The following is a 71,690-nucleotide window of genomic DNA, read 5'->3' as shown; positions in this document are numbered from 1 at the left end:
TGCTGTTGGAAGGCAAAACAGAATTTCCTTACAGCTGGTGCCAGTTAATAGCCAATTTCTGCACAATTATGCTACCCTCCCATGAATTCACTGAATTGTAAAGTACATGACATTATCCCAGTGATAGTTTGGATAGCCTGTCACATATCACTTGGTCATCTTGATAGATTGTTATTCCTTGAACATGATATGATAAGGCACAGTCCTATACGAAAGCGTATCTGCATTGCAGCAGAAAGTCAATTTCCAAGGGACAGAAAGTCTGAAGGGATGTTTGGTCTTCACTCGGGGTCACAGATCCTATAAAGGTGTATCTCTTTGAATGCGTCCGGGCCACCGTCCTTCCCCAGATAGACGTGGTAATCCAGAGGTACTTTATCTACTCACTGGCTAAGGTTGATCCCTCCCTGAAGGACGAGCACAGGACAGCATTATAAGTGTGCATTATGCTTGACATCATAGAAACATTACATTCTCAAAGTGTGGAAAACAGACAGCATACTGACTGAAGGTTTTTTATTAACCTTTATTTAACTAGGCAAGTCAGTAAAGAACAAATTCTTATTTTCAATCCCAGCCTAGGAACGAACAGTGGGTTAACTGACTTGTTCAGGGGCAGAACAACATATTTTTACCTTGTCAGCTCAGGGATTTGATCTTGCAACCTTTCAGTTACTAGTCCAACACTCTAACCACTAGGATACCTGCCGCCCCAACTAAGTAATGAAGTAACGAAAGTGCTTCCTGGAGGCTTGAAACTATAATCAATAGAGCACAAGTGGAGTACTTTCATGGTGGTCTGGGTCGTCACATTTTTTTTTTATGAACTGAAAGAATGAGAGACTACTTAGACTTGTCCAATAAGAAACACTAATTTCTGTTATCAGTTGCAAACAGTGTGCCCAAATGAATACACCCCGGATAATGGTGTCCAATGTTTACCTACTTCATTTGATCATTGGGCTGTAGAAAGTACTCAAACACATTGTTCATGATGAGAACATCTGAATTCTGTAACAGGGAATCCTGAGTCATGTTATTTGCATGGATGACCTGGGGAAATGTGAGACAAAGAGAGACAGCTGTGGCACTTATATTCTTCAAAAATATAAGACAAAGAGATAAGCTAAGCTAAGATAAGCTCAAGAGACAAACTCAAATCAAATTGTATTTGTCAAATGCACAGAATACAACAGGTGTAGACCTCACAGTGAAATGCTTACTGAAAAGCCCTTAACCAACAATGTAGTTTTAAGAAAAAACGTGTTAAGTATTTACTAAAGTAAAAAATAAAATTAAAATGTTTAAAAACGTTGTTGTTGAAAAATAACAAATAATTAAGGAGCAACAATAAAGTAACAGTTGCGAGGCAATATACAGGGGGTACTAATGATCACTTTATCTGTATTCGGTCACTGAAGCCATTCTTCTCCACAGCCATATTTTGAAGCCTGATAAACTCTGCACTGATCTCTATCCCAACAAGCCGAGCTGCAGAGCTGTACAGGTACCCCTGAATCACAAACAGATGACTGGAAGAGTAAATACTTTTGTGCCAAATCATTCATGAAACTGATTTTCCTGCAATATTGTCCACCTCTAGTCTCCCAGTCACTGGTAGGACATGCTGGAACAGGAACTGGAGCTCCAGTATGGAAGAGTGAGAGATGAACTCAGAATAGAAACATAAAAAATAGACATTCATTTTGACACAATGCTGCTATATGAGGTTTATAACCTGACCCTCATCTTACACATCTACTAATTATTGATAGTCCAGTGTAACTCAAGTAAGTACAATAGTTGGCCATGCGAGGCAAAAAACCTGCCCATGGGAGCTGTTCTGTGAGAGCCACATTTCAGGCAGTGGTTATGGCTCATCTTGCCCTCCTCACAGAGTGTATCTACTGTCTCCTCGACATACAGGAAAACATCCTCATGCAGTGTGGGTTGGGGGTTCTGCTGGGTCTGAGTAATCAATTAATGATAAACAGAATTAGGCCTATGTTTTGTTGAAGCCTTTAAGCAGGAAGTCATCCCGCTGTAGTTTGTTTTATTTGATTCCTCAATGAAAATAAAAAGGTATACACACCTTGCACCAAATACAAGAACCCCAGCTAGTAAATCTGGTGTAAAAGTGTTTGTTGTATCATGAAAGCAATTACTGTTACACACCTTCTGAATAGCCAAGGACTCCAAAAGAAGACTTATCCTGAGATCCTATGAAGTACTTTGAAGTATAACCTTTTGATTGTCAACCAACCCATCATCCACTTTATCTGCAAAAAAAACCAAAACAGAGTAGCTAAATTTATACAGCTGAGTCAATATTATCATACATGAACATGGTATGGTTGATTTCAGTTGCGGCCCGTCAATCAGTGCAGGTGTTTTGAGTCTCACCTGTTATGCTTAAAATAAAAATTAAATAGAAATCAGACTGTTTTTTAAATTCTGGCATTAATTCGTGTCACAAATCAGTTTGTAAACAATGTAAAAAATATCTATATATCCTTGAGTAAATAAAGCTGCATACAAACATGGTCTCTTTCTTGAGTGAGTCAGCCTAGCTCAATGCTTTCTGTGTTGGAAGGGCAGCCAGCGAAAGCACAGAACATAGGCGTTGGTAATGTTCTCTAGTTGCACCGTGATTTACTCAGTGTTTTGTCACTCATGGGGACACTACATCACCACAGAATCTACAGGGAGAGCCAGGCCGTTCAAGCCCCTTTGGGTTCTGCCATATATTTACAGCAGAAGTGCCCATCAAAGAAGGCTCAAGGTCCTAGAGTATGCTAGGTTTTGTGTAGGCTTCCCATGGCATGACATTTTGATATCCATGTAAATCTCTTTCGGACACGGTGACCTTTACCAATATATTCACCTGTATTTATCCCCCCAAAAAATAAATAAATAAATAAAATGAAACGCTAATTAGCTGGTAATGTGGCTATCATAAAGAACTACAAATGCCATGTTGATCTGGACGAGACTGCTGAATCGAGGCAAAGGTAAGAATCTCTGGATTACCTACCTAATGTTAGCTAAATGTCGTAATTAATAAATTGGCAACATTTCTTTAAATTGACAATTCTGTGAACTGTCTTGTGCAAGTTTTAAATTGGCACAATACCTGTTAGCAAATGTGTCAGCAATAGATGATGTGCTGGAGCTTGCAGGGATTTGCAGTTTTGTATGATATCTATTTTGATGTTAATTAGCATTTTGGAATCCGAATCTGTCACGCCAGGGTAAGCTACACAAAACACAGCAGACTCTATGACCTTGAGAGCCTTCTTGGACGGGCACTTCTGCTGTAATTCTATTTCTAAAATCTGTTTATAAAATAATCAATGGGAAAAATAAATGGTGGGAAAACCAATAGAACAATTTCCCTGTTTGACCGCTAGATTTTATGGGTATTATTATGACAGTTGGGCTCTACTGGCCACAGATAAAATAATGTCAAATCAAGTTATGTCTACCATAGCTTTGATTGGACTGATCATGTCAACATCATATGTTCAAAATCTTAAAATCAAAAGCTAGCAAGACAAGAAGTCATCACTACGAATCACGTTGACGATCGACAGCAAAATCCTTTTCAATCCTTGCCATATGAAGAGAAATGATAGATAAATCATCTCGGGGGCTCATCTGCCATTGGACATAAACATTACACTACAAGTCGGAAATCGCTAATTCAACAATGAGTGGTATGGAAAGAATCAGTGGCAAAGCGATCACTATTTTCCTCCCCCTACCTGCTATTAGATGGAGAGGGTTCGTGGTAATGACTGAAGCAGAATAAGTGGAATCAGAGTCTGGGTTTAAGCATTTAAAATATCTGTCTGAAAGGGTCTATTTTCCAGGCTTCAAAACATTCACACGCAACACCTTGGGCTAGAAAATGTATAATAGATTGGCCATGCTGTCAATCCAGCATGACTCCATCCAGAGAATGCCAGGCTTTGATGACAGAGTTTGATTACAAAGTTGACCCACAAGAAGGACCGCTGGTCACTTGTTCAAGTGAGCACAACAACTGAGTCCAAAAATATTTATTTTATGCAACTGCATAAATGCTGTAATATGCCAGGGATAGTGTAGCTAAGAAAGTAATACTAAGTGTATGTTGTGTAGTAAGCTGTTAGTTGCCCATGTGTGTCACCCAGGGTTGCCAGATCTAGTTAAAATGTATAGCCCAGTGACCTCTCAAATCCTGCCACAAGGCCTGAAAAGTATGCAAAATGTTTTTTTCAGCCGCAAGAGAGGAGTTGACACATTTATCCATTAAACTCTTTTTTCATAACGTTATCGAGTGAATTGTGAAGGAATATTAACGTAATTTGAGTGATGACAGAGGATCTCGAAATCTGCAAGAAACACTTTGACGAAATTCAAAAAACGAATGTTAGGCTATTTTCTGGCAACTGTGCCGTTATTATGTGCCAGACTACAAACCGTTATAAATGGGCAATTTGAGAGATTGACTAATTATTTCAATAGCCTTAGGCTACTGACAATAATCTGGGTTTATAATCGCAATTCAACTTTGTCATGGTTTGCTGAGCTATAGCCTAAAGCCCCTGATAGGCCAACAACTCATTTCAGGGAAAAGTCCACAATGAAACTGAAATTCGCCTAAATGATACATTTGCGATAGAGCTGTGACCATGACCGCAATTGATAACGTCCAATTTAATCAACTAAACATGGATATTAATAATTGCCTAATAACAGAAGTCTACAACAACAAACTGAAGTTAGCTATTTATTAAATATATTTGCTATCTCCAGGAAGGCTACACAAGTGGCACAAATTGATTTGGGATTTGGAAAATGGGTTGGAAATAGGTGTCCCCACGACCAATCTGAATAGCCTCGATGTAAGCCGGTGCTGCTCTGTCTCCATGACTCAGCTGCCTGCTGCAGCGCTCTCTCAACCAGTGCTCAACACACATACACCCCCCCGGCTCTCCCCACAACTCACTCCCTGATAGTCAGCAGTAGCAGGTCACAGTGAAAAATATCCCGAACAAAAATATAAACGCAACATGCAACAATTTCAAAGATTTTACTGAGTTACAGTAAATGAATTAGGCCCTAATCTATGGATTTCACATGACTGGGAATACAGATATGCATCTGTTGGTCACAGATACCTTAAAAATAATTGGCCTCACAATGGTCCTCAGGATCCCATCACAGTATTTCTTTGCATTCAAATTTCCATCAATAAAAGAACTGTTTTCGTTGTCCGTGGGTTATGCCTGTCCATACCATAACCCCAGCACCACCATGGGGCACTCTGTTCACAACATTGACATCAGGAAACCGCTCGCCCACACAACGCCATACACTTGGTCTGCGGTTGTGAGGCCAGTTGGACGTACAACAAAATAACAAAGTGAAAGCCAGAAACGAAAAAGTTCTGTATGGTGAAGACAAAGAGACAGAAAGCAATCACCCACAACTCAAGTGGGAAAAACAGGCTGCCTAAAGATGGTTCTCAATCAGAGACAACGAACGACACCTGCCTCTGATTGAGAACCATACCAGGCCAAAAACATAAATACTACATAGAAAAAAGAACATAGACTACCCACCCCAACTCACGCCCTGACCAAACTAACACAAAGACATAATAAAGGAACTAAAGTCAGAACGTGACAACAATAGTAGAGAGAATGATTTATTTCAGCTTTTATTTCTTTCATCACACTCCCAGTGGGTCAGAAGTTTGCATACACTCAATTAGTATTTAGTAGCTTGCCTTTACATTGTTTAACTTGGGTCAAATGTTTCGGTTAGCCTCCACAAGCTTCCCACAATAAGTTGAGTGAATTTTGGCCCATTCCTCCTGACAGAGCTGGTGTAACTGAGTCAGGTTTGTAGGCCTCCTTGCTCACACATACTTTTTCAGTTCTTCCCACACATTTTCTATGGGATTGAGGTCAGGGCTTTGCGATGGCCACTCCAATACCTTGACTTTGTTGTCCTTAAGCCATTTTGCCACAACTTGGGAAGTATGCTTTGGGTCATTGTCCATTTGGAAGACCCATTTGCAACCAAGCTTTAACTGATGTCTTGAGATGTTGCTTCAATATAGCCACATAATTTTCCTCCCTCATGATGCCATCTATTTTGTGAAGTGCTCCAGTCCTTCCTGCAGCAAAGCACACCCACAACATGATGCTGCCACCCACATGCTTCACGGTTGGGATGGTATTCTTCGGCTTGCAAGCATCCCCCTTTTTCCTCCAAACATAACAATGCTCATTATTGCCAAACAGTTCTATTTTTGTTTCATTAGACCAGAGGACATTTATCCAAAAAGTACGATCTTTGTCCCCATGTGCAGTTGCAAACCATAGTCTGGCTTTTTTTATGGCGGTTTTGAAGCAGTAGATTCTTCCTTGCTGAGCGGCCATTCAGGTTATGTTGATATAGGACTCATTTTACTGTGGATATAGATACTTTTGTACCTGTTTCCTTCAGCATCCTCACAACGTCCTTTGCTGTTGTTCTGGGATTGATTTGCACTTTTTGCACAAAAGTACGAAAAATCTCTAGGAGACAAAACGCGTCTCCTTCCTGAGCGGAATGACGGTTGCGTGGGTCCATGGTGTTTATACTTGCGTACTATTGTCTGTACAGATGAACGTGGTACCTTCAGGCGTTTGGAAATTGCTCCCAAGGATAAACCAGACTAGTGTAGTTCTACAATTTTTTTCTGAGGTCTTGGCTGATTTCTTTTGATTTTCCTGTGATGTCAAGCAAAGAGGCACTGAGTTTGAAGGTAGGCCTTGAAATACATCCACAGGTTCACCTCCAACGGACTCAAATAACGTTAGTTAGCCTATCAGAAACTTCAAAAGCCATGACATAATTTTCTGGAATTATCCAAGATGTTTAAAGGCATAGTCAATTTAGTGTTTGTTAACTTCAGACCCACTTGAGTTGTGATATAGTGAATTATAAGTGAAATAATCTGTCTGTAAGCAATTGTTGGAACAATTACTTGTGTCATGCACAAAGTAGATATCCTAACCGACTTGCCAAAACTATAGTTTGTAAACAAGTCATTTGTGGAGTGGTTGAAAAATTAGTTTTAATGATTCCAACCTAAGTGTATGTAAACTTCTGACTTCAACTGTATATACAGAGTACCAGTCAAAAGTTTGGACAGACCTACTCATTCAAGGGTTTTTCTTTATTTTTACTAATTTCTACATCGTAGAATAATAGTGAAGACATCAAAACTATGAAATAACACATATGGAATCATGTAGTAACCAAAAAAGTTTTAAACACTTTTATATTTGAGATTCTTCAAAGTAGCCACCCTTTGCATTGATGACAGCTTTGCATTCTTGGCATTTTTCCGACCAACTTCACCAGGAATGGTGAAGTTCCCACATATGCTGAGCACTTGTTGGCTGCTTTTCCTTTGCTTTGCGGTCCAACACATCCCAAACCATCTCAATTGCGTTGAGGTCAGGTGATTGTGGAGGCCAGGTCATCTAATGCAGCACTTCATCACTCTCCTTTTTGGTCAAATACACAGCCTGAAAGTGTGTTGGATCATTGTCCTGTTGAAAACAAATGATAGTCCCTCTAATAGCAAACCTATCGCTGCAGAATGATGTGGTAGCCATGCTGATTAAGTGTGCCTTGAATTCTAAATAAATGACAATGTCACCAGCAAAGCACCCCGATACCATCCATGCTTCAAGGTGGGAACCACGTGTTTCTTGGCCCAAGCAAGTCTCTTATTTTTATTGGTGTCCTTTAGTAGTGGTTTCTTAGTAGCAATTCGACCATGAATGCCTGATTTACACAGTCTCTGAACAGTTGATGTTGAGATGTGTCTGTTACTTGAACTCTGTGAAGCATTTATTTGGGCTGCAATTTCTGAGGCTGGTAACTCTAATGAACTTATCCTCTACAGCAGTGGTAACTCTCGGTCTTCCTTTCCTGTGGCGGTCCTCACGAAAGCCAGATTCATCATAGCGCTTGATGGTTTTTGTGACTGCACTTGAAGAAACTTTCAAAGTTTTTGAAATATTCCAGATTGACTGACCTTCATGTCTAAAAGTAATGATGGACTGTCGTTTCTCTTTGCTTATTTGAGCTGTTTTTGCCATAATATGGACTTGGTCTTTTACCAAATAGAGCTATCTTCTCTATACCACCCCTACCTTGTCACAACACAACTGATTGGCTCTAACACATTAAGAAGGAAATAAAGGGAGTGTGGAAGGGAATGAAATTGTAGACCAGTTAGCCAAAATATCTTAAAAACGAGAGATAATTGATGTTCCACTGGGTGGAGGTGAGGCCAAATGTAAGATCAGAGCCATTTTGATAGATGTGTGGCAGAAGACATGAGACTCTGAACCCAAAGACCGGCATTTATATGCCCTCCAAAGAAAGGTCAGTGGACCAAGATTCAAAGAACAGATTAGGAAGGAAGAGGTGGCGTTTGGTCGATTGCGTTAAGGACATTGAACTCATTACATCTGTTTGGCAAGCATGTGAATGGTTTGTGTCTGCAGTGTACGGTTGAGGAAACGGTGGCGCATGTGTTGTATGTTGAAGGGAGGGAAGGACTGAAGCGTAGGGTCATTGAAATTAGGAAGGATTTGGGGGAGGGGGGTATATTACTAGTTAATAGGGCTCTTTTCCCCCCTCAGAAGTACGTAGGATTTACAAAACCGTGAGTGCCCACACTCCAGCACAGTTGGTAGCGGCATGCACCTTTAACGTTTGCGGACCACCATCATGTCAAAGATGAAGAAAAAACAGCAGACACTGCCTCCCGTGGAATGAGTGACAAATCTGTGGGCAGTTTGTCACCATTATAGCGCAATTTATGTATTGTGGCTTCGCTGGCATGCATGATGCGTCAGAAAAAGAAAAAAAATTGTTTGCCCCATTAAGATTTACATGCTAAAATTGCTTTTGGTTGATTTAGGCTCAATATAGCCCATTCATAGACGGTAACGCCAGTGCTTTAGTGTCAATTCACTTATACATCTGCTGTGTAAGGGGAATGCCCCGACATCACACAAACACACTGTCTAAATGTTAATACACCTCGATTAGGATACGGTTTTGTAAACATTTGGAGTTGAACTTTCAAATCTGAGAGAAAACATTGTTCAAATCATGTTCTGATGCTGATTGGCTTATTTTTAGGCAGTTAAGAAACAAGTGTTATTTTCTTCTCATGAAGGCCAAATCAGAATATTTTATGTCTGTCACCACTGATAACCTGAATGACCCTAGAAAGTTTTAGAAGACTATTAATTAAGTCTATGTCTGGTAACAGTCATGTTAATGAATTACCGTCGTGTTTTGAAGGACTCTGTTGCTGTATATGACAAAACTGAAATGCTGAATTGTTTCAATGAGCACTTTGTATCATCTGGTAGGCTGTTTGATTCAATGTCCTCTGTCTCTGTACAACCCTGTGTGGATGAACCAGTGAGAGCTGGTCAAACTTTTAGCTTTTTGCCATTCTCAGTGCAGGTGGTACATAAAGCCCTGAAATCCTTAGATCAGAGAAAGCCTGTAGGTCCTGATCTTTTGGATTTATCCTGCTAACTGTTCCAAATGTCTGAACTGAATTTGGTAAAAGGGCTTTTACGTACTCTGCGCCATCGTCTTGGAACACCTTACAAAATACTTTTAAACTGGAAGAACTTGTCCCGATTGGTGTTTTTAAATCACTGATGAAAGATGGAAGCTGATTCCCTGACCTGCCAATGTTTTTAATTTGATGTTTTTTTATTTTGTTATAGTCTTGTGAATGCAATGGTTCTTGGCCAGGGCGCTCTTGAAAAAGAGATTTTAATCTCAATGAGCCCTTCCTGGTTAAATAAAGGTTACATAAAATGTTTTTTTAAATGTGTAATACCTTGGCTGGAGGCTGCGTTACTGAGAACACAGGTTGCAACTTTGCTGATGTGTCCAGTTAGTGTATATTTTGTATTTGCAAAGGATAGCTGACTAACCTGGTAAAATAAAACTCTTTGGACAAGGATTATTAAACCTTTCTAAACCATAACATCAAGATTGTAGTTCACATTGAGGCAGCTGCGGTTCACTTTCAACCGACCAGCATGGTCTGAGCAAGATGCAAAAAGAAGAATGTAAAGCTAATGTCATGCTACTTTTACCACGAGGCTGAGAAAACATTGCTGTTGAAGCCAATTTCCAGCAACTGTACACAAACTGCATTCAGAAAGTATCCAAACCCCTCGACTTCTCCCACATTTTGTTAGCCTTATTCTAAAATGTATATTTTTTTTAAAGTGTCAATCTACACAATGACAATGCAAAAACAGGTTTAGAAATGTAAAATGTGTTTAAAAGAACTGAAATATCACATTTACATACAGTAAGTATTCAGACCCTTTACTCAGTACTTTGTTGAAGCACTTTTGGCAGCAATTACAGCAGAGTCTTCTTGGGTATGAAGCTACAAGCTTGGCACACCTGTATAAGAGGGGTTTCTCCCATTCTTCTCTGCAGAGGATCAAGCTCTGTCAGGTTGGATGGGGAGCTTCGCTGCACAGCTATTTTCATGTCTCTCCAGAGATGTGCGATTGGTTTCAGGTCCAGGTTCTGGCTGGGCCACTCAAGGACATTCTGAGACTGCTTTGCCGGGGCTGTGTGCTTAGGGTCGTTGTCCTGTTGGAAGGTGAACCGTTACCCCAATCTGAGGTCCTGAGCGCGCTGGAACAGGTTTTCATCAAGGATCACTGTACTTTGCTCACTTTCTTTCCCTCAATCCAGACTAGTTTCCTAGTCCCTGCTGCTGAAAAACATGCCCAAAGCATGCTGCTGCCAGGTTTCTTCCAGAAGGGACGCTTTGCATTCAGGCCAAATTCAAACTTGGTTGCATCAGACCAGAGAATTTTGTTTCTCATGGTCTGAGAGTAGGTTGTCTTGTGCCTTTTACTGAGGAGTGGCTTCCATCTGGCCACTCTACAATAAAGGCCTGATTGGTGGGGTGCTGCAGAGATGGTTGTCCTTCTGCAAGGTTCTCCCAGCTCCACGGAGGAACTCTAGAGCTCTGTCAGAGTGACAATACGGTTCTTGGTCACCTCACTGACCAAGGCCCTTCTCCCCTGATTTCTCAATTTGGCTGGGCAGCCAGTTCTAGTAACTCTTGGTGGTTCCAAACTGCCATTTAAGAAAAATTAAGGCCACTGTGTTCTTGGAGACGTTCACCGCTGCCGAAATGTTTTGGTACCTTTCCCCCAGAGCTCTGTCTCAGCGCTCTACAGACAATTCCTTCAACCTCGTGGCTTGGTTTTTGCTCTGACATGCACTGTCAACTGTGGGACCTTATATAGACAGGTGTGTGCTTTTCCAAATAATGTCCAATCAATTGAATTTATCACAGGTGGACTCCAATCAAGCTGTAGCAACATCTCAAGGATGATCAATGGAAACAGGATGCACCTGAGCTCAATTGCAGTCACATAAGCAAAGGGTCTGAAGACTTATGTAAATAAGCTAATTCTGTTTTTTATTTATTTGAAAGAAATGTGCTGTTGTATAGCTAATCTCATGCTATTCTACACATTTTACAATGAGGCTGAGATCATTTTGCATTTTTATAGCAAATTTCCTGCTATTCTTCACATTTGCCATGAGGCTGAGAGAACATTTAGCAGTTTTACAGCAAATTTTTTGTTGCCATGGCTTATGACCTGTTCATATGCTATCTGGGGAGAGGGACAACCTTGCGGGGCGTGTTGTGCACCAGTGATTGAGAACCCAAGGGATGACTAAATGCCCCCATGGGTTCTCGAGAGCTAGACTCAATAATTTGTCTAATGTTGGGGTTATAGGAGGACAGGCTCATTGTAACGGCTGGAATGGAATCAATGGAACGTTCCAAGCATATGGAATTCATGTTTGACTTCGTTCCATTTACCATGATTTTGCAAACCTGTCCTCAAGACCCCAAGGGATGTACTTTTTGGTTTTTGCCCTAGCACTACACAGCTGATTCAAATAATAAACTAATCATCAGGCTTAGATCATTTTTATCAGCTGTATATTGTTAGGGGAAAAACTAAACACGCACCGCTTGGGGTCCCAAGTATCGACTTTGATAAATGCTGAATGCAATTCCATTCGTCCTTCAATATCGCCTCCAACCAGCGTTAAATACCAATTTTTGCATCCAGTCAAACAACTTCGGCAGGTCCTTGGAATTAACTGTGGAGAGTAATTGTAGGATTTTATTTTTTTGCATCTAAAAAGTTATTCAACAAATATTTTGCTACATACAATTGCTCATGACTGAGGTAAATAGTTGCTCAAGCTTACATTTTCGTAACGCATGTGTCAAATTCCAGATACATATTTGAAGAGGTACGAGAATTTGCTTATTATTATTGGTGAAAATTGAGTGGGTTTCGTATATGTTATTTAGTTCATTTAACTTATTGTAGAAAATACTGTTTTTAAAAAATATATTTTTTACAAAGGAAATGAACGCGTGTTGAATAAAACGATAGTTTACGCCACGTGGGGAAAAAAATTACATTTGCACTACTTTCAAATCCAGGGGTCACAAAGAGGTAAACATGAACCCGGAAGTAGATAGGAACGGGGGTATTTTAGATTACGCTCATTTTTATTGGGGTTTTTTCGGGTTAGTTATCTCAAGCCAGTTAGTAAACCTGATATAACGATCTTTATGTTTATAAAAATTATAATGTACTAGTCAACCACTGTTTTTTAACTGTTTAAATGCTATATATCGATTGAAATTATAATGCTGTCGGGATCCACATGCTCGGCGAATCCCTGCCTCATCACCGCAGTTGTTGATGCGACCGTTCGCTTGTTAACTAGCAATTTAGTTAGCATTGACACCGCTTGTAAAGCTATCGCTCAATAAATGTCTACTTGCAAGTGTTGTATTTTGGTAGTTCATTGTGTGACTTAAGATCCTGCCATACTGTCTTAGCCATCTGTTTACTAATGTTAGCTAGGTAACGGAGTTGGCTTGTCACATTGTTTATGTTCTCTGCTCAGTTTAGGAAGTCAACCACGGACGTTTGATCACAAGAGGCAGCGAAAGAAAGGTGTGGCGACAAGGGGGTCCCCCCTCAGTATTGAGGCCGTATTTCTCAACTGAATTTGTAAGGTCCTTTCCCCGAAAACATTATTATCCAGTGGTTGTAGTAGTTGGCAGTATGACAGAACAAGCTTGTTATTCCAAATACATATTCCAGGTTCCACAAGAACTGACAATATGGTGTTAGCCGACTTGGGAAGAAAAATAACCTCAGCGTTGCGATCACTGAGCAATGCCACCATCATCAATGAGGAGGTAGGTATATCAGAAATCTTGTTTTTGGTTCAACTTTTGGCAACAAAAAAACCCTTACTTTTTTAAAGACAGGTTTCACCCACGCCAGACTGTATGTATTTCCCATAGATTGTGTTATTTTTCTCTAGGTATTAAATGCAATGCTGAAAGAAGTATGTGCTGCCCTCCTAGAAGCTGATGTCAACATCAAATTGGTGAAGCAGCTCAGAGAAAATGTCAAGTGAGTAACAATATTCAGGCACACACTGTTATGTAGTAGATAAAGCTGAATTCTGTTTTCTTTTTAAAACGTAGATTCAAAATGTTTCCAGCTAATGTACTTTTTCTGACCACAGGTCAGCCATTGACCTGGAGGAGATGGCCTCTGGGCTGAACAAGAGGCGAATGATTCAGCATTCTGTGTTCAAGGAGCTGGTCAAGGTCTGTCTCATTCTGACAATTATTAATTCAATGTTTGACATTTAGTGTTGTGTGAAACTTAGAATAACTCTGTACATTATTGGTTCAATGATGGTCCAGTGTGAAGTAACTGAATGAGTAAAGGTTTGATAGAAAACTTGGGTAGATGTCTGACTACCAGCTGTTGGTGGGACTTCATGGATATTTCCACAGTGGTGGTTTTCAAGTCATGTGGTCTATTGCTATTCTGAGGTGTTTTGAATGAGTCAACTATAACATAAGTAATCGGTTTTGTTTATTTACTGTACAGTCAAATCTGTCATTCCCCTCCTTAGCTTAATTCATCAAAGGACCCAAATAGCTGTATTTTAACATTTTGATCACTTAGCTATACATCCTTAGTTAGGGAAGGCGTACTCTTGGCTATAGATGCTATCAGTTTATGTTTCATATGGGTCACAGATCAGATGGCTTGTTTACACTTTTATTTTTAAGAAGCTTATGTGGTTGGGTGAGACGCACCCCTACATTCTCACTTCACATCTTTGACAAAGATGCAATGCTTATGTGTTAGTCACATTTGATTGGATGGGAGTGTTTGTTTATTTGTCTAAGATTTTGCTCTTGTTGTCTCAGCTGGTGGATCCAGGTGTCAAGGCTTGGACACCCACAAAGGGAAAGAACAATGTCCTCATGTTTGTGGGTCTTCAGGGCAGTGGGAAAACCACAACATGTTCCAAGGTGAGCCATTCCTGGATATCAGCCTAAAGATAAGGTAATTCAGTTGGCCATTTGTCCAAAATGTATTATACCTTTGATCATTTCATTAATGTATTGAATACTGTTTCCACAGCTGGCGTACTACTACCAAAGAAAAGGGTGGAAAACCTGTTTGATATGCGCTGACACTTTTAGAGCTGGTGAAGTTTTATTATCTTAATCTATCTGTTTGATAGTCCATCTGGAAAGAAATGAGCAATAGCAACTAAGTCTACAGTCTTTTTTGTGTGTGCGCAGGTGCTTTTGATCAGTTGAAGCAAAATGCAACAAAAGCCAGAATTCCATTCTATGGAAGGTATGACATGCTTTGCATTTGGTTGCTTCTCAGCTGGGTGATCCATCTCAAGTCATTTTTTGTTGTTGTGATATTAGATTTTCATGATAATGCTTGCATATACAGTACACTAACTTTGTTATATCCAGTTACACAGAGATGGACCCTGTCGTCATAGCTGCGGAAGGTGTGGAAAAGTTTAAGAATGAGAGCTTTGAAATAATTATTGTTGATACCAGTGGTCGACACAAGCAAGAAGATTCCCTTTTTGAGGAGATGTTACAGGTTTCCAATGCAGTGGTAGGTAACAATCTGATAACTATCTAGACCCCTTCAATATCATCAATACAGTAAACTAATGCTAAACTTAATCTCTAGGAACATTTAGATTTCTCTGCCACCCTAAGCGTTTGTATTGTCATTATAAAATGTAATGCTCCAAAGAAAATGTACTAATGCATGGTTTCACCCCAAGCATGCATCTCTCTCCTCCAGCAACCCGACAACATTGTGTACGTGATGGATGCCTCCATTGGTCAAGCTTGTGAAGCACAGGCTAAAGCCTTCAAAGACAAAGTAGAAGTTTCCTCAGTTATAGTGACAAAGCTAGATGGCCACGCCAAAGGTGGTGGTGCTCTCAGTGCGTACGTAAATGGTGATCTTTGCTCAAACAATTTATCCACGTTATGGTGAACTGAGTTTCCTTTACTACTGCAGAATGCATAAACTCAATGCTAAGCCGGACATTTCGTTCTCATGTTTCCTTTTAGAGTGGCTGCTACTAAGAGTCCCATCATTTTCATTGGTACTGGTGAACACATTGATGACTTGGAGCCATTTAAGACCCAACCCTTCATCAGCAAGCTACTGGGTAAGCTGTGAACCCTTTTGAATAAAGTGTAATCATAAGAGGTCACATGGCATGTCTTTTTTTTTTGCCTGTTTTGTACAACCTCTTGAGTTGTGTGTTTTTGTCCTCAGGCATGGGAGACATTGAAGGTTTGATCGACAAAGTCAACGAACTCAAGCTGGATGACAACGAGGAGTTGATTGACAAGTTGAAACATGGTGAGAATGAGATCATCACTGTAATACAGGCCCCATATAATAACCAACATAGGGTATGCTTATGCTCTGCAGTCCATAACAGTTACACATTGTCATGTGGTATAGTTGTTGGGTCACATTGTTGATAAGCATCTTCTAATCACAATTTGTGTCACAGGTCAGTTCACTCTTAGAGACATGTACGAGCAGTTTCAGAACATCATGAAGATGGGACCGTTTGGCCAGATCATGGTAAATAAACGGCAACCTGTATCCCTATTTAAATAATGATCCGCGCTAAACTGTAAAGCTTATTTCTTTTAGGACTTCATGCTATAGATAAAACCAGACTGTCAATGTTTCAGCGCGAAGGCCTTTCGAAACGGTCAACTGTATCCTTTGTTTTTCATTTGCCCTGATTATGGTAAATAATGGCTACTTAAATGTTTTGGTGCCTTCAGAAAGTATTGATACACTCTTGACTTATTCCACATTTTGCATTATAGCCTGATTTCAAAATGGATTCAACAGATTTTTTTTTTAACCATCTACAAACGATACCCCATAATGACAGTGAACTTTGTTTGTTTTTTTGCGCTGAAATGTATTGAAAAGTCTAAGACCTTTCCACACCTGGATTGTGTAACATTTTCTCTATTCTTCAAGCTCTGTCAAATTGGTTGTTCCTCATTTCTAGACAACCATTTTCAGGTCTTGCCATAGCTTTTGAAGTAGATTTAAGTCAAAACTGTAACTTGGCCACTGAGGAACATTCACGGTTTTCTTGGTAAGCACCTTCAGTGTAGATTTGGCCTTTGTTTTAGGTTATTGTCCTGCTTTATGGTGAATTAATCTCCCAGTGTCTGGTGGAAAGCAGACTAAACCAGGTTATTCTCTAGGATTTTGCATGTGCTTAGCTCATCCCGTTTTTTATTTTTTTATCCTGAAAATATTCCCAGTCGTAGCATAACCATTACATTATGCAGCCATCACTGCTTGAAAATATGGAGAGTGGTACTCAGCTGTATTGGATTTGCCTCAAACATAACACTTTACCTTTTTGTCAGGAATGCAATTGCTTAGTCACTTTTTTTTTGCAGTTTTACTTTTGTGCCTTGTTGCAAACAGGATGCATGTTTTGGAATATTTTTGTTCTGTACATGCTGCTTTTCATTCTGTCAATTAGGTTGGTGTTGAGTAACTACAATGTTGATCTGTCCTCAGTTTTCTCCTATCACAGCCAATAAACTCCGTAACTGTTTAAAAGTCACCATTGGCCTCATGGTGAAATCCCTGAGCGGTTTCCTTCCTCTCTGGCAATTGAGTTAGAAGGACGCCTGAATCTTTGTAGTGACTGGGTGTATTGATGCACCATCCAAAGTGTAATAACTTCACAATGCTCAAAGAGATATTCAATGTCTGTTTGTTTTTTTTACCCATCTACCAATAGGTGCCCTTTGCGAGCCATTGGAAAACCTCCCTGGTCTTTGCTTGAATCTGTTTGAAATGCACTGCTCGACTGAGGGACCTCACATATAATTGTATGTGTAGGGTACAGATATTCAGTAGTCATGTTAAACACTATTGCTCACACTGAACCCATGCAACTTATTATGTGACTTAAGCAAATCTTTACTCGTGAAATTATTTTGGCTTGCCATAACACAGGGGTTGAATACTTAATGACTCAATACATTTTATTTTTTTCTTGTATTAATTTGTATAAAAAATAATTCCACTTGACATTATGGGGTAGTGTGCGTAGGCCAGTGAATAATCTCAATTTAAAGATCAGGCTGTAACAACAATGTGGAAAAACTAAGTGTGCGAATACTTTCTGAAGGCACTGTATATTATTCTAATCACATAAGATGCTAATCTTACTTCTGTTATTGTCACAAGGGTATGATCCCAGGTTTCGGAACGGACTTCATGAGCAAAGGTAACGAGCAGGAGTCCATGGCCAGGTTGAAGAAACTCATGACAATTATGGACAGCATGAATGACCAAGGTAAATACACTGAGTGTACAAAACATTAGGAACCTGCTCTTTCCACAACAGGCTGACCTGGTGTATCCAGGTGAAAGTTATGATCCCTTATAGAAAATCCACTTCAATCAGTTTAGATGAAGGGGAGGCTTTTTTATTAAGAACAAATTGAGACAATTGTAACATGGATTGTGTATGTGTGCCATTCAGAGGGTGAATAGGCAGGACAAAATATTTAAAGTGGCACTGACATCGTTTTTAACTACTTTGCAGATATGAAACAATCCTCATATCTGTCAAATGTAAATTTACCAGTTTATACAGTTTATACAAAATTAACTTCAGAGGTTTTAAGAATAGGTTATATTTGACTACATTACTTACAATAAGGTATTGTTGACAATACAGATTAGGTCAAACAGATTCAAGTTTCCCTGCATTAGTTTCTGGCCACTAGGAGCGCCGCCTCTGGGTGAACAGGTTCCTGTTTATTTCCTTTGTGCCAGCATCTGTCTGTGGTGGTAAATAAACAGCCACAAAGTATAGCTGCGAACTCTCTAGGCAATAGTGTGGTCTACAGTTTAAGATATTCTAATTCACGTGAGCGAAATCTTGAGACTTCCTTAGATTTCATGCACTAGCCGTTGACAAATATGCACAGACACCCCCCCCCCCCCCTCACACACATACACACACACACACACATATCTTACCAGAGTGTGCTGCTCTATCTAGCCAGTGCAGTGTTTATCCCGCTAGCTGAATATCCATCTTATCACTCAGCCACGATTCCATGAAACATAAGATGTTAGTTTTTGATGTCCCTTTGGACGAGATACGATCACGTATATCCTACCAATGATTGTATGTTTGAGTATTGTTGATAGTAACAGCACCTTTCCCACTCGCTTTCTGCGGATGCTTATGAGGCACTCTGCTCTGTGTCCTCTGTTCCTGTGTCGCTTTCTCTTGCCAATAACGGGGATGTTGGCCTTGTCGGGTGTTTGCAGTATATCCTGTGCGTCCTGCTTGTTGAAGAAAATATCTTAGTCTAATCCGAGGTGAGTGATCGCTGTCCTGATATCCAGAAGCTCTTTTTTTTGCCGTAAGATATGGTGGCAGAAACGTTATGCACAAAATAAATTGCAAAACGCGAAAAACACACTTGTACCATTGGCTAGACGCCTGTAAAACTGCTGCCATTTCTTCCGGCGCCAAGATTCTCTGGTCTGATTTAAACCAAGCGTCACGTTTGGAGGGAACATGGTACCATCGGTACAGTGAGCGTGGTGGCAGCATCATGCTGTGGATTTTTTTTTTCAGCAGCAGGGACTGGGAGACTTGTCAGGATTGAGGGAAAGATTTAATGGGGTGAAGTACAGAGTGATCCTTGACAAAAACCAGCTCAGGACCTCAAACTGGGGCGGTGGTTCAACTTCTAACAGGACGTTGACGCTCAGCACACAGACAAAACACAGGAGTCCTTGAATGGCCCACCCGGACTTGAATCCAATCGAACATCTCTGGAGAGACCTGAAAATGGCTATGCAGGAAATGTCAGGAAATGCTACAAATTGTCATTCTTCTTGTATATGAACAGATTTGAATAAGATCTAATGTTGCTGAAATGGCGTTAGTTCCATTTGAATTTCCTTTTGAACGGGCAATGGCTGTAAGTGCCAGGCACACGGGTTTGTCAAGAACTGCAACGCTGCTGGGTTTTTCACGCTAAACAGTTTCTCATGTGTATCAAGAATGGTCCACCACCCAAAATACATCCTGCCAACTTGATGCAACTGTGGGAATGATTGGAATCAACATGGGCCAGCATCCCTGTGGAACGCTTTTGACACCTTGAGTCCATACCCCGATGAATTCAGGCTGTTCTGAGGACAAATGAGGGTGCAACTCAGTAGTGTATCTAACCCTCCCGTCAATAAACAGTAAATTACAAACAAAAGGGTTACACAAGATGTGTAATTGTTTTCCTAACCATGGATTATTTCTTTGCAGAACTTGACAACAAAGATGGTGCAAAGCTTTTCACCAAGCAGCCGAACCGAATTGCCCGAGTTGCGCGGGGTTCTGGGGTTGCCACCAGGGACGTCCAGGAGCTGCTCACCCAGTACACAAAGTTCGCCCAGATGGTGAAGAAGATGGGTGGCATCAAGGGCTTGTTCAAAGGTATGCACTTCTTGGATGCATATTAACATTAATAGCTGTCAAATCCTTGCTTCCTCCATTTTCCCCCTGCCCCTCTCAAATTACATTGGAAGAGGTCTGAGGGAAGGGCCTTGGCTCTTCTCAACTGCACTTTGTGATAAGAGGAAACGAGAACAGACGAAGCAAGGATTTCATGGCTAGTCATGTTTTCAGACACAGCCCTGAAACTGAAGCACTGGTCCACTAACACAATTTTGCTTTCTTCAAGTAGTAGGCGATGTCTCAATTTTTTTTAACATGTTTACAGGTGGTGACATGTCCAAGAATGTCAACCCCTCTCAGATGGCTAAGTTAAACCAACAGATGGCAAAGATGATGGACCCAAGGGTTCTCCACCATATGGGTAGGCATGACTTTCACTTCCATTTTTATGTCATGTCACTTTTCCCAAACTATTCCTTTGTTACTTTGTACTTAGATTAGTTAAATGATTTGAATATGGTCAGTCCAAATGTAATGACATGGATGTTATATAATGCGTATTTGGCATAGACTGCATGGTATCCCTGATCTACAAATCACCTTGCACCCCAAATAATAATTTGATTAAGATTAGCTATTCTCATCCTCGCCACCACCTTGCTGTCGAGTTCAACTGATTCTCTCCCCCCATTGAGACATGCTGATTTATTTTCTCTCATCTTCAGGTGGGATGGCTGGTCTCCAGTCCATGATGAGACAGTTCCAACAGGGTGCAGCTGGCAACATGAAAGGGATGATGGGATTCAACAACATGTGAACCACTGAGCCTTAACACAGCAAAATAAAAAGGTTGTCATTTGGATTCAGCAAGAAGGTGTGGCGACGCTTTAGCAAGAAGGAGAGCAGTGTTATTTTTGCCTCAGTAATATAATTCATGAACACGTTTGTGTATAAAATGATGCAGAAAGCATATTTACAGGTCAGGATAAATAAAACAAGTTCTCTGATTTTTACAGTAATTGTAAATGAGGCCCACAAGATACAGAAATTGTGGGGTCATATCCATTAGGAACCAAATGGAAGAAATTGGCATGAAACCGGGAGGCACTACCTGGACTTGTCCAATAAGATACGCATTTATTTTGTTGCAATATTATTTTTTTATGTTTTGTGCCATAAACACAACTCTTATTTGGAGAGCTGGTGAATGGGTATGCTGATGTTAGTTTGTGAAAATTATTTTTGAAAATGTTATAATAAAATTTGTCTTGCAATGTTTTTAAAAGCCAGTCTCCTTTTTTCTCATATTTGCTCAATGACTGTCAATTATTGCCCTATCAATTAAACTCTTTGCATGACTATTGAAAAATGTGTACTTGTTGGGTCACTGCATTTCAAGGATATTGAGCAGGAAGGCTACATTTTACATTTGACATTACTGATTGATATGTTTATCCCAGCCAGTGCTTTACTTGGGCAGGAGCTCACTGGAACTAAGTACCAGGCACCTTTTAAAGTAAAATACTTTAAAGTGCTACTTAAATAGTCTTTTTGGGGGGGGGGGGGTCTTTATATTTTTGACAACTTTTACTTCACTACATTCCTAAAGAAAAGTATACTTTTTACTCTACATTTTCCCTGACACCCAAAAGTACTTACATTTTGAATGCTTAGCAGGACCAAAATGGTCCAATTCTCACACTTATCAAGAGAACATCACTGGTCATTTTACTGGGTAAATTTTACTTGAGTTATTTCCTATCAAGGGGTCTTTCCTTTTACTCAAGTATGACAGGTGGGTACTTTTTCCACCACTGATATTAGCTCAAGGGTTTTGCAGAGTTGTTGCAGCTACATATTATCCCTAACCTCTTTTCAGTCCAAGTCGAGCACTTAACATATTGAATTTATTCAAAAAGAAACATTGAACCTCTTATCGGTCCAACAAGCAGGACAACTGTTTCATATAGAAAATTCTCTGGAAAGAAGCCAGACACGTCCAAAAAAAATCACTGTTGGGGAAACATGAACATGTCATCTGATAATTCATCTACTATTTGGGGTAAGGGCCTATGATTGGGCACGCTTCTTGACGGGTCTTGGCTAGAAGGGATACAGTTTGTCAAATTGGCGTGAACAATTATTTGTTTAGCTTTTTAGCTACCCCTAACCCTTTTCCTAACATTGATCTAATTCTCATAACCTGCTACGTTACTTATCCATACCTGCTGCGTAAGTTCTAACCTGCCACAAAAAGTACATTCTGACAAACTGTATCCCTTCTAGCCAAAACCCTCTTGACGTGGCATTGCTTCCCGCAGCCATGTTTTGTTAGCTACGTTGTCACATCCTACGTTGTATGCGGGGCGCTGTTCACTCACTGTCACCAGTAGCAGTGTGGAACTCGTCTGAGGATATCAGGTAGCTAAATATTCTGCTATTTGCTTTAACTGTTGACTTAGCAATATCTTTACTGTATGTGTTTTCACAATTTATTCGTATTTTGAATATAATTTTTCTTAGCTGACAAAGTGTAGTTTGGCTGTTAGTTGAAGCAGGGTGAAAACACGTTTGACACATTGCATTTGCGGGTGCCGGTGGTTTAGTTAGCGGCGTAACTAGTTAACGTACTGCTTGCTAACATGCCATGGTGAAAACACTTTTGACTTTGGCACATGTTTTTGTTGTTATAACTAGGATATCCACCCTGAAACATTAAACATTTGGTTTTGGCGTTCCCGTGTTATGTAGTTAGCTATCCAGCCAGCTACCTACCATGCTAGCTAACTTTAACAGTACTTAGCTAGCTACAGTAATTTTGTTGTTGGTGGAGTGACTTGCTGTGTATATTCAATCAAAACAGTTTTGCTTGTAATCCAGCATCAATTTGTAAAGCCTGTTGATTGATTCACCATTGATTTCATTTGATTCAGGTCAGCTTGCTAGTTAGATAAAAGCCCAATACAGTCAGTGTTAGAATTTTGAAATACCTTTTTGTTAGCCTAACTCTAAGGATTTGTGATCATTTACATCTCTGATAATCTCATTTGGTCAAATATTTTGTCTGGAGAAAGCAAATGTAAGTGATGGTTCAGTACCAACTAAACTGACGTTGTGTATACCTTTATATTTATTCAGATTCAGAGTGTGTTTTCAAAGTAAGTTATTTTAGACAGATTTGATCAGTGGGTGAAAACGTGGGTCACAGTCAGGATCATATTCTGGTCTTTTGTTATAGCCATGGTTTAGCCCCAGTTAGACGTAAGACATACTTTCCCACAGGTTCATATTTGGCTGCATTTTCTCTGCCCCCTTGATATGACACATTCAAATTGGTAGTAAATGTGCTGGAGTGTAACGTTATGCTCAAAGTCCTAAAGGATATCTCAGGACTCAGAACAGATAACTAGGCTAATAAAAACATCCAAGCCAGGCAATTATAATAATTTATTACATTTGTAAAGTGATTTTCATTCTACAGAAAAATCTCAAAGTACATAAATAAAAATAAATAACAAAAAGGAAGGGGGGGATTTATTTTTATTTTTAAATGGATCATATCATAAGACTCATTGTAGTGCCGTGGACTATTATATAATTCGTGCTATGTTGAAATATCCAATGCAATCATGACCGTAAAATGTATAGCCTATTGCAATAATGCGCTGACACACCTTTCCCTCCCTCTGTCTGCAGTTCTCGGAGGGTGCTATGGCGACCTTCCCGGAGTTTATTGCACAGAATGAGGAGCGTGATGGGGTGCGCTTCAGCTGGAATGTCTGGCCCTCTAGTCGTCTGGAGGCCACCCGCATGGTCGTCCCCGTTGCCTCTCTGTTCACCCCCCTGAAAGAGCGGCCAGATCTGCCCCCCATCCAGTATGAGCCTGTGCTGTGTAGCAGGGTGACCTGCCGCGCTGTCCTCAACCCCCTCTGGTAAGTGAGGCAACAATCCTCATTCACTTACTTATACATTGGGTTGCAAAATCTGGGTAACTTCCTGGAAAACCAGGGAATTGGGGGAAAGTTAAAGCAAATTATTTGCTGCTCTCTATTTTCCTCATTCCCTTATACTTGTGAATTTATAACTGTCATCGTGAGGTGATTTGTACTGAACATATCCTTGGTCAATCTTCAAAAGGTTCACATGTAACCCACTGATAAAATAATTGTAGCCTAAACTGTTTGGTCCTTTTCTCTTTGAACTCTATTAATTGGTCTCTCAACCTAGCCAAGTGGATTACAGAGCCAAACTGTGGGCTTGTAACTTCTGCTATCAGCGAAATCAGTTTCCTCCTACCTATGCTGGGATATCAGATGTCAACCAGCCAGCTGAGCTGCTGCCACAGTTCTCCACCATTGAATATGTGGTCCAGGTAGGATTTCCGTTTGATCACAGCTATCTAGATAACCAGCCATCACTCAAAATAAGGACATTTTATTAGATATATATTTTTACAAATACAGTATTTTGATTGAATCTAAATTAGATATAGGCCTTAATTTTGATATGTTTTAGTGAGGATAAAACAGCATACCAGATAATTGCATACCTACCTTCGTTATCTCTCCTACAGAGATTCATTAGTTCTCATTTAGAACATAAAATCAAGCATGCAATGCCATGGCTCTGAGTTTGCCTTCCCTGGCCCCCACAGAGAGGTCCCCTGATGCCGCTTGTCTTCCTGTATGTGGTGGACACCTGCATGGAGGACGAGGACCTGCAGGCTCTGAAAGAGTCCTTACAGATGTCCCTATCCCTGCTTCCTCCTACGGCCCTGGTGGGCCTCATCACCTTTGGACGCATGATCCAAGTCCACGAGCTGGGCTGCGAGGGCATCTCCAAGAGCTATGTCTTCAGGGGAACCAAAGACCTCAATGCCAAACAATTGCAGGAGATGCTGGGGTTGACCAAGCCCACTGCTGCACAGGCAGGACGGGGACCACAAGCTCCACAGGCCCCCCTCTCCAACAGGCAAACCACTCCACATAGCTACAGCATTGTTTTGACTTGGCAGTACATATACTAAAATAATTTGGTGACACAAAAAAGTCTTAATTTAGAACTTATTTCCATTTTGTTGTTGCTTAGATTCCTCCAGCCAGTCCAGAAGATTGACATGAACCTGACAGACCTGCTTGGAGAGCTGCAGAGAGATCCCTGGCCTGTCACTCAGGGAAAACGGCCCCTCCGCTCGTTAGGATCAGCCATGTCCATCGCTGTTGGCTTGCTGGAGGTAAGACCTGGACAGAAATATAACTTACCTCACTGCAGACCTGGGTTGAAATAGTATTTTAAATATTTCAAACACTTTGGCTTGATTGATTTTGCCTGGCACAATTGCACCAATGGTAGCCTCCCGAGTGGCGCAGTGGTCTAAGACAGTGCCGCTAGAGATTCTGGGTTCGAGTCCAGGCTCTGTCGCAGCCGGCTGCGACCGGGAGACCCATGGGGCAGCAGGTAGCCTAGTGGTTAGAGCGTTGGGCCAGTAACCGAAAGGTTGTTAAATCGAATCCCTGAGCTGACGACTTAAAAATCTGTCATTCTGCTCCTGTACAAGGCAGTTAACCCACTGTTCCTAGGCCGTCATTGTAAATAAGAATTTGTTCTTAACTGACTTGCCTAGTTAAATAAAGGTTAAATAAAATAGGAACTGTTGCAGCGTCGTTCGGGGAGGGTTTGACCTGCAGGTATGTCCTTGTCCCATCGCGCTCTAGCGACTCCTGTGGCGGGCACAGTGCTTGCTGACAGTCGCCAGGTGTTTGGTGTTTCCTCCGACACATTGGTGCGGCTGGCTTCTGGGTTAAGTGGGCATTGTTTCAAGAAGCAGTGCGGCTTGGTTGTGTTTCGGAGGACGCACGGCTCTCGACCTTCGCCTTGGGAGTTGCAGCGATGAGACAAGACTGTAGAATTGGATACCACAAAATTGTGAAGAAAAAAATAAATAATATATATATATAACTGCACCAATGGAAAAAGTTGCGAAAGTGCGAACTCTGTCCAACTGTCATCCCAGGCAGACTTATGCTAGCGCTTTCAAAGTGTTTTAAAGGTTTAGAAAACTATATAATTTGTGATTAAAATAGAATAGTCCATATTTCAATGACACCATTTTCAATATTACTGTTTTGTCAAATCAGCCCCCCCATACTACTTCAAATTCATGTTTCCCTGTGTTCCGCTGTATTAAGTGGGATTTGTAAGATTTAAAACTATTACGCTGTGGTAATGGGGTCATGATTACAGGCTTTAGTCATTGTTTGGTTTATTGTTTACTTAGCTTCATAGAAATGTTTTGTAATAGTGTCCCTTTTTTTCACCATCCATTCCCCTTCCAGTGCACCTTCCCTAACACTGGGGCACGCATCATGACCTTCATCGGTGGGCCAGCCACTCAGGGCCCAGGCATGGTGGTAGGAGATGAGCTGAAGGCCCCTATTCGCTCCTGGCATGACATTGAGAAGGACAATGCCAAGTTCATGAAGAAGGGGACCAAAGTAAGTTTGTCTCAACCTTTTGGCTTTGCCTGTTATTTAGATGGGTTTACCATGATCTGAACTTTTTTCAGGTCTGTTGCCACTGTCTGTAAATTATGATTAAATGCTCAAGTAGTCTTACAGCACATTAAAGTGAGACAACCAGTTAATGGCTAGATGTGTATTTGTTTTTTTTTGCATAAATTACAAACAGGCACTTGTTAATTCTCTATATTATATTGGATCCTCTTTTTGTCCTGCTCCTGTAAAAAGTTTGGATATGTATAAAAAGCCTTTCCTTCATTTTCAGCATTATGAGGCGTTGGCGAGCCGTGCTTCCACCAATGGCCATATCATAGACATCTATGCATGCGCTCTGGACCAGACTGGACTGCTGGAAATGAAGTGTTGTTCCAATCACACTGGGTGAGGACTCTTTTTGTGTTTGGTGAACTTCCGTCTGAAATGGCACCCTATTCCCTATATAGTGCACTACATTTGACCAGGGCTCTGGTCAAGAGTAGCCCACTATATAGGGAATAGAATGCCATTTGGTATGCAGAACACACACGTCAATCACTGTCTTCTCCCATAGTGAGGGGAGAGTTTGACCTCAGATCTTCTCCAGTGCTCTCCTCTGATGCTTTGAGGAGGAAGGAATCAACCAAAAGCTTCTGAGATTCACACTATGTGTCGTTGAACTCGTTCGCGTATATATGTTTTTGCAGAGGCTACATGGTGATGGCGGACTCTTTCACAACCTCACTATTCAAACAAACCTTCCAGAGGGTTTTTACCAAAGATGTGTCTGGAGCCTTCAAGATGGCCTTCGCAGGCACTCTGGAGATAAAGGTAGAGCCAGTCAGTGCAATGGTTCTATCTGAAATGGTACCCTGCTTATAGAGTGTACTAGTTAGTAGTGCACTATACAAATCCTTCAAAGTTTTCATACCCCTTGACTTGTTACAAATTTTGTTACAGCCTGAATTCAAAATATATTTTTAAAAATATAAATAGTTCTCACCCAGCTACACACAATATACTGTAATGACAAACTGAAAACATGTTTAAATGTTTTTGCAAATGTATTGAAAATAAATACATAAGTATTCACAACCCTGAGTCAATACTTTGTAGACATGACTATTACAGCTTTGAGTTGTCTTGGGCATGTCTATCAGCATTTGCAAAAATACAAAATGTCTAAACATGCTTTCGCTTTGTCATTATAGGGTATTGTGTGTAGATGGGAGAGAGAAAATATATATTTCATAGATTTTGAATTCAGGCTGTGATTAGCTATGCCTGGTTTTCTCCAGACATAGCGCTTTGCATTCAGGCCAAAGAGTATTTTCTGTAGAAGACTGCAGAATATTTTGCCTTATGCTTTTGTCTTTCACGTTTTTCTCAGGAATGGCTTCGGGCTGGCCATTCCCATAAAGCCCAGATTACAGCACCTCACCAGAGATTGTTCTCCCATCTCAGCCAAGGAACTCTGTAGTTCTGTCAGTGGTCGTTGGGTTCTTGGTCATCTCCTTGACCACTGTCCGGTTGCTCAGTTTGGTCGGACGGCCAGCTCTAGGCAGTCTGGGTAGTTTAATATTTGTTCCATTTCCCAATGATGGAGATCACTGTGCTCTTGGAAGCTTTCAACACTCTAGAAAGTGTTTTATACTCTTCCACAGATATGTCTCATGACAATTCTATTTCTGAGATCTATGGACAGGTCCTTGGACTTCGTGGTATAGTTTCTGTGGTATAGTTTCAACTGTGGGATCTTATATAGACAGGTGTTTCTTTCTAAATCCTGTCCAAACAATTGAATTGGCCACAGGTGGACTCCAATCAAGTTATATTGACATCTCAAGGATGATCAAAGGAAATTGGATGCACCTGAGCTCAGTTTGGAGCTTCTCAAAGCAAAGGGCTGTGAATACTTATGTCAATGAGATATTTCTGTATTTCATTCTCAATACATTTGCAAACATTTCTAAAAACCTGTTTTCACTTTGTCATTATGGGATATTGTGTGTAGATTGGTGAGAAACATATTTAATCCATTTTGAATTCATGTTGTAACAAAACAATGTGGAATAAGTCAAGGGGTATGAATACAAGGATTTCGCTACACCGCAATAATATCTGCTAAAAACGTGGATGTGGCCGATTTTGATACTTTCTGAAGGCACTGTATAGAGAGTAGGGTGCCATTTCAGAAGCCGCCACTGTGTTCCATTAACATACCGCTACAATATATTTATTTTGCGTAGTGTGTAAGTCTGGATATTGGAACAGAGCCACATTGATAGGTGATTTGATCCATTAAATATTATGGAAAATGTCATATTTCTTAACCTTTTCACCGAATAGAATTGTACGCAAAATGCAAATAAAGTTGAAGTCGGAAGTTTACATACACCTTAGCCAAATACATTTAATCTCAGTTTTTCATAATTCCTGACATTTAATCCTAGTAAAAATTATCTGTTTTAGGTCAATTAGGATCACCACTTTATTTTAAGAATGTGAAATGTCAGAATAATAGTAGAGTGATTTGAGCTTTCATTTTTTTCATCACATTCTCAGTGGGTCAGCAGTTTACATACACTCAAATAGTACTTGGTAGCATTGCCTTTAAATTGTTTAAGTTGAGTCAAATGTTTTTGTTAGCCTTCCACAAGCTTCCCACAATAAGTTGGGTGAATTTTGGCCCTTTCCTCCTGACAGAGCTGGTGTAACTGTGTCTCCATGCTCGCATATGCTTTTTCAGTTCAAATCAAATGTATTTATATAGCCCTTCTTACATCAGCTGATTTCTCAAAGTGCTGTACAGAAACCCAGCCTAAAACCCCAAACAGCAAGCAATGCAGGTGTAGAAGCACGGTGGCTAGGAAAAACTCCCTAGGAAGAAACCTAGAGAGGAACCAGGCTATGAGGGGCGGCCAGTCCTCTTCTGGCTGTGCCGGGTGGAGATTATAACAGAACATGGCCAAGATGTTCATATGTTCATAAATGACCAGCATGGTCAAATAATAATAATCCCAGTAGTTGTCGGGGGTGCAACAAGTCAGCACCTCAGGAGTAAATGTCAGTTGGCTTTTCATAGCCGATCATTAAGAGTATCTCTACCGCTCCTGCTGTCTCTAGAGAGTTGAAAACAGCAGGTCTGGGACAGGTAGCACGTCCGGTGAGCAGGTCAGGATTCCATAGCCGCAGGCAGAACAGTTGAAACTGGAGTAGCAGCACTGCCAGGTGGACTGGGGACAGCAAGGAGTCATCATGCCAGGTATTCCTGAGGCATGGTCCTAGGGCTCAGGTCCTCTGAGAGAGAGAGAGAATTAGAGAGAGCATACTTAAATTCACACAGGACACCGGATAAGACAGGAGAAGTACTCCAGATATAACAAACTGACCCTAGCCCCCCGACACATAAACTACTGCAGCATAAATACTGGAGGCTGAGACAGGAGGGGTCAGGAGACACTGTGGCCCCATCCGATGATACCCTCGGACAGGGCTAAACAGGCAGGATATAACCCCACCCACTTTGCCAAAGCACAGCTCCCACACCACTAGAGGGATATCTTCAACCCCCAACTTACCATCCTGAGACCAGGCCGAGTATAGCCCACAAAGATCTCCGCCACGGCACAACCCAAGGGGGGGTGCCAACCCAGATAGGAAGATCACGTCAGTGACTCAACCCACTCAAGTGACGCACCCCTCCTAGGGAAGGCATGGAAGAGCACCAGTAAGCCAGTGACTCAGCCCCTGTAATAGGGTTAGAGACAGAGAATCCCAGTGGAGAGGGGAACCGGCCAGGCAGAGACAGCAAGGGCGGTTCGTTGCTCCAGAGCCTTTCCGTTCACCTTCACACTCCTGGGCCAGACTACACTCAATCATAGGACCTACTGAAGAGATGAGTCTTCAATAAAGATTTAAAGGTTGAGACCGAGTCTGCGTCTCTCACATGGGTAGGCAGACAGTTCCATAAAAATGGAGCTCTATAGGAGAAAGCTCTGCCTCCAGCTGTTTGCTTAGAAATAATAGGGACAATTAGGAGGCCTGCATCTTGTGACCGTAGCGTACGTGTAGGTATGTACGGCAAGACCAAATCGGAAAGATAGGTAGGAGCAAGTCCATGTGATGCTTTGTTGGTTAGCAGTAAAACCTTGAAATCAGCCCTTGCCTTAACAGGAAGCCATTGTTGGGAGGCAAGCACTGGAGTAATATGATCAATTCTTTTGGGTTCTATTCAGGATTCTAGCAGCCGTATTTAGCACTAACTGAAGTTTATTTTAGTGCTTTATCTGGGTAGCTGGAAAGTATAGCATTGCAGTAGTCTAACCTAGAAGTAACACAAGCATGGATTAATTATTTTGCATAATTTTTGGACCGAAAGTTTCAGATTTTGTCAATGTTACATAGATGAAAAAAAGCTCTCCTTGCAACAGTCTTGACATGTTCGTCAAAAGAGAGATCAGGGTCCAGAGTAACGCTGAGGTCCTTCACAGTTTTATTTGAGGCGACTGTACAACCATCAAGATTAATTGTCAGATTCAACAGAAGATCTCTTTGTTTCTAGGGACCTAGTTCTGCCCACAAATTTTCTATGGTATTGAGGTCAGGGCTTTGTGATGGCCATTCCAATACCTTGACGTTGTTGTCCTTAAGCCATTTTGCCACAACTTTTAGAAGTATGCTTGGGGTCATTGTCCATTTGGAAGACCCATTTGCGACCAAGCTTTAACTTCCTGACTGATATCATGAGATGTTGCTTCAATATATCTACATAATTTTCCTGCCTCATGATGCCATCTATTTTGTGAAATGCACCAGACCCAACCTGCAGGAAAGCACCCCCACAACATGATGCTGCCACCCCCGTGCTTCACGGTTGGGATGGTGTTCTTCGGCTTGCAAGCCTCCCCCTTTTTCCTCCAAGCATAATGATGCTCATTATGGCCAAACAGTTCTATTTTTGACCAGAGGACATTTCTCCAAAAAGTACAATCTTTGTCCCCATGTGCAGTTGCAAACCGTAGTCTGGCTTTTTTATGGCGGTTTTGGAGCAGTGACTTCTTCCTTGCTGAGTGGCCTTTCAGGTTATGTCGGTATAGGACTCGTTTTTACTGTGGATATAGATACTTTTGTACCCGTTTCCTCCAGCATCTTCACAAGGTCCTTTGCTGCTGTTCTGGGATTGATTTGCACTTCTCGCACCAAATTACATTAATCTCTAGGAGACCGAACGCATCTCCTTCCTGAGCTGTATGACGGCTGCGTGGTCCCATGGTGTTTATACTTGCATACTATTGTTTGTACAGATGAACGTGGTACCTTCAGGCTTTTGGAAATTGCTCTCAAGGATGAACCAGACTTGTTTTTCTGAGGTATTGGCTGATTGCGTTTGATTTTCCCATGATGTCAAGCAAAGAGGCACTGAGTTTGAAGGTAGGCCTTGAAATACATCCACAGGTACAGCAGGGCGGGGCAGCAGGTGGTTAGAGCATTGGACTAGTAACCGGAAGGTTGCAAGATCGAATCATCGAGCCGACAAGGTAAAAATCTGTCGTTCTGTCCCTGAACAAGGCAGTTAACCCACGGTTCATAGGCCTTCATTGAAAATAAGAATTTGTTCTTAACTGACTTGCCTAGTTAAATAAAGGTCAAATAAATAAAATAAAAGGTACACCTCCAATTGACTCAAATGATGGCAATTAGCCTAGCAGAAGCTTCTAAAGCCATGACATAATTTTCTGGAATTTTCCAAACTGTTTAAATGCACAGTCAACTTAGTGTATGTAAACTTCTGACCCACTGGAATTGTGATACAGTGAAATAATCTGTCTGTAAACATTTGTTGGAAAAATTACTTGCATCATGCACAAAGTAGATGTCCTATCCCACTTGCCAAAACTATAGTTTGTTAACAAGAAATTTGTGGAGGGGTTGGAAAAACTAGCTTTACTGACTCCAACCTAAGTGTATGTAAACTTCCGACTTCAACTGCATGTTGTAATATCATCGGTCCTTCTTAATTTCAGACATCTCGAGAGATCAAGATTTCAGGAGCCATCGGGCCATGTGTGTCATTAAATGCCAAAGGACCGTGTGTATCTGAAAATGTGAGTCCACTTCAAATACATAGACCAGTGCCCTAATACTCTACAGGGCAATTCCACGGTAACGGTACTCAAAATCTATGCCAAACAAAAATCATTGGTTTTCAAATGTAAAACAGATCTTTGTAGAAGGACTACTTTTGTCAATTTATACTGAAAAGGGTCCAAAAACATTTACTGGAAGAACTGTACAGATGCAAAGTTGAACACAATTCCTGTAAAATCTCCCTTAGTTTGTGACCACGTTTCCCCAAAACTCTGTTAAACATCTGCTCTGAATTAAGATGTCTGCAGAAAGAAGGGGGTGTCAGCTGACACTTTGACTTTGAAATCCATCTATTTTGGTTGTTGTGTAATGTAAAGTGTTGGTCCCATGTTTCATGAGCTGAAATTAAAGATACCAGAAATTTTCCATACGCACAAAAAGCTCATTTATCTCAAATGTTGTGCACAAATTTGTTTACATCCCTATTAGCGAGCATTTGTCCTTTGCCAAGATAATCCATCCACCTGACAAGTGTGGCATATCAACAAGCTGATTAAGCAGCATGATTATGACACAGGTACAACTTGTGCTGGGGACAATAAAAGGCCACTCTAAAATGTACAGTTGTCACACAGCACAATTTCACTGATGTCTCAAGTTTTGAGGAAGCGCGCAATTGACATGCTGACTGCAGGAATGTCCACCAGAACTGTTGCCAGAGATTTGAATGTTTAATTTCTCTACCATAAGTCGCCTCCAATGTTGTTTTAGAGAATTTGGCAGTACGTTCAACCGACCTCAACCTCAGACCAAGTGTATGGCGTAGTGTGGGCCAGCGGTTTGCTGATGTATGGGCGTGCATAAGCTACAGACAACAAGCACAATTGTATTTTATCAATGACAAGTTGAATGCACAGATACTATGACGAGATCCTGAGGCCTATTGTCGTGCTATTCATCCGCCGCCATCACCTCAGGTTTCAGCATGATAATGTCGCAAGGATCTCTACATAATTCTTGGAAGCTGAAAATGTCCCAGTTCTTCCATGGGCTGCACACTCACCAGACATGTCATCCATTGAGCATGTTTGGGATGCTCTGGATTGGCATGTACAACAGCGTGTTCTAGTTCCCGCCAATATCTAGCAACTAATGCACAACCGTTGAAGAGGAGTGGGACAACATTCCACAGGACACAATCAACAGCCTGATCAACTCTATGCGAAGGAGATGTCGTGCTGCATGAGGCAAATGGTGGTCACACCAGATACTGACTGTTTTTTTTAGTTAAGGTTTCTGTGATCAACAGATGCGTGTCTGTATTCCCAGTCATGTGAAATCCATAGATTAGGGCCTAATGAATTTATTTCAATTGACTAATTTCCTTTTATATACTGTAACTCAGTAAAATCTTAGAAATTGTTGCATGTAGTATTTTATATTTTTGTTCATTATACATTACGTGAAGTGGATTTACACCCCTGGTAATGGAATTTCATCATGGGTCCCTGATCTGTACTACACAGAAATGCCTAATTATGGATTAGAATGTCATTCTCTTCATGGTAATGTGTCCTAAATAGTCCAAGGGCCACCCACCAAAAATCTGTTGTTCCGTGACCCAGGAAACCAAACTGAAACGTTTCAACATCATTATGTTTAGATAATGTTATGAATATGAACACTGGTTCAAAACTTGTAAAAGTTGCATATTCAGTTATTTCTCCTAGAAGTTCAGATTTTTAGCATCGAAATCATAGCATGTCTTTGGGTAATTTCCCAAGCAACGTTCTGACGTTACTATGTTTCACCTTGGTTACATTTGTATAACACTGGCGCAGAAAACACAGAACTATTTGCGTGTTCAGTGTTCGTCCTTGCATAAGCAACATATGTTGCCAGTCCTTTACTGATCCAGATGTACCCTTAAATGTTTTAACCATGTATAGTGTTTTTATAAGATAATATTATAAGATGTTTTGGTAGCTGTATTTAGCCTAAAAGGGCCGTCATTGATTTTGTCTGCAAGCCAAACTAAAGACAGCACAAAGTCTACTAGCTAACACAGCTCTCGAAACATTCAAGGCACAAATAGCCACATAAAGCGCTGTTCGGCCATCTGAGAAAAATGCATTTAGTGTCTTTCAACAGCTTCTTATCTCGTAATATTTCAAGGCACAAGGAAATGTTTCTTAAACTTACAGAAAGCAGGAAAAATTATCCTAAATATAAATGTTGATATTCGTTGTCGGTGGTCTTTACTCCAACATTTAATGTGTTTTGACGTATTTATAATATCCTTTTAAGACTTTTTATGATAACGTTTTCTAAGATCCCTTTTCCATCTATTGACAAGAAATCAAAGCCTTTGCTTATTAAAAAAAAATGTTAAGATGGAAATGGTGAAAACATATATTCCTTAATTTCTCAAATATACTCTTATCTTACATTTGACATGCTGCTATGAACTTCCCATGTTGGTGCTCATGGGTCCTTTTCAATGGAAATGACCTACATCCATGAGCAGATATGCAGAACAGTACAGTAATCATGTTTTGAATGATACTTTTATCTAGTTGAACCTTTTTTGTAAATGAAGTTGTCCAGAATGCTGTGTCCTGAATTTCTACTGAATGAGATCCCTTTCTGATCCATTCTAGAACAATGTCATTCTGATTATGAAAACGTCTGTCTGTTTCCTAACAGGAAATTGGAACAGGGGGCACCTCTCAATGGAAGATCTGTGGTCTTGATCATAACACCACTCTGGCAGTGTACTTTGAGGTGGTCAATCAGGTATGCGTTCATATTACACTCTGAATTGTGATCACTAAGCTACTTGTCAAATGCCATGTTTTGCTTTCTGTTGTGATCAGGAGTGAGAAGGAAGGATCCTGAGTAGTCGTTTTATATCACACAAATCTGAGATTAGGCGGCCCACGGAGCCATGTTTGCCAAGAGCATCTGCTAAATGACTAAAATGCAAATGTTACACTTGTGCCAAAGAGTTAGATAATTGAATTGCACCACCAGAGGGCATACTAGCTATTCTAGTACTATGATATTATACTGCTGTACTGGCCAGTTGCATCACTATGCCACCAGATGGTGTGATCGTATATGAAACCACTGGCCTCTTTATAAAGCATACCAACAGTAGCTTGCACAAGATGGTTCTGAAATGTCATTGAGATGATCACATTCACTCTAACTCAGTATTTTCAGTTATGCTAATCTGGTAGATTTAATCTGGTATCTAGATGTAAATGATTTTAGACTGTGTTGCCCATGGTATATTCATTAACGAAGAACACAATTGTCATTTTATGAATCCGTATTATTTGTTTTGATGAATATTTATTGACTAAACGGATTGACTTCATCTCTGACAGTGTTTGTCTATAAATAGTTTAGCACAGTCGGCAGTGTAATTCAAATATTGTAGTTTAAACATTGTAGTTCAAACAGACAATGTAAATTGTAAGCAAACTTTTTTTCATCCAAAACTGAACAGATAGGATAGCTATGTCAGTCTTGGTGTATGGCCACTAAAGACCACAATGACCTCACATTTGTCAAACAGGAGACTTGCCTCTTGTCGCCACAGTGTTCCTTGGTATAGTCCTCCCTTGTTGATTAGTCCCAACCTTTCATTTAATTAATTGATTTGTATTTATTTAGCCAGGATAGTAACAATTGCCACTGTCTTCCAGAGATTCCTGGGATCCATAAAATCAAGTATGTAGTTAGTCTAGTAATTTTAACAGATGGTTCCACAGGGACAGACCAGGTCCAGTGTAATGCCCTTACTTTCCCCAGTGTCTTTACTATGCTCCATGGTCACCTCCGACATGGATCTAGTCTCTGGTGAACCTGGCTTGCAGTCATCTGACCAGAGTGATGGCTTGGCGATGTGGTGGTGATTATGGCTCACTATCTCCAGTTGGATGGCGGTGCTCTGTGGGTGGGCGTTCATCAGCCGGTGCTGAAGCAGCTGTCGTATTTTATTCAAACTTTTCCGCAGAGCCACTCTGTACCGCCTGAGAGGGATAGAGAGAAACGGAGAGAGCAAGATGTAGAGGGGGGGAAGAGAAAGAAATAGAGGGAGACGGAGATTGAATCAGAGAGAGAGAAAATAAGCCACCATTAACCATATAACATCTGTAGTGCAGCCAGAAACGGCTCTGCTCCCACACTGAGAAGCTCATTTCATCATCTCACGCTCTCAGCTATTTCACCTCTCAGCAGCCCTCATTTAGAAATGTATTGGAGCTAGCTTCTCAATTCGCTCTGACTTTGGTTTCAAGTGGCTATTGAGGGGCCTTCATATTATTACGTTATATCATCTGCACAAGATTGAGCCTTACTCTTGAGATATGGGAGGAAATTGGACTAGTCGTCATATTTTTTGAATAAGGGAGAATGACAGTATATTATTGAATGACTGTTTGGGCTATTGGCTATTCCTTATATCTTGCTCATGGAGTTGATCATTAATCAATTCCGTCTGATTTTGGTTTCATGTGGCCATTGATGGGCCACAGGGATAATGAGGTGTAACAGCTTCATAAGATTGAGCCTTGTTCTTCTTGGCATTGAAGTGACTCTTTTATATTTCTGTGACTGTTTGTTTGGGGCTATTGCGCTATTACTTACTTCTGCGTCATGGAGTTGATCCAAGGGTTGAGTGAGGAGGTGAAGAGGACGAGCCAGGTGGCTACGGCTGAGGTTGCTGCTGGCGGTTCATGGCCACTAAACGTCTCATAGAAACAGGTGGCGATGTAAGGCAGCCAGCACACCAGCAGGAACACTGACAATGGAGAGAATTAAGACGGGAGATTATTCGAGTAATTACGTTTAAAAAATATATATTGGAAGAGCGAGTCAAGAGTAATCTTATTGAAATGCGTTATTAGATTAATTTCGGTAACATTACATGTTGATATGAAGAAGTCTATTTAGTGTGTGCGTGATATATATATATTTTTTGAAAATAACTAACCTTATTGTAGTGTGTTATGTTATTATAAACTGGGTTGTTTGAGCCCTGAATGCTGATTGTATACCACGGGTATGACAACATAATCTTCTAATTAGGTTGGTAACCAGTTTATAATAGCAATAAGGCACCTCGGGGGGGTTGTGATATATGGCCAATATACCACGGTTAAGGGCTGTGTCCAGGCACTCCGCGTTGCGTCGGGACGAAAGAACAGCACTTAGCCGTGGTATATTGGCCATATACCACACCCGCTCGGGCCTTATTGTTTAATAATAGCACATTGACCATTTCAAAAAGACTGAATTTGACCAGTTACAAATGTAGCCTACAGAAAAATGTCAATAATAACAGCAACCTTGAAATGTTATCTGCTAAAAGGCTTATAATCTGTGTATCTGCTCAGAATGACCATATATCTCAAATGCCTTGCTTTGTCTGAATACAGCACCAAACCGAGAGTTTCACTGTACTATTCACAAGGTTAGAACTGGTATGTAACCACCAATGAGACTCACCCACAGTTGCCACCATCACTATGGAGCTCCTGAAGTAGTTTTTAGCAGGGACATAAAAACAGTGCTGGTCGTTGCAAACAAATGTCCCTCGGCGCACCTGTTTCCTCGCAATATACACAATGTACGCATACATGGAGCACATGATGAGTATGGGTGCTATGATCCCGACCACTATGAAGAGCAGACTGAAGCCCCTGTAGTCTGGCTGGAAGCTGGGGGCACACAGGAACCTGGTGCTGCTGTAGGTGTAGCGGCCAAAGCCCAGCAGTGGCAAGGCTGCGTTGATCAGGCCGTAGAGCCACACCAGGACTAGCACCACCCTGGTCCTCCTGGCCGTGCAGATGGTGCTGTAGCTCAGGGCGAAGCAGATCTCTGTGAACTTGTCGACGGTGGCCCAGGTCAGGGAGTGGATAGAGCCCAGCTGAAGGAGCAGGTAGAGGAAGGCGCTGCCCTGGCAGAGGTACCCGTCGCTGGTGTAGCCCTGAGGCCTGAGCAGGCTGTTGTGGGCTCCGAAGGGGATGGTTGAGAGACCCAGGGCGAGGTCACTCAGGCAGAAGCTCAAGGTCAGGGCCCAGGTTTCGGTATGGAGCTCCTTGTTGAGAAGAACCACCAGAAGTAGAACCACGTTACCACACACAGAGAACAGACTGGAGACCACCATCAGAGCTGCATATACCAGGGCCACCGGCTGCATCCTCCCGACCTCCTGGTGGAAGAGAAGTCCTCCCTGGGCTGCCTGGCTGCTCGTTCTCCTCCCGCCTGGTTCAGGCCATGAGCTCCCACTGACCCGACTGGCTGGCTGACTGACTGAGGCTGAAGTGTGAAGTCACGTTATCCTGTGTGTGTCGTGGGCTGGTGCTCGGGGGGAGGGGGGTGGTTGTTGTTGTGTCAATCTCCCGCTGTGCTCTGGGAGGGGAGGCTCCTCTCCAAGTCCTCTAGCTGTCCTTCGAAGGGCTGAGCTAGCTCCTCTCTGCCTTGCTGTACACCTTCTCTACCTCAGATTGAGGCAGGGAGGGTGAAACAGCCCGGCACCCCCCCCCCCCCCCCCCCCCCCTCTCAAGCAGCAGAACTATGAGAACTGAAATATTCAGCCCTAATGGTGTAAGTATGGAGGCAAACAGTCAAGGAGCTGGTGTGTGGATACGCAGCCTTGTGTGAGAGGGAGAGAGGATGTAGAGGAGTTGTGCTGCCTGTGTACACAGAAGCTTGAGATCCAATATCCTCTCCACTGTAATGGCTGCCGCACAGTTAATGAGCCATTTGACTCTGGAGTGTTGTTGGGTTAATTGGCAAGAAGTGTGCCTCTAATTCAATCTAAGTGCCCAATCATTCATTATTGCCTTTCTGCTTTAAGCCCCCTCATATAGCCTAATTATTTCAATTCTTCTGGAAGTTGTTATTCTTCTCTGGCTGTCCATAAGGCCGTAGCAGTTGTGTGTGTTTGTACACGGCAAATTATTTGAATAAAGCTCACCGGCAAGAATCACGTATGTTTGCTTATATAGATGGGTAATTTTACATTTATGATCATCACAGCATTTTTATAGAATGTGCACTTCTAATGGGATGCCTTTCTAATGATTCTTTCCTAACTGTTTTTGTTTCTGTAGCATAATGCACCTATTCCCCAGGGGGGCCGAGGGGCGGTCCAGTATGTCACACAGTACCAACACTCCAGTGGACAGAAACGCATTCGAGTCACCACCACCGCCAGAAAGTAAATATATATATATATATATATATACACACACACTACAAATTTGTCTCACTTCAGATAAAAACTTACACAAACATATGAATTTGATTCATCATTAAGAGCACGTCTTCTTTTCAAAGTAACTGCTGGACTTTAAGGTTTATCTGCCACTTTTCATTCCACTATGGAGCTGCATCTGCAAGCTCACCTTGTTTCCATAGCAACACGGTAGGGGTAAAGTGGTTGTTGTGTTGTCTTCTCCCCTGGTCAGAGGAGGAGATGGTCTTGGTTGTTAGTGTCACTCGTGTATTTAGAAGACACTGACTCTTCTCGGTCATGTGACTACTGTAAAGACTCTCAATGGGTTATGATCAACGTTGCAGTTCATGTTTGTTAGCATGAGACGTGTTTTATTTATTTAACTACAATGCTTAACATGTGACAGGGCAGTTGCAAGAGGAAATGTGTGTAGATAGTCATTCCCAGGCTGTTTTAAAAGATCAGTTCAATTTATCTAGACTTAAATTACAGTATGGGATTTCATTTACCGGCTTTATTATGGCAAAGGGCTTTTCAATGCCAAGGTAGCCAGAACCGTAACATCTGACGTAATGTCATTTCTCCATAAAATCTATGGTAGAGATTGTGTTGGTATTACTTTTTCATTGTGGAGGAGAACCTTACAAACAAACAAAAACATAAGTGTGTCAAATGATCAACAATGCTTATGTAGGTTGTTTCTCTCTTGAGCTCTCTCCTCACTCTCTCCCCCCCCCCCCCCCCCCCCCCCCCCCCCCAGCTGGGCAGATGCAGGGACCCAGATCCAGACTATTGCAGCATCATTTGACCAGGAGGCTTCAGCCATCCTGATGGCTAGACTGGCTGTGTACCGCGCTGAGACCGAGGAGGGCCCTGATGTGCTTCGCTGGCTGGACAGGCAGCTCATCCGGCTGGTAAGACCGAGACAGGGCAAAGTAGCAATTTCCAGGCTAGCAGGCACAGGGAAATTGTGGGATTAAGTGTGACATTTTGAAGTGTGGACTCAGTTGCAGGCAGGGTTTATAATGGGTTTGAATTGCCTTTTTTCCTCTCCGTTCTAGTGTCAGAAGTTTGGAGATTATCATAAGGATGATCCCAACTCTTTCCGCTTCTCAGAAACCTTTTCTCTCTATCCCCAGGTAAGTGATCATGGGCTGAGAGGCTGGTTGGCTCTTTAGTGGAACGACACTTGTAGCTAGTACAGTCGTGGCCAAAAGTTTTGAGAATGACACAAATATAAATTTTCACAGTCTGCTGCCTCAGTTTGTATGATGGCAATTTTCATATACTCCAGAATGTTATGAAGAGTGATCAGATGAATTGCAAAGTCCCTCTTTGCCACGCAAATGAACTGAATCCCCAAAAAGTATTTCCACTGCATTTCAGCCCTGCCACAAAGGACCAGCTGACATCATGTCAGTGATTCTCTCGTTAACACAGGTGTGAGTGTTGACGAGGACAAGGCTGGAGATCACTCTGTCATGCTGATTGAGTTCGAATAACAGACTGGATGCTTCAAAAGGAGGGTGGTGCTTGGAATCATTGTTCTTCCTCTGTCAGCCATGGTTACCTGCAAGGAAACACGTGCCATCGTCATTGCTTTGCACAAAAAGGGCTTCACAGGCAAGGATATAGCTGCCTGTAAGATTTAACCTAAATCTACCATTTATCGGATCATCAAGAACTTCAAGGAGAGAAGTTCAATTGTTGTGAAGAATGCTTCAGGGCGCCCAAGAAAGTCCAGCAAGTGCCAGGACCATCTCCTAAAGTTGATTCAGCTGCGGGATCGGGGCACCACCAGTACAGAGCTTCCTCAGGAATGGCTGCAGGCATCTGCACGCACAGTGAGGCGAAGACTTTTGGAAGATGGCCTGGTGTCAAGAAGGGCAGCAAAGAAGCCACTTCTCTCCAATAAAAGCATCAGGGACATACTGATATTCTATAAAAGGTACAGGGATTGGACTGCTGAGGACTGGGGTAAAGTCATTTTCTCTGATGAATCCCCTTTCCGATTGTTTAGGGCATCCGGAAAAAAGCTTGTCCGGAGAAGACAAGGTGAGCGCTACCATCAGTCCTGTGTCATGCCAACAGTAAAGCTTCCTGAGACCATTCATGTGTGGGGTTGCTTCTCAGCCAAGGGAGTGGGCTCACTCACAATTTTGCCTAAGAACACAGCCATGAATAAAGAATGGTACCAGCACATCCTCCGAGAGCAGCTTCTTCCACCCATCCAGGAACAGTTTGGTGACGAACAATGCCTTTTCCAGCATGATGGAGCACCTCGCCATAAGGCAAAAGTGATAACTAAGGAAACCCCCCAGACCTTAATCCCATTGAGAACTTGTGGACAATCCTCAAGAGGCGGGTGGACAAACGAAAACTCGTAAATTCTGACAAATCCCAAGCATTGATTATGCAAGAATGGGCTGCCATCAGTCAGGATGTGGCCCAGAAGTTAATTGACAGCATGCCAGGGCGGATTGCAGAGGTCTTGAAAAAGAAGGGTCAACACTGCAAATATTGACTCTTTGCATCAACTTCATGTAATTTTCAATAAAATCTTTGACACTTATGAAATGCTTGTAATTATTATTCAGTATTCCATAGTAACATCTGACAAAAATATCTAAAGACACTGAAGCAGCAAACTTTGTGAAAATTAATATTTGTGTCATTCTCAACTTTAGGCCAGGACTGCACACAGATGTATGATACATATCTTTGAGCTAACATCTTTATTTTAAAGTAATGTTTCAGGCTTAATATAAAGAGTATTTTAAAAAAGCACATTATAGCTTTTCCTTTGTCCCTCAGTTTATGTTCCACCTAAGAAGATCTCCTTTCCTGCAAGTGTTCAACAACAGCCCAGATGAGAGCTCATACTACAGACACCAGTTCATGCGTCAGGACCTGACCCAGTCTCTCATCATGATACAACCCATTCTCTACGCCTACTCCTTCAACGGGCCCCCAGAGGTAAGACCTGACACACGTACGGACGGACGGGGGGACGGACGGACGGACGGGGGGGGATGCACGCACGGACGGACGGGGGGACGGATGGACGGGGGGGCATGGACGGACGGACAGGAGGGACGCACGGACAGGCGGACGGACGGGGGACGCACGCACGGACGGACGGGGGACACGGACAGACATACACGAGACACGGGGACGGGGGAAGACACGGGGACGGGGGAAGACACGGAGACGGGGGAAGACACGGGGACGGGGGAAGACACAGGGACGGGGGGAGACACGGGGAGAGACACGGGGACGGGGGGAGACACGGGGAGAGACACGGGGACGGGGGAGACACGGGGAGAGACACGGGGACGGGGGGAGACACGGGGAGAGACACGGGGACGGGGGGAGACACGGGGCGAGACACGGGGACGGGGCGAGACACGGGGACGGGGAGAGACACGGGGACGGGGAGAGACAGGGGAAGACAGGGGGAAGAGACGGGGACAGGGGGAAGAGACGGGGACAGGGGGAAGACACGGGGACAGGGGAGACACACAGGGACACACACACACAGTTGGACACACATATTTTTATTTCTATTGAATATAATTGCTTTCCTTCCTCTTTATAAACAAAAATCATGGATGCTTTGGCTTACTGTACGAGCTAGTCTTATGTATTAAATGTCATAAGAAGACTAGCTCGTACATTAAGATTGCGAAGACTAGCTCGTACTCTGACTTTCTCATCTCCCTCCCACTCACATTCTGCAGGCTTAGCTGTGTTGCCTAGGTCAACAGAGAGAGAGGGCACTAATACCGTGGTCCTTTTCTTACAGATAAGCTTGAGGTTATGTTGTTAATGATGTGAGTGTAGTGTGTGAGTACAGTAGTGTGTTCCGGACCAGCGCTCCTTTCAGTGCAATTATCAACAGTGTGGATTTTAACACCTTACAGAGTGACAGCGTAGTACACACGTCTCTGAAAAGGGTAAGTTATTTAACAGTAGTTAATCCTTAAGAGTCTAAGCCGGGGGAGAGATCATTTAGCTATTATCAAGGATCATTTAGCTATTTGATTTAGAATGTTAGGACCCCTTAAGGTATATAAAAAATATATATATACACTACCAATCAAACGTTTTAGAACACCTACTCATCCAAGCGTCTTTCTTTAGTTTTACTATTTTCTACATTGTAGAATAATAGTGAAGACATCAAAACTATGAAAAAACACCTATGGAATCATCGCTGCAGAATGCTGTGGTAGCCATGCTGGTTAAGTGTGCCTTGAATTATTAATAAATCACAGACGGTGTCACCAGCAAAACACCATCACACCTCCTCCTCCATGCTTCACAGTGGGAACCACACATGCAGAGATCATCCGTTCACCTACTCTGCGTCTCACAAAGACACGGCAGTTGGAACCAAAAATCTCACATTTGGACTCATCAGACCAAAAGGACAGATTTCCACCGGTCTAATGTCCATTGCTTGTGTTTCTTGGCCCAAGCAAGTCTTTTCTTCTTATTGGTGTCCTTGAATTTGTCGTTCTGCCCCTGAGCAAGGCAGTTAACCCACTGGGTTGGGTTAAATGTAGAAGACCCGTTCAGTTGTACAACTGACTAGGTATCCCCCTTTGCTTTCCTTTTTCCTAGTAGTTTTTTTTGCAGCAATTTGACCATGAAGGCCTGATTTACACAGTCTCCTCTGAACAGTTGATGTTGAGATGTGTCTGTTACTTGAACTCTGAAACATTTATTTGAGCTGCAATTTCTGAGGGTGGTAACTCTAATGAACTTATCCTCTGCAGCAGAGGTAACACTGGGTCGTCCTTTCCTGTGGCGGTCCTCATCAGTGCCAGTTTCATCATCGCGCTTGATGTTTTTTTTCCTGCTTTGACTGGCCTTCGTGTCTTAAAGTAATGATTGACTGTCATTTCTCTTTGCTTATTTGAGCTGTTTTTGCATTAAAATATGGACTTGGTCTTTTACCAAATAGGCCTATATTCTGTATACAACCCGTACCTTCTCACAACACAACTGATTGGCTCAAATGCATTAAGAAGGAAAGAAATTCCACAAATTAACTTAACAAGGTACACCTGAATGAAAAAGGAAACTGCACACTGCTCTTGATAGTATCACTGATCTTTAATAAGCTTACGTATTGGCCTCACGGCCTTCGTCAGAGCCCTGATATGTAAGCTTATTAAAGATCAGTGATACTATCAAGAGCAGTGTGCAGTTTCCTTTTTCATTCATCTTGTTCAACTGTTGCCATGCACCTGCAAGAAGTTTGCTCAGATGTGCCTTTTGAATTTTGAACAAGGTACACCTGGTAATTGAAATACATTCCAGGTGACTACCTCATGCAGCTGGTTGAGAGAATGCCAATAGTGTGCAAAGCTGTCATCAAGGTAAAGGGTGGCTACTTTGAAGAATATCAAATGTAAAGTATATTTAGATTTGTTTGAAACTTTTTGGGTTACATGATTCCATGTGTGTTATTTAATAGTTTTGATGTCTTCACTATTATTCTACAATGTAGAACATTGTAAAAAATAAAGGCAAAACCCTTGAATGAGTAGGTGTGTCCAAACTTTTGACTGGTACTGCTTTTTGAGGTTTCAGTGCAAAACAGAGAACACCTTCGTGAGAGTCTCATCTTTCCATAGAGGGGTCATAATCGTTCTGACGGTACATGAGAATACCGATTTTTGGGATCTATCATGGTCAGACAAACCCGGCCTGTGCAACAAAAAAAAGAGATCTCTAGCTTAAACTGACAGATTTTTTAAATTATGCTAATTAGATTTTGCCATGGGAGCAGACATCTACTCTAGGGGGTTAAGTCTCAAATGGCAACCTAATATCTGTAGTCCAGTACTTTTGACCAGGGCCAATGGTCCTCTAGTCAAAGATGGTGCACTACGTTGGAAATAAGGTCCCATTTGGGACTTAGCCTTGTCATCTGGCTCTGTATCAGATGTAATGCGTGTAACCAGGAGACACAGCGCTTCAGCTGTTTATTTTTTTAGATTAACAGAGACATAAGTGCCTCTCAAATGGCACCTAGTCCCTATACAGTGCACTACTTTTGACCAGGGCTTACCATATAGGGAATAGGGTGCCATTTGGGATGCAATTCTAATGTTTTCAGTCTTGACTCTGTCCGCTCCTGCCTGTTAAACATTGAAAGAGTCATATTCTTGCAAGCAGATGGCGTCAAGTATAAACAGAGCCACTGTTTCTTTCTGCACTGTTTCTGTGTCCTTTAAAATGGCCACCACACTATAAAAGATAGGTAGCAGTATATCTTCTGTCTCTCAAGATCATCCATCTTCGTAGTTTGGGGTTGGTGTGTTGTGACCTTGAGAGCTTGTTTTGGAAGGAAACATGCAAATATTGTGACGTTCCTATCAGTGTCTGGGACTAAACCCCCACCCCTCTAAACCTCAACAAACTTGGTTTAATCTTGAAACAGCATTATTGATTGGAGCTGAATTAGAAGGATAACATATAGTTTGGAGGGCAGTGGTTTAAAACAGTATCTCCTTTCTTGCCTTTTAGCCTGTGTTCAGCATCCTTCTTATTGTATAATTTCAAGGTGGTGTAAAAGTTTTTTTCTTTTCTCCTAGCCTGTGTTGCTGGACAGCAGCAGTATCCTTCCTGATCGCATCCTTCTCATGGACACCTTCTTCCAGATCCTCATCTACCATGGAGAGGTACAGTCATCAGTCATCCAATCAAAATCAACATGCTCATTCACAGACTACTTCAAAACTGTCCTCATCAGTGACAGGACACGACCCTCCATGTCCTCCTCATGGTCTCACCACTCACACAGCTACGATCTATACACGCGGAGAGAGGTGGCTCTCTATCAAGTGATTCTATCGTAACACTAGACTGATTTCCTTTCTGGTTGCAGCCAGATACTTTTGTACTTATTTGACATTTGTGAATAGATGGGTGAGCAGCGGGTGAGCGATCAATACAGACAGATCTTCAATGTATTGTCAGAGTGGGGTTCAATGGCCAAGAGTCCAGTGAGACGCACTGTTATGAAGAGGGCGCCTTTGTTTCCTATTGAAATCAAATCCTATGTCAGGTATTGCTATTGAAGTCGAGCAAAACCAATCTGCTCCTTTAGACTTGTCTCTAATTTTCTCAGCGCTGTAAAGGTCTAAATGTAACTCTTCATGTCTTCAGGACCACACTGACTGTTCCCGTTCCCTCTCTCGTTCTTTCTCTCCATCTCTTCTCTCTCTCTCTGTACCTCTCTCTCTGTCTATCCATCAGACTGTGTCTCAGTGGCGTAAGGCAGGCTACCAGGAGTTGCCAGAGTACGAGAACTTCCGCCACCTGCTGCAGGCTCCTGTGGACGACGCACAGGAGATCCTCCACAGCCGCTTTCCTATGCCCCGCTACATAGACACAGAGCACGGCGGATCACAGGTGTGTGTGAACACACACACACACAAACATTTCTTAGAATGTCAACCGTGAAGTCTATTGAACCTCCTGTATTGATGTTCTTGTTGTGTTCTAGGCTCGTTTCCTGCTATCTAAAGTAAACCCATCACAAACCCACAACAATATGTATGCATGGGGCCAGGTAAGACTTCATGTTCTACTGTCATTTGCCCAGGAACTAGAAGATACTGTAAATAAAAAGTACACATTTCTAAGGATGGTGTTATTTGTATGGTTTTATGTTAAGGCAGAGCATGTTGCCTATTTTGAATGGTGTGTATTGTATGTGTGTAATTATGTGTGTGTTAGCACTAATGAGAGGAAAGAGTCCTTGCACTTGGTTTTCAAGGCTTACAGCTGCTACTACTGCTTATTAGAGGAGACACACAGAAAGTAGTGGACATGTGGAACCTTCTGGATTGTTACATGGACACAGTCACACGCACTCTTGAGACACACACTTCTTCTCTTGTTCTTGACTCATCATTTTTCTACAACTCCTACTTGTTGTCAGTTTAAAGTCTGAACAAATGAGTGTAGTCCTCCCACTTTTTTTGTGTGTGTGTGGAGAAAGGTGTCACTAGTTTCCAAGATTATATAAGTGAAATTCCAAACCAATGTTTGCTGTGGAATTGCCCATAACTGAATCCCACTCCTCTCTGTGTGTAGGAGTCAGGTGCTCCGATCCTGACGGATGACGTCAGTCTCCAGGTGTTCATGGACCACCTGAAGAAGCTGGCTGTGTCCAGCGCAGCCTGAGACTCAGACCAATGCCATGGTAACCACTGAGCATCATCAACCCAAATACTATATGAACCCAGTGTTGCTCAACAGTAGTCAACTGATGCTATACATGGGAGTGAACAACCAAAAGAGAATACCTCTTTCTCCTTTTTATATTGAAAACCAAGAGCTTTGTACAGGAAAGTGACTATGTACAGAGAATGATCTGCAGTATAGCCTTTTTATGACACTAGTTGGTCAATTATTGTAAAAACTCAAAACAAAAGAAAACATCAGTTGTTGCCTACTAGCTAAATGTTTGGTCCCAGATCAGTATGTAAGATGAGTCTGGTATTCATGTACTTTTCCCCCAGAACACAGAACACCCAGATTCCAATCAGTTATTTTATTGTGATGCCCAATGGAGTTACTTTATATTACATTTTCTGTCTGTTTCTATTTAAAAATATATATATATGTATCTTGTATCAGAGAAATATATAATATCATCCAGTCAGTCAGAAACGTCAGCGGTAGGCTACAGAAAGAGTGGGTGTCGTGTCGTCGGATGGTACAGATTGGAGAATCCAATACAATGGTATCTAATTAGAGCTAAGTGTTTTTTGTTCTTCACCCTGCGTACGCCACAGAATAATGGGTTATTTCAGACCTTTTAGTGTGTGCTGTCTAATTCATGTTAGTCATTCATATCAAACACTCATTGTGGCTAAAACCAATCCTAAGAAACATGATAGTATACTATACAGACTGTGGTACTAACATGCTCCACCCTACAGAGTATAGCAGGGTATGAAAGCTGCCTTCCCTTTTCTCTGCATCTGATATAATTTCTGAAAGTGTTGTTTCTGACATTTCTAATAAAATACCTTGTTAAAACACAAACAAAAATGTATTTTAACATTTGTTATCTGATTTACTGTGAGTGTTGTTTAACTAGTAGTTGTATCTGTTTTTATTAACTTGTATGTTTGTACATGCCGCTGTCCTTGAAATTGTAAGTAACAATCACAAACTGAACTGAAGAGAACCACCAAAGTACATGGCAAAATGTTATTTTGTGAAAAGTTAAGTCGATTTGAGATTAAGTCATTCAAGGAAAGCATATTAGAACATTGATTCAAAGAAAGCAGGCTAGAACATCCATAGCACTGCTATAGATACAAAGCTAGTCTCTGAGATGACCAACACAGCATACCTCACTGAACTCTGAGGTTATCTATTTACAGAGGGAGAGCATTCACTGTGTGGCCTTTCAGTTGTACAATGACACCACAGCCATTTTGCTTCAGCTTTTCACTGGAGCAGACCAAAATCTATATATTGTTACTCAATAGAGTCTGGTTTACAAACTCTCAAAATTACACAACCTGAAATTACATTTGAAAAGTTGAGTCGGCTTTTGCATTAAGCGGCATATTTTCTTGTAAACCTACATAAAGCATTGTTGGTCACATGCTACAGGTGATGGGTTTGGATTTCTGAACTTTAAATATTATGAATCATTAGTTATGCTAGAGACATATGGGGTGCCATAGTCTAGGGTCTACACAATAAATTAATGGTAATCTGTAGGAAGAAGGTACAGTTGAAGTCGGAAGTTTACATACACTTAGGTTGGAGTCATTAAAACTCGTTTTTCAACCATTCCACAAATTTCAAGTCAGTTAGGACATCTACTTTGTGCATGACAAGTCATTTTTCCAACAGTTGTTTACAAACAGATTATTTCACTTAAAATTCACTATCACAATTCCAGTGGGTCAGAAGTTTACATACACTAAGTTGACTGTGCCTTTAAACAGCTTGGAAAATTCCAGAAAATTATGTCATGGCTTTAGAAGCTTCTGATAGGCTAATTTACATCATTTGAGTCATTTGGAGGTGTACATGTGGATGTATTTCAAGGCCTACCTTCAAACTCAGTGCCTCTGCTTGACATCATGGGAAAATCAAAAGAAATCAGCCAAGACCTCAGAAAAAAAATTCTGGTTCATCTTTGAGAGCAATTTCCAAATACCTGAAGGTACCACGTTCATCTGTACAAACAATAGTACGCAAGTATAAACACCATGGGACCACGCAGCCGTCATACCTCTCAGGAAGGGGACGCGTTCTGTCTCCTAGAGATGAACGTACTTTGGTGCAAAAAGTGCAAATCAATCCCAGAACAGCAGCAAAGGACCTTGTGATGCTGGAGGAAACAGGTACAAAAGTATCTATATCCACAGTAAAACAAGTCCTATATCGACATAACCTGAAAGGCCACTCAGCAAGGAAGATGCCACTGCTCTAAAACCGCCATAAAAAAGCCAGACTACGGTTTGCAACTGCACATGGGGATAACGATTGTCTTTTTTGGAGAAATGTCCTCAAAAATAGAATTGTTTGGCCATAATGACCATCATTATGTTTGGAGGAAAAAGGGGGAGGCTTGCAAGCCGAAGAACACCATCCCAACCATGAAGCACGGGGGTGGCAGCATCATGTTGTGGGGGTGCTTTGCTGCAGGAGGGACTGGTGCACTTCACAAAATAGATGGCATCATGAGGGAGGAAATATATATATTGAAGCAACATCTCATGACATCAGTCATGAGTTAAAGCTTTGTTAAAGCTTGGTCGCAAATGGATCTTCCAAATGGACAATGACCCCAAGCATCAAATCAAAGTTTATTTGTCACGTGCGCCGAATGCACCTTACAGTGAAATGCTTACTTACAGGCTGTAACCAACAGTGCAATAAAGGCATTAGGTGAACAATAGGTAAGTAAATAAATAAAAACAACATAAATAAATAAAAAAACAACAGTAAAAAAGACAGTAGCGAGGCTATATACAGTAGCGAGGCTATAACAGTAGCGAGGCTATATACTGTCACCGGTTAGTCGGTCTGATTGAGGTAGTATGTACATGTAGATATGGTTAAAGTGACTATGCATATGATAAACAGAGAGTAGCAGTGGCGTAAAAGAGGGGTTGGTGGGTGGTGGGACACCAGTGCAGACAGCCCGGTTAGCCAATGTTCGGGGGCACTGGTTGGTCGGGCTAATTGAGGTAGTATTCTACATGAATGTATAGTTAAAGTGACTACCACTGTTGTGTCGTCTGCAAACTTAATGATGGTGTTGGAGTTGTGCCTGGCCATGCAGTCGTGGGTGAACAGGGAGTACAGGTGGGGACTGAGCACGCACCCCTGAGGGGCTCCAGTGTTGAGGATCAGCCTGGTAGATGTGTTGCTACCTACCCTCACCACCTGGGGGCAGCCCATCAGGAAGTCCAAGATCCAGTTGCAGAGGGAGGTGTTTAGTCCCAAGATCCTTAGCTTAGTGATGAGCTTTGAGGGTACTATGGTGTTGAACGCTGAGCTGTAGTCAATGAATAGCATTCTCACGTAGGTCTTCCTTTTGTCCAGGTGGGAAAGGGCAGTGTGGGGTGCAATAGAGATTGCATCATCTGTGGATCTGTTTGAGCGGTATGCAAATTGGAGTGAGTCTAGAGTTTCTGTGATGATGGTGTTAATGTGAGCCATGACCAGCCTTTCAAAGCACTTCATGACTACGGACGTAAGTGCTACGGGTCTGTAGTCATTTAGGCAGGTTGCCTTCGTGTTCTTGGGCACACGGACTATGGTGGCCTGCTTGAAACAGTGAAGACACATGTCAGTTGGCCAGCACATAACCGGAGCACACGTCCTGGTAATCCGTCTGGCCCCGCAGCCTTGGGAATATTGACCTCTTTAAATGGTCTTACTCACATCAGCTACGGAGAGCGTGATCACACAGTTTTGCTTGCCTCGAAGCGAGCATAGAAGTGATTTAGCTCGTCTGGTAGGCTCATGTCACTGGGAAGTTCGTGGCTGTGCTTCCCTTTGTAGTCTGTAATAGTTTGCAAGACCTGCCACATAAGACGAGCATCGGAGCCAGTGTAGTATGACTCAATCTTAGCTATGTATTGACGCTTTGCCTGTTTGATGGTTCGTCGGAGGGCATAGCAGGATTTCTTACAAGCTTCCGGTTTAGAGTCCCTTTAGCTCAGTGCGAATGTTGCCTGTAATCCATGGCTTCTGGTTGGGGTATGTACGTACAGTTACAGTGGGAATGGCGTCCTCAATGCACTTATTGATAAAGCCAGTGACTGATGTGGTGTACTCCTCAATGCCATCGGAAGAATCCCGGAACACGTTCCAGTCTGTGATAGCAAAACAGTCCTGTAGTTTAGCATCTGCTTCACCTGACCACTTTTTTATAGGCCGAGTCACTGGTGCTTCCTGCTTTCATTTTTACTTGTAAGCAGGAATCAGGAGGATAGAATTGTGGTCAGATTTACCAAATGGAGGGTGAGGGAGAGCTTCGTATGCGTCTCTGTTTGTGTGATTTAAGTTTCCCTGCATTAAAGTCTCCTGCCGCTAGGAGCGCCGCCTTTGGGTGAGTGGTTTCCTGTTTGCTTATTTCCTTATACAGCTGACTGAGTGCGGTCTTAGTGCCAGCATCCGTGGTGGTAAATAAATAGCCACGAAAAGTATAGCTGAAAACTCTAGGCAAATAGTGTGGTCTGAATACTCTACTACAGGCGAGCAAAATCTAGAGACTACCTTAGATTTCGTGTACCAACTGTTATTTACAAATATGCACCCCCTGCCGGTGCAGCGTATATCCCACTAGCTGAATATCCATGTCATCATTCATCCTCGATTCCGTGAAACATAAGATATTACCGTTTTTTGATGTCCCGTTTGTAGATCGTACCTCGTCCAATGATTGCACATTGGCGAGTAATATTGACGGTAACGGCAGCTTTCCCACTCGCCTTCTGTAAATCCTTACGAGGCACCCTGCTCTGTGTCCTCTTTATCTGCATCTCTTCCTCTTGCCAGTAATTGGGATGTTGAACTTGGAGAAGGAACAGTTTATTGCCCGTGTCACTTAACTTCCTGCCGAGCAATAAAGATGTAATGTTTAGAGAGAAGGAGGAGACCACCCAGATTTGGGTGTATATATATTACCACTGATGGAAATATGTTTTTGTCTCATGCAGCTGTATCGACCCAATGGGTGAAAACTTGGTTTGAGCTTTATTAAGCATCTGTGAGTTTAAATAGGTTCATTTAGAACCTAACACAGGTTATATAGGGAAAATGACTCATAATTCCCAAATAAGCTCTTTGTGTACTATTTGTTCAAAGTAAGTAAACGCCACAAAAACAATTGACGGACCAATCATCAGACAGACAGGTCGAGTGGCAAATGAGGGAGCCCTTCCCCAAATACTAAATAACCAGTTGCCTGCCCTCTGATCGTTATCACTGCTTTTCCTCAAAGACTTGATTTGTTTTCCTGTTTAACTCTTCACAGGTGTGCCATTAATCCTGCGCTCGGTGGCGTAACCTCAGTTCTCGTCTTTTGTATTGGATGACTTTACCGAAAGGAAAGTTTTCGCTTTGGGTAAGGATTTGCTTCACTGCTTGGAATATACGGCAGGTAGCCTAGTGGTTAGAGCATTAGACCAGTAACCGAAAGGTTGCTAGATCGAATCCCTGATTTGACAAGGTTCTGCCCTGAACAAGGCATTTAACCCACTGTTCCTAGGCTGTCATTGTAAAATAAGAATAAGACATGCCTAGTTAAATAAAACAAATCAACTGCTTTTCTTCCTTTGTTTCCTGTTGTAGCTAGCGTCACACGGCTAGCTGCGAAGACTTGGCTAACATGGCTAGATCGCTGCAAGACTAGCTATCCTACCGACTAGCTTTTCTACCAATTTGTAGAATTACTAGACCGACAGTCCTAGCACTGCTGCTTATCGGTTGAGAGACAGGCTTTTGTTCAATGCAAGACCAACATAGCGCTAGCTTACTTTGGCTAACGTTGTGCTAACTTTCCCATGTGGCAAACACTACGTTTGACATTATTATTTTTATTTTTTTTGTACTTTTACAGCTTTTTCTCCCCAATTGGTAGTTACAGTCTTGTCCATCCAGCTGCAACTCCCCTACAGACTCAGGAGAGGCGAAGGTCGAGAGCCATGCGTACTCCGAAACACGATCCTGCCAAGCCGCACTTCTCACTAAACCCGGAAGCAAGCCAACCCTATGTGTCGGAGGAAACACCGTCCAGCTGGCGACCGTGGTCAGCTTGCAGGCGCCTGGCCCGCCACAAGGAGTGGAAATCCCGGCCGGCCAAACCCTCCCATAACCCGGATGTCGCTGGGCCAATTGTGCGCCACCTCATGGTTCTCCCGGTCACAGCCAGCTGTGACAGCCTGGGATCGAACCCGGGTCTGCAGTGACGCCTCAAGCGCTACGATGCAGTGCCTTAGACTGCTGCGCCACTCAGGAGGACGTTGACATTGTTATAGGATTAGCTTCTCTGGCTTACACTGTACTAACTAGCTAGGCTACTAGACCCAGTGACGTACGCTGGTAACGTTGGTTTGTTCTTGGATTAGCTGTTTCTTGGAGCCATGAAACCTGCTAGCTCTGCCCAGGCAGTACCAAGCAGTGGATGTGAGCGGAGTGGATTTGAAAAATGCTGGAGCGTCTGCCTTCTCTCGCTCCAATTTCGCTCTGGTACTGCTCATCCAGAAGCTCTGGGGCATGCATTTTTAATTTCCTTCCTTGTTGTTCTTTTATCAGGCCTATTCTGTTGTATTTATTTAGCCTATTCCACCACTAATGTGCAGGGATGTTATGAGTCGACCATGAAATAGGTCACACAGCCTGTAACAGTGCTAAAGTTGTCTATCAACTGTCAAATGTGAGCGCAACAGATCCACAGGTGCAACTGAAGTATCTGATCATCAATAGATTAGAGAAAAAGCCAGTTGTTTTTTCAACAGTGGCCGCATATCATCAGGTAGGTCCTTGTTTAATAGCCTACTGTTTAATAGCCTGCTTCATAGTCACAAAAGTCGGTGGGGTGTTTGCTTAAATTATATTTTTAAACAAAAAGGAATGGAGAAATTTGCAAGGCAGTTTCTGTTCCTGTAAGGGAAGAACTTTTTTATGTTTAAAAAAGAAGAGATGAGTGGAACATCCGACAGCAAGGCCCCGGCCCCAGCACACCGGTTACTATGCGGGACGACCATGTTGGGCAAGGACACACACTCCCTGTGTGTCATCTGCCTGGGTGTCAAGCACAGGGAAGCAGAGTTCAACGACCCCCGGTCATGCATCCATTGTGTTTTTTTTGTTGCTGCTAACACCCTCCACCAGAGAGTGCAGAGAGCAGCCCAACGCGGTTTGTCTCCCACTCTTAACTCGAGCAGGTAGGCTGCCTTGCACCCCCAGCCCTCATGGGCCGACGTCTTGGATGGCTACCCCTAGGACCTTCACCCACTTTTTCAGGGCTTGGCCCCAGAAGAGGGGGGAAAGGGACCTCGTCATCGACGATGGCGAGGGTATGACCAACATCCTTCAGGCAGCGGAGAAAGAAGAGGACGAGGAGATGCAAGCCGCTCGGCCCTCATCTGCCCTTTGTGGGGTACAACGGGAGAACTCCCCTCTCACAACGTCCCAGGCAAACAACTTCTCCAAACTTGCGTGGTGGAAGCCAAACTCAATTGGGATAAACTAGCATGCTCCAAACCTGACTATCCGTAAACAAAAAAACTAAATAATTATGTCGCCTGGTTTGCCTAATATAAGGAATTTGAAATGATTCATACTTTTTCTTTTCATACTTAAGTATATTACAGAAATTACATTTACTTTTGATATTTAAGTATATTTAAAACCAAATACTTTTAGACTTTTACTCAATTCGTATTTTACTGGTGACTTTTACTTAAGTAATTTGCAATTAAGGTATCTTTACTTTTACTCAAGTATGACAATTGAGTACTTATTTCACCACTGGGGTAGGCCGAGTAGCCACGATTCCCGGGTCACACACACTTTTCAGATCCCCTAACAGGGGCCAGCAGTAGGGAAAAAGGTCCTTCGAAAAAGGTCCCGCTGATTTAATTTCCCTGTGGGTGCCCGACCTAGGGGTACGCCTCCTGCGGCAGAGAGGGGCAGGCAACAGTTCACTCCATGTTCTCTGGCCTGCCTCTTCTCAGGTGGAGCACAGACTCCCCCGATACTGGCGGCAGAGAGCCAGCTTGGGTTCTACTCCCAGTACTTCCTGTTTCCCAAAAAAGGGAGTGGGGGTTTGCCCCATTCTAGACCTACAGGTCCTCAACAGCTAACTGATGAAGTTCACATTCTGTATGCTTACATTCAACATGCTGTCTCGCTCTATTCATCAAGGTGACTGGTTCACCTCAGTCAACCTGCAGGATGCTTATTATCACATAAGCATCCTGCCAGCACACAGGACGTTTCTAAGGTTTGCTTTTCAAGGCACAGCCTACAAATATCTCACTGTCCCATTCGGGCAAGCACAATCTTCCCGAACGTTCAGCAAGTGTGTAGAGGCTAAGAAAGGTTAGGAATCCAGTGGCTGAGAGTATAGAACAGAATGTAATGCTGGATTCTCACACTTATCAGTCCCACCCTTTGCTGATGTAACAGCCTCCACTCTTCTGGTAAGGCTTTCCACTAGATGTTAAGATTTCCCTTCGCTGGAACTAAGGGGCCTAGCCCGAACTATGAAAAACAGTCCCCAGTCCATTATTCCTCTTCCAACAAACTTTACAGTTGACACGAAGCATTGAAGCAGGTAGACGTTCCCCTGGCATCCGCCAAATCCAGATTTGCCAGATGGTGAAGTGTGATTCGTTACTCCAGAGAACACGTTTCCACTTCTCCAGTGTCCAATGACGGCGAGCTTTACACCACTCCAGCCAATGCTTGGCATTGCGCATGGTGATCTTAGGCTTGTGTGCAGCTGCTCGGCCATGCAAACCCATTTCATGAAGCTCCCGACAAACAGTTATTGTGCTGACGTTGCTTCCAGAGGCAGTTTGGAACTCGGTAGTGAGTGTAGCAACCGAGGACAGACGATTTATACGCGCTACACGCTTAAGCACTCGGCGGTCCCGTTCTGTGGCCTACCACTTTGCGGCTAAGCTGTTGTTGCTCCTAGATGTTTCCACGTCACAATAACAGCACATACAGTTGACCAGGGCAGCTCAAGGAGGGCAGAAATGTAATAAACTGACTTGTTGGAAAGGTGGCATCCTATGACGGTGCCACGTTGAAATTCACTGAGCTCTTCAGTAAGGCCCTTCTACTGTCAATGTTTGTCTATGGAGATTGCATGGCCGTATGCTCAATTTTATACACCTGTCAGCAACAGAAATAGCCAAATCCACTAATTTGAAGGGTTGTCCACAAACATTTGTGTATATATAGTGTATATAAAGTCATTGAACGCTGGTCATACTGTTGTTTAGTCACTGTGAGTATAGATACAGTGCATTCAGAAAGTATTCAGACCTTTTTCCACATTTTGTTATGTTACAGCCTTATTCTAAAATTGTTTAAATAGTTATTTTCCTCATCAATCTACACACAATACCCCATAATGACAAAGCAAAAACAGGTTTTTAGAAATTTTAGAAATGTATAAATAAAAAACTTAAATCACATTTACCTAAGTATTCCAACCCTTTACTCAGTACTTTGTTGAAGCACTTTAGGCAGCAATTACAGCCTTGATTCTTCTTGGGTATGATGCTAGAAGTTTGGCACACATGTATCTTGGGAGTTTCTCCCATTCTTCTCTGCAGATCCTCTCAAGCTCTATCAGGTTGGATGGGGAGCATTGCTTCACAGCTATTTTCAGATCCGGGCTCTGGCTGGGCCACTCAGAGACATGTCCCAAAACCACTTCTGCGTTATCTTGGTTGTGGGCTTAGGGTTGTTGTCCTGTTGGAAGGTGAACCTTCGCCCCAGTAAGATGTCCTGAGCAGATTTTCATCAAGGATCTCTCTGTACTTTGCTCTGTTCATCTTTCCCTCGATCCTGACTAGTCTCTTAGTCCCTGCCCCTGAAAAACATCCCCACAGCATGATTCTGCCACTACCATGCTTCACTGTAAGGATGGTATTGTCTAAGTGATGAGTGGTGCCTGGTTTCCTCCTGTTTCATCTGTTTTTTCATGGTCTTAGAGTCTTTAGGTGCCTTTCGGCAAACTCCAAGCAGACTGTCATGTGCCTTTTATTGAGTAGTGGCTTCTGGAATGTTCTCCCATCTCCACAGAGGAACTCTGGAGCTCTGTCAGAGTGACCATCGGGTTCTTGGTAACTTCCCTGACCAAGGCCCTTCTCCCCCGATTGCTCAGTTTGGCTGTGGGGCCAGCTCTAGGAAGAGTCTTGGTGGTTCCTAACTTTTCCCATTAAGAATGATGGAGGCCACTGTGTTCTTGGGGACCATCAATGCTGCAGAAATGTTTTGGTACCCTTGCCCAGATCTGTGCCTCGACACAATCCTGTCTCGGAGGTCTACGGGCAATTCCTTTGACATCATGGCTTGGTTTTTGCTCTGACATGCACTGTCAACTGTGGGACCTTATATAGACAGGTGTGTGCCTTTCCAAATCATGTCCAATCAATTGAATTTACCACAGGTGGACTCGAATCAAGTTGTTGGAACATCTCAAGGATGATCAATGGAAACAGGATGCACTTGAGCTCAATTTCAAGTCTCATAGCAAAGGGTCTGAATACTTATGTAAATGTGGTATTTCTGTTTTTTACATTTTTCTAAAAACCTGTTTTCGCTTTGCTATTATGGGATATTCTGTGTAGATTGCTGATGATTTTTTTTGTATTTAATCAACTTTAGAATAAGGCTATAACGTAACAAAATGTGGAAAAAATCAAGGGTACTGAATGCTTTCCGAAGGCACTGTACATGATTGACATCAGGAAAAGAGGGTGGGCACTGATCCTTGATATTTGATGTAAACCTGCTAGCTCAATTTCTTTTTGTGATTTCATTCGATTTCTCATTGTGATTTTGGTCTTTCTGACTGACTCTGCTATGAGTGTCAGCCAACCAGACTGAATGTTGATGATGTAGGCTAAATCAAGTGTTACTCAGATATTATGCCTCTGTTAATATTTAAACAAGGAAGCTATATAGCTACACACACTCGACCGGTGCCTGCATCTCTCAAGTCATGTATGTTTTTGGATACCGGCTGCGACTAAGGAAAAAGGTGTAACCGGGCGCACACTAGCCGACTGCAATTAGCTGCGTTTTCAGGTTTTGGCGGTTCTTGATGTCAAGATACACCCATTGATGCACGTCATTGGTCCGTGTCGTTTCTTTTGAGTCAGGGACAACAGTTGTTGACAACTGTAGCATTTTAGTTAAGCCTAACCCTAACACTTTTCCTAACCTTAACCTGCCACGCCAATTCACCTAACTTGCCACGTTAATTATCCTAACCTGCAATGTTAGTTATCCTAACCTGCTAAACAAATCATTTGTGTTGAGAAACCATCAGTCTCATAACACCGGAACTGATCAGTGGCAGGTATCAATGTTCGTTTCCTGATATCAGGGAACACCTACATCAAGAAATGCCTATTCCGCGAGCTTCGCGAGCTCCTTACAGGGCAGATCAACAGGGGCAACCAACCACATGATTACTCAGGAGCACTGGGTTCCGAACAACAATGACAAAAAAAAAATTATAACAAAAAAAAGAAAATTGGGGAATGATACCAACCAGACAAAATGGTACTTTGGAGATTGGAAGGGCAAAGGGACATGTGCTCTGCCCTATCTGTGCACGTGCCTGCCTACCAATCCTCTGTATCTGAGTTTTTATGCTTCTTGCTGAAGGAAGGCGTTCTCCACTGTTAAGGTCTATCTAGTTGCTATCTCTGTCTGTCATATTTGAAAAGTGGCACTTCGCTTACATCCAGTTCCCAAGCCTTGGGATTTATCTATTGTGCTTGAGGCTATTTCACAGCAGCCTTTTGAGCCGGAGATGAAATATCTCTCCTTTCAGATACAAAAGTATGTGGACACCCCTTCAAATTAGTGAATTTGGCTATTTCAGCCACATTCGTTGCTGACAGGTGTAGAAAATCGAGCACAGAGCCATGAAATCTCCATAGACAAACATTGGCAGTAGAATGGCCTTAATGCCACCTTTCTAGCAAGTCAGTTCATCAAACTTCTGCCTTACTGGAGCTGCCCCGGTCAACTGTATGTGCTGTGAAGCGAAACGTCCAGAAACAACAACGGCTCAGCCGCGAAGTGGTTGGCCACACAAGCTCACAGAAAGGGACCACTGAAGCACTTAGCGCATATAAATTGTCTGTCCTCAGTTGCAACACTCAATACCAAGTTCCAAACTGCTTCTGGAAGCAACTTTAGCGAAATAACTGTTCATTGGGAGCTTCATGAAATGGATTTCCATTGCCGAGCAGCCGCACCCAAGCCTAAGGTCAGCTTATGCAATGCCATGCGTCGGCTAGAGTGGTGTAAAGCCCGCCGCCATTGAACTCTGGAGCGTTGAAATGCATTCTCTGGAGTGATGAATGAAGCTTAACCATCTGGCAGTCCTATGGACGAATCTGGGTTTGGCAGATGCCAGGAGAACATCTACCTGCCCAAATGCATAGTGCCAACTGTAAAGTTTGGTGGATGAGGAATAATGGTCTGGGGCTGTTTTTCATGGTTCGGGCTCGGCCCATTAGTTCCAGCGAAGGGAAATCTTAACTCTAATACATACAATGACATTCTAGATGATTCTGTGCTTTCAGTTTTGTGGCAACAGTTTGGGGAAGGCCCTTTCCTGTTTCAGCATGACAATGCCCCTGTGCACAAAGTGAGGTACATACAGAAATGGTTTGTCGAGACTGTTGTGGAAGAACTTGACTGTCCTGCACAGAGCCCTGACCTCAACTCTATCGAACACCTTTGGGATGAACGCCAACTGCAAGTGAGGCCTAATCGGCCAACATCAGTGCCCATCCTCACTAATGCTCGTGGCTGAATGGAAGCAAGTCCCCGCAGCAATGTTCCAACATCGAGTGGAAAGCCTTACCAGTAGAGTAAGGCTGTTATAGCTGCAACTTTATGTTTTTAGCAGCAAAATGGGGGCTAACTCCCTTTTAATAGCCATGATTTTGGAATGAGATGTTCGATGAGCAGGTGTCCACATACTTTTGATTAGAGGTCGACCGATTATGATTTAACGCCAATACCGATTATCGGAGGACCAAAAAAATCCGATACCAATTAATCGGCAGATTTAAAAACATTTTTGAAACATTGATATTTATTTATTTGTAATAATGACAATTACAACAATACTGAATGAACACTTTTATTTGAACTTAATATAATACATCAATAAAATCAATTTAGCCTCAAATAAATAATGAAACATGTTCAATTTGGTTTAAATAATGCAAAAACAAAGTGTTGAAGAAAGTAAAAGTGCAACATGTGTCATGTAAAAAAGCTAACGTTTAAGTTCCTTGCTCAGAACATGAGAACATATGAAAGTTGGTGGTTCCTTTTAACATGAGTCTTCAATAATCCCAAGTAAGAAGTTTTAGGTTGTAGTTATTATAGGAATTAAAGGACTATTTCTCTCTATACCATTTGTATTTCATATACCTTTGACTATTGGATGTTCTTATAGGCACTTTAGTATTGCCAGTGTAACAGTATAGCTTCCGTCCCTCTCCTCGCCTCCTACCTGGGCTCGAACCAGGAACACATCGACAACAGCCACCCTCGATCATCGTTACCCATCGCTCCACAAAAACCACGGCCCTTGCAGGGCAAGGGGAACAACTACTCCAAGTCTCAGAGCGAGTGACGTTTGAAACGCTATTAGCGTGTACCCCGCTAACTAGCTAGCCATTTCACTTCGGTTACACCAGCCTAATCTCGGGAGTTGATAGGCTTGAAGTCATAAACAGCTCAATGCTTGAAGCACAGAGAAGAGCTGCTGGCAAACGCACAAAGTGCTGTTTGAATGAATGCTTACGAGCCTGCTGCTGCCTAACACCGCTCAGTCAGACTGCTCTATCAAATATCAAATCATAGACTTAATTATAACATAACACACAGAAATACGAGCCTTAGGTCATTAATATGGTCAAATCCGGAAACTATCATTTCGAAAACAAAAGTTTATTCTTTGTGAAATACGGAACCGTTCCGTATTTTATCTAACGGGTGGCATCCATAAGTCTAAATATTCCTGTTACATTGCACAACCTTCAATTTTATGCAACATTATTGCAAGAGAAGTGACACAATTTCCATAGTTCAATATCGCCTGGTAACCTGGATTTCTTTTAACTAAATATGCAGGTTTAAAAAATGTACTTCTTTGTATTGATTTTAAGAAAGGGATTGATGTTTATGGTTAGGTACATTCGTGCAATGATTGAGCTTTTTTCGCAAATACGCTTTTGTTAAATCCTCCCCCGTTTGGCGAAGTTACATGTCTTTGTTAGGAAGAAATAGTCTTCATACAGTTGGCAACGAGCCAGGCGGCCCAAACTGCTGCATATACCCTGACTCTGTTGCACAGAACACAAGAGAAGTGACACAATTTCCCTAGTTAAAATAAATTCATGTTAGCAGGCAATATTAACTAAATATGTAGGCTTAAAAATATATACTTGTGTATTGATTTTAAGAAAGGGTTTGATGTTTATGGTTAGGTACACATTGGTGCAACGACAATGCTTTTTTCGCGAATGCGCTTGTTAAATCACCCATTTGGCGAGGTAGGCTCTGATTCAATGATAAATTAACAGGCACTGCATCAATTATATGCAACGGCAGGATAAGCTAGATTTTCAGAGTCATGTGTATAGGTGGCAGGGAAGTCAGGTGCAGGAGAGTCAAACGGAGTGTGAAATGGAGTCTTTAATGAATGTCCACATAACATGCTCCATAACACTAATAAGAACAGAATATAAACAAACATGGGTACGAGGAACCGTCGCGCATCCATAAAACAAACGCAACACTGACAATGAACAATCTCTGACAAAGACATGAGGGGAAACAGAGGGTTAAATACACAACAGGTAATGAATGGAATTGAAAACAGGTGTGTGGGAAGACAAGACAAAACCAATGGAAAATGAAAAATGGATTAATGATGACTAGAAGACCGGTGATGTCGACCGCCGAGCACAAGGAGAGGCAACAACTTCGGCAGAAGTCGTGACATGGATAAACTGGTAATATCATCAACCATGTGTTGTTAACTAGTGATTATGTTAAGATTGATTGTTTTTTATAAGATACGTTTAATGCTAGCTAGCACCTTACCTTGGCTCCTTGCTGCACTCTCATAACAGGTAGTCAGCCTGCCACGCAGTCTCCTCGTGGAGTGCAATGTAATCGGTGTCCAAAAATGGTGATTACCAATTGTTATGAAAACTTCAAATCGGCCCTAATTAATCGGCCATTCCGATTAATCGGTCGACATCTACTTTTGATCATGTAGTGTATCTCTCCTTTAAGACTGCTTTACTAGTCGCCCTTATGTCCGCAAAGTAAGTGAGTGAGCTACAGTACATTCACAGTTTGCCCGGGGCTTTTCCAAGGTCACCTTCTTGCCCAACCCACCTTTATACCCAAGGTTAGCAGCAATTACAATTGTCTCGCCATGGAGCTTGTGGCTTTCCACCTGCCCATCTTTCCCTTCTATGGAAGATGAGCGGCTACATCATTTGTGTCCAGTACACACATTGCTCGTATACTTGGATAGGACGAAAGCTTTTCCCAAGCGCAACCAACCTTTTAGGTCCTTGGCACCTCCCTGTAAGGGGAGGCCCCTCTCTCGTCAATGATTGTCTTATATTGGATTGTGGAAACTATTATATTTGCAATACAGCTTGTTGGGCATCCCCTCATACTTTTAAAGTTCTACCGACGAGACGTCACTGAGCCTTCATTGGTGCATACTGTCTTCAGTGTCGGAGCCTCTGAGGGTTGATATTGAGAGTGCCTGGCTTCAGAAAGCATGTGTGATACTGGAGTTGGTCATATCCCACAGTGAGACGTCGAAGCAAATAATTGAAAGAGAACTTAAGGTTACTTGCGTAACCCCGGTTCTCTGATATTATGAGTGAGACATCTCACCACATTCCCCTACTCGCCAAAGCGTGAGGAAGTTCGGATCGCAAATGATCAGAGGGCAGGTGAGTGGCTCTTTAGTATGAGGGGAGGGGCTCTCTCATTCGCCACTCAGCCTGTTTGTCTCCCGACAGAAGTGTATGATTGGTCCTTCGAATCCCAACAGTGAGATGTCTCACTCATAATATCAGAGAACCAGGGTTAAGCAAGTAATCTTAAGTTGACAAGAGCATGCAAGAAAAGATTCTAACAACAGAATAGACTAACAGCAGCAGATAGAATGGGTCGTCTGTAGATGAAAAAGGCACTGAAGTAGATAAACCTTTCCTGTGTATTGTGTATGTATGCTGGCCATGGAGACAACACGTGAGCAGACATCCTAAGTAAGGATGGTCAAATGTAGTGCACTGTAATGGAAATAGGGTGCCATTTAGGATGCTACCAAGTACATTAATCATGCATAATTCCATTACATGCCATGCATCTAAGAAGTACGTGTAGGTAGGTGCTCAATACTTTCTGATGGTGATCTGATTTAACATGTATTTGAAGACATTGGTAATGTTGGAGAGGAACGTGGAGTAAACTGGACAGTTTGAACATGCCCGGCTGCAGTAATAATACCGCTATTCAGGTATGGTTGAATGATGTCTTGTCTAGACCCGTAGGTTACAACTACAGTGTTTAAATAATAAGGCTTTCATAAAGTATGCTCTCAATTGAAATGACAAGCAAACTTGCAATACAAAACATTATGTCAATGAATGATTCCACACACAACCTGTTTTGATCTATATTTCATGTAGTCATATTATTGATAAGATTTGAATCATTGCAGTTAAATCCTAGAAATATATTGATCAAATGAGACAGACTCTGGCATAGCAGGGGATATATAAAAGTCCCAGATAAAATGCTCCCGTTGGATCAATTCTGTGAATCCAATGGGATAGGTGAGTAATAATAAATGCATGACCGTGCAGGTGTTTGTACACATGCATATACACACACTCATTCAAATAAACACATACAAGAACACACACATACATGTAATAGTGACAGACATGCACACAAACATATAAAGTCGTTATTGCTGTTATGATTTCAGTTGTCCTTGATGTCCTTTGTTTTAAATGTATTATTTTGTTAGATTTTCTTTGCATTGTTGTTTGCTGTTTTCGTCTGTCTTTTCCTTTTCTCTCTTTAGTTCATTCTCTTGGTTGTTGGTGCATTGGGGTGTTCTTGGGGGTGGGGAATGGAATCGATTGTATTTTTATTTATTTATCTTCTGGGGGGGGGGGACTGTGGGAGGGGTCTCGAATGGTTGAGGGAAAGCTATTGGGGAACTGTGGTAGGATCTTGGAGGGTTCGGGTTTCACAAGATTGTGGTCATGAAGAAGGAAACTATGACATATGTTTTATATCACTATCATGCACACGCACCCTCACAATTAAGAATGGCTCTGTTGCGGAAAGACTGATACATGTTTGATAGTGTCTTGATGCTGTATTGTTTGTCCTTCATGTTCTAATAGTTTAATGTTACCCCGTTTTTTGTAATAAATAATTATTGAAAAAATAACAATAAAGAAATGCATGACTGCTCTGATGAAGATGTCTGAGTGAGATGCTCACATGCAGACTTCCTCATACAACCACATGTACAGTTTCTTTTATTTGACCTTTATTTAATCAGGAAATACCCTTGAGGTTAGAACCCTCTTTTGCGAGGGGGACCTGGCAGCCCTCACATATATACTGAACAAAAATATAAACGCAACATGCAACATCTTCAACAATTTGACTGAGTTATAGTTCATAGGAAATTGGTCAATTGAAAAAATTCATTAGGCCCTAATCTATGCTATTCACATGACTGGGAATACAGATATGCATCTGTTGGTCACAGATACCTTAAAAAAAAGCTATGTTTGTCTTTCAGAAAACCAGTCCGTATCTAGTGTGACCAACATTTGCCTCATGCAGCGGGACACATCTCCTGATCAGGCTGTTGATTGTGGCCTGTGGAATGTTGTCCCACTCCTCTTCAATGGCTGTGCAAAGTTGCTGGATATTGGCGGGAACTGGGACACGCTGTCAATCCAGAGCATCCCAAACATGTTCAATGGGTGACATGTCTGGTGAGTATACAGGCCATGGAGGAACTGGAACATTTTCAGCTTCCAGGAATTGTGTACAGAACCTTGCGACATGGGGCAGTGCCTTATCATGCTGAAACATGAGGTGATAGAGGCGGATGAATGGCAAGACAATGGGCCTCGGGATCTCCTCACGGTATCGCAGTGCATTCAAATTGCCATGGATAAAATGCCGTCGTGTTCGTTGTCAGTATGCGTGCCCATACCATAACCCCACCTCCAGCTTGGAGCACTCTGTTCAAAACTTTAAGAACAGGAAACCGCTTGCCCACACGACGCCATACACGTGGTCTGCTGTTGTGAGGCCGGTTGTACGTATTGCAAAATTCGCTAAAGCGACGTTGGAGGTGTCTTATGGTATAGAAATGAACATTAAATTACAGTGGTTTGCGAAAGTATTCACCCCCCTTGGCATTTTTCCTATTTTTCTGCCTTATAACCTGGAATTGAGATCTGGGCTTTGACTAGGCCATTCCAGAACATTTAAATGTTTCCCCTTAAACCACTCGAGTATTGCTTTAGCAGTATGCTTAGGGTCATTGTCCTGCTGGAAGGTGAACCTCTGTCGCAGTCTCAAATCTATGGGAGACTGAAACAGGTTTCCTTCAAGAATTTCCCTGTATTCAGCGCCATCCATCAGTTCTGACCAGTTTCCCAGTCCCTGCCAATGAAAACATCTCCACAGCATGATGCTGCCACCACCATGCTTCACTGTGGGATGATATTCTCGGGGTGATGAGAGGTGTTGGGTTTGTGCCAGACATTTTCCTAGATGGCCAAAATGCTCATTTTTAGTCTCATCTGACCAGACTACATTCTTCCATATGTTTGGGGAGTCTCCCACATGCCTTTTTTTTCTTTTTTCTTTAAGCAATTACTTTTTTCTGGCCTCTCTTCCGTAAAGCCCAGCACTGTGGAGTGTAAGGCTTAAAGTGGTCCTATGGACAGATACTCCAATCTCCGATGTGGTGCTTTGCAGCTCCTTCATGGTTATCTTTGGTCTCTTTGCTGCATCTCTAATTAATGCCCTCCTTGCCTGGTCTGTGAGTTAGGGTGGGCGGCCCTCTCTTGGCAGGTTTGTTGTGGTGCCATATTCTTTCAATTTTTTAATAATGGATTTAATGATGCTCCGTGGGATGTTCAAAGTTCCTGATATTTTTTTATAACCCAACCCTAGTCTGTACTTCTCCACAATTTTGTCCCTGATCTGTTTGGAGAGCTCCTTGGTCTTAATGGTGCCGCTTGCTTGGTGGTGCCAGTTGCTTAGTGGTGTTGCAGGCTCTGGGGCCTTTCAAAACAGGTGTATTTATACTGAGATCATGTGACAGATCATGTGATACTTAGATTGCACACAGGTGGACATTACTTAACTAATTATGTGACTTCTGAAGGTAATTGGTTGCACCAGATATTATTTAGGGGCTTCATAGCAAAGGGGGTGAATACATATGCACACACCACTTTTCTGTAAAAAAAATAATAATAATTTTTTGAAACAAGTAATTTTTTTCATTTCATTTCACCAATTTGGACTATTTTGTGTATGTCCATTACATGAAATCCAAATAAAAAATCCATTTAAATTACAGGTTGTAATGCAACAAAATAGGAAAAATGCCAAGGAGGATGAATACTTTTGCAAGGCACTGTGTCTGGCATTCAATTGTGTGGTATTTTATTGTCCCCAGCACAAGGTGCACCTGTGTAATGATCATGCTGTTTAAAAAAAATATATATATATTACCTTTATTTAACTAGGCAAGTCCGTTAAGAACAAATTCTTATTTTCAATGACGGCCTAGGAACAGTGGGTTAACTGCCTTGTTCAGGGGCAGAACAACATATATTTTTACCTTGTTGTTTAATCAGCTTCTTGAAATGCCACATCTTTCAGGTGGATGGATTATCTTGGCAAAGGAGAAATGCTCACTAACAAGGATGTAAACAAATTTGTGCACATCATTTGAGAGAAATAAGATGTTTGTGTTGCTATGGGACATTTCTGGGATCTTTATTTTTATATTTTTGGTCAGTATACATCATCACACGATGACATCCATGCATGCACTCAACATGCATATGATTGCTATTCTATGTAGATAGCACACTTCTTTATTGATAATAATAATACCAAGGGTTTGAGAAGAGTTATGAGGCCATGCTGTACATATTTCATCATCTGACCATACATAATGAATGAGCCATTCACAAACATTCAACACAACTAACATAGGTCTGGAGAGAAATAATATATACTGTATTTGATATTCATACTCATTTGTACACATTTTTTTGTGCTTCAATGGCCATGCTATTTTACAGGCTTATCACAGCAGGCTGGAAGTAAATCCACAGTTTTGGTGGAACTACACACCACTGATATAGGAATCGGACTCAGTGTGTAGACTTAAGTCTTAGCCTTCTGTAGTTAGTGAGATCTCTGACCATATAGCTGTAAATAGGCATTTTATCTTGATGTTCTGTAGTGCCAATCTGTAGTGTTCATGATTTAACTCAATTGCCCAAGCTGTCAAATTATTTATCTGGAGTTCAATCAATCCAATATGAGAAATCGATCACACTGAAACTGAGAACAACTATCAAAATGAATGTGCCTCACTTTGCACAAATGAAGTGGTTGATGTAGATCTACTTCCAAAAGATTATATCTCTTCAATATGCCCCATGTATGGCAACGTAATGATAAACCTCAATTCCCCATGGACAGAAAAGAGCAGACGCTCTGAGCAAGCTACTACTAATACAGCTCCAATCCCATAGGATCATATGACCATGTGTTTCAGTGTCCCTCATGCATTTCTTCTGTTATTAATTCAGCCGTTTCAGCAGATGTTTGGGCTGACATGCATGATACTCTCCTGTGTGTTCTTGACATTTCCTCCTGAGAAAGCGTAACAAAAATATGACTTCAAGAAAAACTTTAATGTAAAAAAATAATAATCTACTAATGTGAGTGCCAGCTGTATTAAGCAATCACTAACTTGGCTTCACCTCATGTAATGGCAATTTTCATGGCTGAAACCATTTCCTGTGAGCTAATTAACAGTGGATTAGACGTGGTGTTGCTTTGGACCGGAGCAGGAAGGCTTATCCTCTGTTTGTCCATTACTCCATATTCCAAGCCCTTGATTGCAATGACAGCAGAGGACAGTTGCCTAAGTCATTTGACTGCATAAATAATACTGCTATAATAGATGGCCAGGCAGCCACATTTCAGAATAGAAGAGAACATTGTGTAAGTGTGTTGTGTTTACACTTTTGTCAACTCGCATCCTTGTCAGTAATTTATAGTGGCATCTGTATGTGTCCTCTATCTTCCTGGAAAGAAGCCCTCATCTCCCTTCCTCTCTCCTGTCAAGTCTTGCTGCATGCCTGTCGTTCTGCCCTAGACACGGTCAGAAAGTCCCCTCACTGAGCTGCTAGCTGTCACTATTCCGAGAGGAGGGGATTAATCAAAAGGCAGGTTTCCTGACAGAATGACTTTGAAATTCATGGAATGTCCCTGATGGTTAGAAAGGTCAAAGGCATATCAAAACAGACACATTGTTTTCCTTATTCCTCACATCAAAGAATGGGTTTTGTTGAGGGAGGAAGTGCTCTCCTTGCTTTCCTTTCTTTACCTATTTATTTTCATATTCCACAACATATTGAACATGTGTTGTAGCCTATACTTTCCCCTTTAGATACACAGCAGATACACATGGGGAGAAAATGCTAATTTAATTGACTGCTCTACTATAATCATGACGGGTAATCCTGAGATTAGTTCCTGTGGTGGGCTGGTGCCAAGTGGAGGTCTGGACACAAGGCCCTAATGAGATGGTAGGGACTGAAGCCACAATCCATGGGTGTATCTTACATAGCATCCTATTGCCTACATAGTGCACTACCTTTGAGCAGAGCCCTATGGGGCTATGTAGAGAATAGGGTGCCATTTCTGACACAATGGCCACCACCATGGCCTATTTATTGCCTTACCTACCTTATCTTACCTCATTTGCACACAATGTAAATATACTTTTGTCCCTACTGTATTATTGACTGTATGTTTGTTTATTCCATGTGTAACTCAGTGTTGTTGTTGTATGTGTCGAACTTCTCTGCTTTATCTTGGCCAGGTCGCAGTTGTAAATGAGAACTTGTTCTCAACTAGCCTACCTGGTTAAATAAAGGTTAAATAAAAAAATATAATTAATTAGGCTATTTTCTCTTGAACCATATGGTCTATCTATTCAATGTGGTCTCAGAGCATTTTATATGATTCTGTATGTAAATCCGACATTCAATTTAGCAATTTAGCAATAGCAATTCGTACAATATGTTATCAATTGCAATTCATACAATAGGTTACGAATTTGAAAATGTACAGTATGTTACGAATTCCAATTTGTTGCGGCTAACGCTAGCTAAGGGTGGCTAGGTGGCTAACTCTAGCTAAGGGTGGCTAGGTGGCTAACGCTAACGTTAGCTAGCTGGGTAACGTTAGCTAGGCTATGGGTTAGGAGTTATCTTAAAGGGGAGAGCTAGCTAACATACTAAAAAGTATGCTAAAGTTGTCCGTGATGAGATTCGAATACACAACCAATGGGTTGCTAGACGTTTGAACTATACGCCCAACTAGTAAGTAGTTGCAAATTTGCTAAAAGTGTCCGTGATAAGATTCGAACACACAACCTTTGGTTTGCTAGACATCTGTCTTATGTAACCATACCAAACGTAACATATTGTATCATATTAATTTGAGTGTCCACGATTAAAGTTTACTATGTTACTTCTAGTCTATGATACCAGTCTGATCTATTAGAAACTCATGGACAAAAATTATACTATATAGGAGTACATTTGGAAAAAATATTCAAGTATAAATGACCAAAGATTGCCATACATTTTCTATTAATTACCAAAATTACTGAAAATTCGGGTAACTTTGGTAAATTACCGGTAGCTGTGCAACCTTTCTCTGGTTCACTTCTATACTTCTAGCGGTTTGATGCATCCTTTCAAAATAAGTTTTACCACATGGTCATGGTTGCATCCCAAATCCTATTCCCTATATCTGGAGTATTCAAATATTACCCTACGAGGTCCAGGGTACTGCTGGATTTCTGTCCTAACTGATAATTGATTGCACCCAACTGGTGTCTCAGGTCTATAAATCAGTCCTTGATTAGAGGGGAAGAATTTTTAAAAAGTAGTGGAAGTATGGCTTCAAGGTCCATGTTTGAATTTGAGGGCCCTATATAGTGTACTCCTTTTGACCAGAGGCTAATAGGGATTAGGGTTCCATTTGAGATGCAAACAATGAGTTACAGGATATTTTCTCACTCTTTTTTTGGCTGGGTTTTAGGAGTTCTGGAAGAGGTGCCACTGCAGATCTTTATTTTCCTCAAGTGCCAAACTATTTGCGCATTCTGTGTTTTGGGCATTCATATTGTAGAGATGAGGTTAACTCAACAACCTTGTCTCAGA

The 71,690-nt window shown here is 42.0% G+C and overlaps 3 protein-coding genes across 11 annotated transcripts; 2 read left to right on the top strand and 1 right to left on the bottom strand.

Moving 5' to 3' along the window:
* Window positions 1-12,089: 12,089 nt before the first annotated feature.
* Window positions 12,090-21,286, top strand: LOC110497681 (signal recognition particle subunit SRP54). 9 transcript variants are annotated; one of them, XM_036954660.2, is made up of 17 exons: window positions 12,090-12,332; window positions 13,069-13,175; window positions 13,269-13,366; window positions 13,495-13,586; window positions 13,702-13,786; window positions 14,402-14,506; window positions 14,619-14,685; window positions 14,783-14,840; window positions 14,969-15,119; window positions 15,315-15,463; window positions 15,590-15,690; window positions 15,801-15,887; window positions 16,045-16,118; window positions 17,769-17,877; window positions 19,870-20,040; window positions 20,327-20,422; window positions 20,727-21,286. In XM_036954660.2, the coding sequence occupies exons 3-17, from the start codon at window positions 13,289-13,291 to the stop codon at window positions 20,816-20,818; spliced, it is 1,515 nt and encodes a 504-aa protein (XP_036810555.1). In that variant the 5' UTR covers window positions 12,090-12,332; window positions 13,069-13,175; window positions 13,269-13,288; the 3' UTR covers window positions 20,819-21,286. The 9 variants fall into 9 exon arrangements, with proteins under 9 accessions (XP_036810555.1, XP_036810556.1, XP_036810559.1 ...); XM_036954661.2 differs by having other exon boundaries at window positions 12,138-12,399; XM_036954664.2 differs by lacking the exon at window positions 12,090-12,332 and adding an exon at window positions 12,601-12,642.
* A 799-nt stretch (window positions 21,287-22,085) lies between these two features.
* On the top strand, window positions 22,086-48,915 carry LOC110497679 (Sec23 homolog A, coat complex II component). The gene is made up of 18 exons (XM_021573954.3): window positions 22,086-22,422; window positions 23,698-23,933; window positions 24,229-24,373; window positions 24,656-24,972; window positions 25,090-25,234; window positions 26,337-26,495; window positions 26,785-26,900; window positions 27,203-27,326; window positions 32,522-32,602; window positions 35,292-35,381; window positions 39,713-39,819; window positions 40,598-40,751; window positions 40,899-40,976; window positions 42,652-42,813; window positions 46,446-46,532; window positions 47,110-47,265; window positions 47,360-47,425; window positions 47,953-48,915. Exons 2-18 carry the CDS (start codon window positions 23,713-23,715, stop codon window positions 48,040-48,042), a joined length of 2,298 nt encoding a protein of 765 aa, XP_021429629.1. The 5' UTR covers window positions 22,086-22,422; window positions 23,698-23,712; the 3' UTR covers window positions 48,043-48,915.
* On the bottom strand, window positions 36,228-39,422 carry LOC149975191 (melatonin receptor type 1B-A-like). The gene is made up of 3 exons (XM_090211020.1): window positions 38,103-39,422; window positions 37,242-37,395; window positions 36,228-36,625 (listed from the first exon to the last, which is right to left on the bottom strand). The coding sequence occupies exons 1-3, from the start codon at window positions 38,794-38,796 to the stop codon at window positions 36,346-36,348; spliced, it is 1,128 nt and encodes a 375-aa protein (XP_090067146.1). The 5' UTR covers window positions 38,797-39,422; the 3' UTR covers window positions 36,228-36,345.
* Window positions 48,916-71,690: the final 22,775 nt, after the last annotated feature.

This window comes from Oncorhynchus mykiss, chromosome 19 (assembly GCF_057628025.1).
Source record: "Oncorhynchus mykiss isolate SJ-2025 chromosome 19, ASM5762802v1, whole genome shotgun sequence".
Taxonomy (NCBI): domain Eukaryota; kingdom Metazoa; phylum Chordata; class Actinopteri; order Salmoniformes; family Salmonidae; genus Oncorhynchus; species Oncorhynchus mykiss.
Note: the sequence above shows the minus strand (reverse complement) of the source record. Positions and strands in the feature narration are given on the sequence as shown.

Excerpts from the sequence above, each read along its gene's own strand:
- LOC110497681 (XM_036954660.2), top strand. The coding sequence starts at position 13,289 with ATGGTGTTAGCCGACTTGGGAAGAAAAATAACCTCAGCGTTGCGATCA. Across the intron at positions 14,686-14,782 it reads CGCTGACACTTTTAGAGCTG|GTGCTTTTGATCAGTTGAAG; the intron begins GTGAAGTTTTAT and ends GTGTGTGCGCAG. Across the intron at positions 15,464-15,589 it reads GGTGGTGGTGCTCTCAGTGC|AGTGGCTGCTACTAAGAGTC; the intron begins GTACGTAAATGG and ends GTTTCCTTTTAG.
- LOC110497679 (XM_021573954.3), top strand. The coding sequence starts at position 23,713 with ATGGCGACCTTCCCGGAGTTTATTGCACAGAATGAGGAGCGTGATGGG. Across the intron at positions 24,374-24,655 it reads CCATTGAATATGTGGTCCAG|AGAGGTCCCCTGATGCCGCT; the intron begins GTAGGATTTCCG and ends TGGCCCCCACAG. Across the intron at positions 24,973-25,089 it reads CAGGCCCCCCTCTCCAACAG|ATTCCTCCAGCCAGTCCAGA; the intron begins GCAAACCACTCC and ends GTTGTTGCTTAG.
- LOC149975191 (XM_090211020.1), bottom strand. The coding sequence starts at position 38,796 with ATGCAGCCGGTGGCCCTGGTATATGCAGCTCTGATGGTGGTCTCCAGT. Across the intron at positions 37,396-38,102 it reads AGTGATGGTGGCAACTGTGG|TGTTCCTGCTGGTGTGCTGG; the intron begins GTGAGTCTCATT and ends CTCCATTGTCAG. Across the intron at positions 36,626-37,241 it reads ATCAACTCCATGACGCAGAA|GCGGTACAGAGTGGCTCTGC; the intron begins GTAAGTAATAGC and ends TATCCCTCTCAG.